The following is a 71,859-nucleotide window of genomic DNA, read 5'->3' as shown; positions in this document are numbered from 1 at the left end:
AAGCAGTGGGACTGAGTTATTTTCGCAGTGATGCTGTGGGAAGGGGAAGCATCTATTCTATTCATTCTGTTTCATTAAAAGACAGAGCACTTTATGGCTTCTCCGCTCTAGCTGCAATGACATGGTGCCAGGTGCTATAGCTTACACTCCTCTCTTCCCTTTGCCTGCAGAAGCAAAATAGTTCAGATCTGCAGAAGTCACAGGTAGGACATTAATCAAAAGCCCAGCAGGGATCCAAGAGAAATTCCTGAAGCAGGAAACTGTTAGAACAGCACACACGACCTAGGCATTCAGCAAACCTTCCTATGGGTGAGAATTTAAGATAGATGAGAAAAGCACTATGTAATCAAAACCCACTGTTAACAGCATTAGTCTATAAGAACACATGTTCACTTGTGTTCAGTTCCTGCCTGTTCCTCAAAGGCTAGGTGTTAAGTGAATGAAAAACATCGCTTATGTTATATGTTAATGCACATATGTGTGGACATGTGCATTTAACTGTGCTCTGCATATGCACATTCACAAAGCAGAGACCTTTTACAAACATGTTTTTCCTGTGACTACTAAATACACTAGTGTGAGACCAAGTATTTCATTTAAATGTTCATAAAATGTGTCCCTAAAATGTCACCACTTATTTTATTTTCCCAGCTTGCCCCACAGTTCGCTTTCAACTGAAACTAATTTAAATTACTTTGTAGTTCCCAGCAATAAAAGGAATTTAGTAATTTGCAGTTCATTTGCCCTTACTACTCCTGGAAACGGTATCTGAGGTTGTCCAATTCTTTGCATTAGGAAACACATGGAGCCCAAGTAGCAGTTGTGTCATGCCTGGCAGATTTTGCCAAGGAAACTATTGGTTTTTGTAGCTTTGAAATTCTGTTATAATTGACATGTGCTCCATTCCCACAGAATAGCTGCGATCCCCATCACTGCCTGGCTGTGGATGAGTTTAGCGAACATTGTATTTCCCGAGCAGCGGTGAAGCTAACTTAATTAGGGAAGTGCCTTTATCCACCCTGGACAAAGGCTGCCCTTGATGGAGTGCTGTTGAGAAAACAGCTCTGAGGCAAAGGGACTATGAACTGGATGTGCAGAGGTGTCTCCTCCTTGGCCTGGAGCTTCTGGAATCGAATGGCAAGAATGACATCCTGCGGGGAAAAAAGGGGTGGTGGGGGGGAAGATAAAAGCATGAAATTTCTAACAAGAGGGGAGAAAGCTTTGGCTTACAAACCCAACTTCAGTGCTGATGGAAAGGAGGAGATAAAAGTGTCGTACAAATGAGATCTGAACACTGATGGCTGAACACAAACAACTAGCATTGCACATGGAGCAGTGACAGAAAGAAGGCATTTATCTGGATACATTAACTGCTTCTGTGTATGCCGTAGGGTTCTTCTTGTCATCCCTCCTGATTATTCAGTGCAAATACATGGGAGGGAAATCTGTATGTGCAAGGCAACACTGATATTGGGATTTGTTTCTAAACCAAAGTTCTCTCACTCAGACTGTCAAGAGCTTTGTGTTCCCTCAGGATTCCTTAATTTTATCGGGAAATAAAAGCCTAATTCTGACAGCGTCAACAAAACAAACAAACATGTTTTCTCTCCCCTTTCTTTAAACGTATTTTGATATATTAGCTGTTTCACGTGCTAGTTCTCAGCAAAGCACTGAGTGCACACATCTCTCTCATCTGTGCCAAATTCAGCAGCGAGGGATGGAGCCAGCTGATAGCAAAGGTGCAGGGCACTTTGGACATCTCATCCACGCCATCGACCACGGTGACAAGCACCTCAAAACCTTCTCTGATTTCTTATTATGAAGAGAAACAAGCTTATCCATGAATTTTTTGGTCCATGCTTTCAATTAGATCCCTAATCTGAGAGCTTTCTGTCCTGCAGTAGTGGTAATCTGTGCATTAAGATTTTTGAGGGTAAGGCTTAGTCTTGTAATCTGAACACTTCCATATTGTGATGGTAACCACACTTTTGGAGAAAGCATGAGGGAAGGAGTAAAAAAATATGCAGAATGAAGTTGTCTGCTGGCTTGAGGATGTTTTTTCTGGAGGAAGAGAAGGCCTACAGTAGTGAATCCTATTCCAGTTTTTGCTTTTAAGATGGATCTCTGTTCTTCCTGAACATTTCTGTTGATTCCAATTTCAGTTCTGAGAGCTTGCATGGGACTGGGAGACTCTGTACTACCCACAGGCAGCAATTCCTGTGTGTCAAGGATGTCCCTCAATTTAATGGAAACCATAAACTTATACCTTCCCATGCTGTAATGGTAACTGGGGACCAAGATTTCAATTAAACAAGAAATGGCACAAAAACAACTGCTGTGGATTATTTTAATGTAATTTTTTCCGGAAACAGCCTAGCAGTAACATATGTCTCTCAGTGACACCCTGCTATTACACAGCTTGGCAGTGGGGTTCACTGACACACGAGAAGGTCGGGAGCTTTGCAAAGGGTACAACATGTCAGCATCTTGGTTTGGGGCAGAAAAGCCAAACATTAGGCCCAGCACTTTTCCTATATTGCTCTTGGCTCCCAGGGCTTAGCCCTTGGGATTGATCCCAGATAGAGAAACTACAGATATGCTTTTGCTATGGACAGATGAAGGTTTCAGATGCCAAAGCTAGTACATTTTATGAGGACTGCTATTTCCATAATAAGCAATGAATGTAGCAGCTCACAACATGCTCGTGATAAGGACTTTGTGGTATGCTTTCCAGTTGTGTAGGACAAAAGATTTGAAGGACTGACGATTCCCTGTTTGTTGGCAGCTACTGCACTCCCAGAATTTACATTAGATCTGAATCCTGGAAAGGGAAAAGATACGGAACAAAGGACATCCCATGCTGACGTACCTCAAGTCTCACAGCAGCTCAGGCCAGTCTGGTGGCCACACACCCCACGTGAAGCTTCAAGATCAGCAGTCTCAGGCAGTGGCTATGGATGAGGACCTGGTTCTAGTGGCAGTCCGCTCCTGTATCTCTTGTCTGATTCATCCTACAGCCATGAAGAAGGTTCCTCTGCCTGGTGTAAAATATAAAAAATAACAGGAGGCACTTCTGTATTATCTGACTCCTGTGCCTTCACATGAGTGCAGTCAGTTAAACAAGTACTGAGCAGGGTCATCTACTTAGATTACAACCCAGCTTATCCCAGTAATGTGCCTTGGCAGATGAGTATGTGATCTTCTTTACCTGAGTGGTTTCTAGTTGCATCTTACTAAGTATCCTTTACACGATCCTGTCACATCCTTCACTAGTAAACTTACTTTGCATTAGCATTCCTCTTTGCTGTCCAGAGCACATCCAACTCATTGATTCCCACTGCAAGTGAAACACTGGGCACCCAATGGAAAACTGGTACTGAAAATTCAGCAGGCGTCAGAGATTTCAAGGGAGCAGCTGGGAAGAAACAGTAGTGAGGACCTTCAGTGCTGACCCACTCAAACAGCATTCACCCCCTGTTGCTCTCTGTGCAGCCTCATGGAAATATCACTTAAAAAGTGATTTTTCCCCTTCTGCAGATAGTGGACAGTGCATGTGCTTCAGTATCCTCAAGTACTGTCAGAGCCTTCTCAACATTTGTGGTGACTTTTGTAGCTCTTCATGGAATTATAGAATCACAGAGCCACAGAACAGCTTGGGTTGGAAGAGACCCCAAAGCCCACCCATCCCCATCCCCTGCCATGGGCAGGGCTGCTCCCCACCAGCTCAGCTGTCCACGGCCCATCCAACCTGGCCTTGAGTGCCTCCAGGGATGAAGCACCACAGCTTCTTTGGGCAGCTGCTAAAATAGGTATATGTATGCACAAGCCTCTGGGGTCCACTATGGCCTGCTACTGTCTACAACATTTGGAGTAGCTACATGTGTGGCAACATATCCCAACAAGAGGATGTGGGGGTATAGGCCTGTGGCATACCACCCAGTGACATCTCTAACAGCCCTCAGGATTTTGGGGCAATCACCACCCCATAGCCTGCATCCCAGCTGGTGTAGCTGGTATAGATGGTGTCCACTGTGTTAGATTTCACAAGTCTAGCAAGCTGCTGTCCACAGACTGTCACCCAATCTCCATAAACAGATTCCTGTGTCCAACATTTACTTGCAACATGGATTTCTTCTAAATTGTCAACAAAGTGTGACCGCTATTCGCTGCCTGTGTAATGTCTGCATTTATCTCAGCTTGGGCAATGAGGATAAATGAGGGCTGCTTGTTTTTCCTGCCCCAATTAAATTCCAGATGTTAATGAGATAGTGCTTGAGCTCAATTAGTGCAAGGTTATGAGGATTAAAAGACTTAGAATGTGGTCTCAATTGTTGGTGCTGGCATTTTAAAGCTTGTTTTGCCTTAGGAAAAGGCTATACTTGCTCTCTATTTTGGCTGAGAAAGGGTGGGGAAATTGTGCTGCCTCCAGTCAAATTCACGTACATTTTCTCTTTCTTGCGGTTTCCCCTGCACCGTGCTGAAATGCAGCAGTTTGTTACCTATTAAAGTGTCACTCTCAGCGATATTGTGCAGCTATTAAATTCTGCCAGATCATCCTTTGTGCGCAAGAGGATGTTGACAGAGCCGCAGCCCCATCTTTCAGCTATTATATGGTATTCAATGTCCTCCAATTAGTATGCACAATAAATCTAGCCCGAGACCCCCCACTGCTTTATGTCATTTCTGTATTAACCTCACTGCTTCCCAATGTGTTCCTATTATTAAGCCATTTAAAGGCTTCCCTCCATTCAGTTACCAGCGCAATGTCTCATTTTCCTCCTTTCATATATTTGCATACATTTCCAAGGTTCACTTGACATGACTTAGTTTGTTGTTATTTTTTTAATTAAAGATTATTGCCAATATACTTCCTTTACTCCATCCTCCTCATGTGCGTTATCCTCCTGATCTCCATGAGATTATATAATGACTGGGTTGAGAACAGACTGATTATCATTTCATGTGTTCAAAAAGCCAGCCATTTAAGTCTGCCTGCGTAATTTCCAGTCTAAAATTGAGTTTTGAGACACTTTCGGTCAATGAAAAATGTAAAATTGTTAATGCATTGCATGATGTGGTCCACCTGCTGTTCTCAGTGCTGTGGGAGACTATATAGCCAGGAGCGTGCTCCCCTTGCTGCACAGCTACAAAGGCAGGCAGGCAGATTTAGCTGAGTGGGAGAGCTGGAGGGAGAGTGTGCAGATCCAGAGTTGGAGTATAGAATCTCAGGATAAAGAAGGCTGGGAATCACTTGTTTAACTGTATCTGCAATCAACATTTTAGAAAACCACCAATGGAGATGACAGCAGGTAATGGAGGGCAAGAAAGATAGAGCCAGTGGTGCACTGGACGAAAGGCAATGGTACAAACTGAGCACAGGAGGTTCCCTCTGAACACCATGGTGTACAGGGCCACTCGGTTGACAGGGCTGGAGGTGCTCCATTTGCCACCCCAGCTCTAACACCTTGGTGGGAGCTCTTACTTCCATATAATTGCTGGGGAAAAAAATGAAGGGCAGTACTGAAATGCTCTGTTTTTCATCTCTCCCTGTGCATGGGGCCACAAAAACTTGTAGCCACCTATGCAGTAACATCAGGTTTGTCTGGCTGGCCAACTTGCACATCCACAAAAATGGAAATCAATTAAACCTTGGTTTTCTGGTGGCTTTTCTGGCCTGGAAATTGGAGGAGCAACACAGCTCATAGATCTGCTTCTGTACCGCCAAGTGGAACAAAAGCGATCTCAGCTTCTGGGAGGCGAGGAGGTGCTCTGCATCAGCCAACTGTCAGTGGAAGTAATCTGCACTCAAGACAGACGCTATCACTGGTTTCTCTCTGTCTGCCTGCTTGCAGTGTGAACTGTGCTCTCTTCAGCTATTAGCCTACAATTCAGGCGAGCACAGGTGGGCAATGTCTGATGTGATGGAGAAGAAAAAAGGAGGAAATAGGCAATTGTAAGGGATTAATATAACTCTCCACTGGGAAGTCTTGCTTCTCCCAAGTGGTTTCAGCCACCCTGGCCTGCTGGGGAGCTGTGCTGCAGACTTGGTTCAGTGGATTGGATCCTGGTTGGGAAAAGCTGACTGCTGATCCCTGCCTGGCCCTGGCACGGCTGTACTCCAAATTGAGCATGAGAAGAGCAAGATTCTGTGCACCCCCTCTCTCCACTACCTACCCCCCACTCCCCCCTACCCCCCCATCAGCATAGTATATCATGTTCCTTTTTTCCTTCTAGAAGATTAAAATAAAATAGCATTTCCACCGGCTGTGGTAATCTGTTTGAGAAGCAGATGTTTCTTAAAGGAGATGGAAGCAGCTTAACCATCTACGATGGGCTGATTCTTAATTCATTGGTTGAGAGCTGAAATTATCTTCACGTAATTTTGAAGGGGACATGGTATTTGTCTCCCCGGGCAGGCAGCGTTCTGCAGTAAGCTTCTGAGTATGTCTGAGTCCTTGGGAGAATTTATATCCCCTGAGGGACTGTACCTCTGGTTTATCTACTTACAAAAATAAAAAGTAAAAAGTCATTTCACAGAATAATTGATTATGGAAATTGTTCAAAATATCTCATGCATTAGGTTTGGTGACCAATGGGATCGCACCACAAATATTGCAAGTCAACTTTTGTGACCTGCTTCCCTTCATTTTGCCACTGGCTTTGAAGAGTGTTTGACCAATGCTGAGTTGTAATTGTAAATAAAAGTGATGTGTTACAATCTCATTACAATAAAAACACATTTCAGGCTTACACTTTAAAAATGAATAAATAGATTGTATAGGTGCATGGAATTTCTAGCAGTGTCAGAAGACAATCTTTGTGATTTATATGCTATGAATTTATTGTGCCTCTGCTGAAGTTGCGTGTGTTGCCTCCATCAAGCTCTGCAAGCCTTGCTTTCAGCATTGCATTGTACAGCGTAAATCTTGGCTGTGAAAGGGGATGTGCATCAGCCAGGCACAGCTGGGTGGTAGCTTCTCTTCCTGTCGGAGTTTCTCCTACCCCTATCTGAGCTATCTTACTGAAGAGAATGAAGTTGCCCAGTGGCGCACTGGTGGGGTCTACCTGGGTGCCACTGGGGACCTGCACAACCTTTATTCATCCCTGGAAAGTAATTAGCAGAGCCCTCCTCCCCAGGGGCTACAGTTGCCAATTGACTGTGCTGAGGGCCCATCGCTGCTGTTCCACCGCATCTAAAAGCGTCTCAGGTGTGTGTTCTATGATTAACAGCTCCTAGAGATGGCTGGCAGTCTCATAATTTGAGATTGGGAAAAAATAAATCCACTTTTACTGCCACTTTTCCTCTTGTTTCATCGAGGATGGAGGACTGCTCTTTGTTGATGGGATACCTACTCTAGTTTTGGGCATGCTTGGTGGCACAGGGAGATGGGACAGATCCCCAGTCTACTGCAGCAGCCTCAGTCTACATCTCTGGACTCTGCAAGGGGTGGTGGGAAGACATTTTATTTCACATTTCTTTCACTGGATTTCTTGTTTCGTTTTGTTTTTCTCTCCCTGGACCCATCCAGTTCACACTGTTTCCAGCTGGACATGGAAATGTGTCAAAAGAAGCCCTCTCAATGGAGGGATTCAGCAAAGCATTGCATCTGAAAGCAACACTCTGCAAGCCTAGCAAGCCATCACCTCTACCCACTTTTCAGACTAAGACTTGTGGTCTCTTCCATCCTTATAGAATCACAGAATGATTTGGTTTGGAGAGGACCTGCCCAGGGCCCATCCAACCTGGCCTTGAGTGCCTCCAGGGATGGGGCACCACAGCTTCTCTGGGCAGCTGTGCCAGAGACTCACTGCCCTCTCACTCTGATCTCCAGGGCCATGGATCTATATGCCCAAAGCAGCGCTATGGCTGTGTGTTCCTGTCCAAAATGATGCACTCCCCAGAGCTGAGCAGGTTGTCTTTTCTGAAGTCAGCTGGGAAAAAGGAAGATGTTCCTCCACCCCTTTTTTGTCTGAGATGGCAGTACTAAATCCCACAAGGGATGAAAAACCTTCCTTTTGTCATGCACACACCATATTTCTTTGGCCTGAACTTCTCTCATTGAAACACATAGTGGTGTGTACATTAAAAGGCAAAAAGAAGCCCAATGCAAAATACTCTCCGGCACAGAACACAGTGCATCCCCGGGGAGCAGATGAGAGAAAGAGCAAACCAGATGTGACAGATGTTAGTCACATCACCGTGTGCACTACTGTCAAGCAGGGAGGAGATATGCTGAAGGGGCAGTCAGGAGCCCACACAATAGTATGGCACTAATCATTTCTGATTCCAGGCAAAGATGCAAACGCGAATTGTTGGTATATATGCAACTCATGACTGTTTTTCCTTTCATTACTAGTGTCGGGGGAAAATCATTTTACAGATTATTAAGATCCTATTTATTTGCAGAAAGCCTCTTTTTAAGAAGTAATTAGTCATTTTATTGGGCAATCTGTGGCCGTTTACAATTTGCTTGTTTACGTTGTGCAACACAGGGCCAGCATTTTGCAGTTCCCTAACTCACACATTATTCCTTGCGAGGGTGCGTTTTGGTTTCTGCTGCTGTGTCAGGCTAATGCCACTGTTGCTATGGCGATGGCAATGTTTGAGTCCGCTTTGTCACCTTTGTCCTGCTATTTTTTTATGTGCACATTCCAGCTGCAGAGGCCTGAGAAGCAGGCGGAGGATTCGCTGGGGGAGCTCAGCCCCATCCCTTGTTTATTTATTCATAATATCTTATAAAGCAGAGTGGCAATTTCATAGATGAATAAAGTCAAAAGCCAGCAGAGCTCATCCGATCTTCTGAAGCCAACCTCCCATATAAATGTCACATAGTTACCGCTGCATGGCAGTCCATAAATCCCAGCTGCTACACCCTGAAAGGCATCCCATCTCAGTCGGAAGCCACCAGAAACTACCCATCAACCCTTCGTCGTCCTGTGCAGATTGATCCAATGTTTCCAAAATTCTTTGTGGTTTAGAAAAAGCCTGCCAGATTTTTCTTTGAAATCAGAAATGTATTGGAAATTACCCCTGGCTAAAGGGCTTCTGGCACCATCCCTTCACCATCAGCTTTCGCAGACAGGAGCCCTCTGCCTCCAGCCTATGCATCCCTCCCTGGCGGCTGCCCCAGCCACCAAGCTGAGGTTTCTCAAGGCCTGCAGTGCATTTCCTGACACATGCCCTTGTCTCTAGGTGCTGCACTCAGGAGACTGTTTTTCCTTCTCTCTTGCCTGCAGTAAAACACATTGAGCTTGTTTGGGTGCAGCTTCCTGTGTGACTCAGCGAGCCTTTCAGCTTTATTTACCCTTCCACCTTTCTTTGGGTGAGTGGCACACTTTAACCGTGGTGGTTTTGTGTTTGCTTCTACATCGCTAATGAAAATGGTGGGCAGTGAGTGCACATGTGCGGATCTCCGGGAAACGCCAGCAGCAGGGGATGGAAAATACATACTTTGCTATTTGCTGCTTGAGCCTACCACTGGGAAATCAGGCCGGGCTCTTTGTATGATGTCTGTAGAAAAACAGGGAGAAATACTCATGGCTTGCAGCTGTAGTGAAGAGAGCACACCAGAGCACAGACCTCACTGAAGGCCTACAGCACATCTGCCACAGGCCTGCCAAAAACCTCCTGAACTGGTGCACTGGAAAGCAAGCAAACAAAATCAGTACAGCAGCAATCAGTATTAGTGGCACTGCCCCTGAACTAGGGCTACAGGTCGTGAAGCTCCAACTTGCTTTAAGCTGTGTTTTCACTAGGAATTGCAAGCATTTCCTGCTGAGCTGTGGGGACTCCTGACAAGGGGGCTTTCCCATGGCTGCTGTGAGCACAGCCTGATGCTCCTGGCTGTCTATGGGGTCTGGCCACTGTGTCTGTGGGGCTGTAACCTGCAGCCGGGTGTGGGGGGGGGCAGGCATTTAATAGACTTCCTGCTCCCCATCACATCATTACAGAGCTATGGGGGCTGGAAGGGACCTCTGAAGATCATTCAGCCCAAGCACCTGCTAAAGCATGTTCCTACAGCAGGTCACACAGGAAAGTGTCCAGATGGGTCTTGAGTATCTCCAGAGAAGGAGACTCCATCACCTCTCAGGGCAGCCTGTTCCAGGGCTCTGTGACCCTCTTGCAAACAGCAGAATGGAATACACATATTAGCAGGCTGTAAAGAAACAGGGCCTCCCACCTGCACCTGTGGGTCTGTGGTACCAAAACTGCATTTCAGAGACATTCCGGGGACATTAGGGAAAATGAACAAAATGGCAATTAGTCTGAAGGTGTCTACGGACCATCCTCTCCCTTGTGTGCATGTGGTGCAAAGAAAAACTGTTTTTGAAAGCAAAAAAAGCAGGTATTCCTGTCCCTTGCAATCTGCGGGCAGCACGGCTATGGAGCCCTTTGATGTTGGCTATGCACACAGAGGCGGCCCTACTGGCGCTAGGTTTTATGGCACCAATACAATATTAACTGCAGCAATTTAAGGTAGCCTGTAAGGAAATCTTGTGCAACTGTTTAAGTCTAGAGATATGGTTACAGCCACCGTCTGACACCTTGTCCTAATGGGATCAAGGTCATGGTCCTCAGTTCTCCCTACCTCTTCCTAAAATGTGGTTGGCAATTTTTAAGCAGTATTTGTCCGTCAAGGAGATATAAAATCACCTTTGAAGACAGAGAAGAAGACAAATCATCTTGGAGTTCTGTGCATTCCGTATTTTTAAAGCCTTCCAAAAATCCCAAGAATTGAAAGAAAGCTGTGGTTCCAGCAGCAGCGACTCCTGCTTTTTCAAGAAAATAAAAACTAGAGAATGATGAAAAATAAAAACTGCCTCTCTAAACCATTACTGATATCACTGCACAAATGCCAAATACATCAACTATGTTTTGCCTTCACTGTCATTTCTGGATAAATGCCAGGATCATGAATATCTGAGCCATTAACAGCCACAGCTTTGCTAGGCACACAGGCATGCCTCCATCTGAAAGCGAACAGCAAAATACAAAATCATCTCCTAAGACCCATCAAAAAAGCTTTCTTCCACCCTGGCTACAGCTGCTGCAGGACAGACTTCTTGGGGCACAGTTCTGGCGGGTGCTGCTGGGATCCCCTTTAGGCCACTAACCAATGTCCCGCTCTTCAGGCTGCCTTTGTGCTGATTTTTCATCTCCAGGAAGGAGAAAGTCACATGTTTGTTTTTTATTTCAGCTATTCCTCCTATACAAATCAAACTGAAAAGGTCAACAGTATTATTTCACCCTAGCCGCTTCCTTAATGGCAAAGTCATCCTCGTCACAGCTCTTGGCCCGAAGCAGTTGGCAATATGCAGAGCAGCAGCTACGAGGCTCTCCTGGAGGTTAGATGTGACACTGTCTCCCTCCCTCTGCTTTTGGTCAGTGGTATTTTATTTTATTCTTTTTCCAGGAGGGTGGGGACTACTTTGCTCTGTTCTCCATCTCCAAAGATTGGCTGCAACTTGACCTCCTCAATGTTCATCCTCAACGCTCTCAGAAAGGTTCTGAGTGGTAAATGAGGTTCCAAATGCAGGAAGAGATTACTGTATTTTTCTTTTCCTTTTTAAAACCTTGAATAGATGAAAATAGATGGTAATCAACAAACCTGTGGCTAGAGGAAAAATCCCTTTAACTCACATTTTACTTCAATTACATGCAGGACAAAGAAACACATTGCACTATGTGCATGAATAGATGCTTTATTATTCAAAACAAGCTTCAAAGAGCATTACGTCCCCTATAGAAAATATGCAATCAGTGTTTAATTCAATGGTAGGATGCAAATTTAAATTCCCATAAGGGGAAGACTGTTAATGCCATTTAAATTGGTTGTAAATTACAGATAATACGCTTGAGACCCGAATACTGATTAGCATAGTGTTGCCTTATGAATCCAGCCCTACTTTGAACTTATTGTGTATTTATCTATGGACAGTAAGACAATGAAGGTTTGCTTACACCTGTATTTTATTATTTGTCTCAATGAATATGCAGAAAAAAATATCTTGCTTTTAAAATACAGACATTATCTCCAGCTTGATGGGGACTGGTTGTGTAGAGATGATCTTTGGTTGCAACCATATCTGTTCCGCTCTTTGCCTGCTCCAGTGTTACGTGCTTCCACAGCTTTCAAATCACACAGAAATTAGCCTGAAGGAATCACCATGTTCCCTTTTTACTGACAGCTGAGGAAAACCCCTGGCTGCTTGGTTTAACTCACCAACTGGCATGTGCTTGGAACACACGTCTCTTGCAGAACCCAGGGTTGCCACTGCCTTTGCTGTGTTTGGTACCCTAGCTGTTTAGCTAAGGCAATCCCCTCACCATGGCCACAGCTGCAGAGTGAGGAGCTCAGCCTCCCAGCAAGACATTTTGTTCAGAGAAAACAGAGCTCTGTGGCTTCATCCTTTGTGCGTCAGAATAGTCAATGGAAATAACTAATGCACTTTAAGGCCAGGCTGTTTAAAATGAGCTGTGAGCATCCCATAGCAGAACGTCTGTTTGCTGTTACTTTCTATGGCGTTTTTCTTACCCATTATTCTATTGCATTTGTATAAAACAATAACTTGTAGAACCAAGAATTCTTGTTTTGTAAAAAAGAAACTAACCAGTTACTGCAGAACAGTTCAGTAAACCACTGATGGCATGAATGAGCCTTCCTGGTATGGATCCCATTAATGCTATGCTAGCAACATTTTCCTGGGCTGCATCATGAGAAATTTTGGAGCATGTTTCTGCACGTTCTTAAGGTCCAGAGAACATTTTGTACATCCCCAGTTGCCTGAGCATTACTTCAGCGTGTTACAAATGGTGAAACAATAGTTTGTGTAGCAAAAGTATCAGTCTCAGTGGTTAATTTCTTTCAAGGCAATACAGATTACTTCATGAGTGTCAAGGAAATGTGGCCAATGACTTCAAAGCCCATCTTATGGAACAACTTTTTACTGTGATTATACATATGGATGGGCACATGAGCGGCTGGAAGGTCAGGACATTTTAATTTTGTTTTTTAAGTTTTTCTGAGCCTTTCAGCTCCGCTGTGGGAAATGTTTATGGCTACTCACAAAAGACCATCCTGTACAGGTCGCACGCAGTCAGTGTGGATTTTGGTCCCCAGTCCTGGCTATTGTGTAGCCTTCTCTCTATTTTAGATACATACAGATTTGACCTCCAAGCACTGGATCTTGTTGCATTCTTCTGTTGTCTTGAGGAGCTCACCACCATCAGAAATTAAACAGGGAGTACACATTTCTTACCACATCATATATTAGCTTTCTCATATACATGCTAACTAGCTCACATTCTCACAGCCTGTGCTGGGAAAGAGCACGGATCATTACCGCATCTTTCTGAGTCCTCCTGACCTCTGCTGAGCTCTGGATGCCAGAGCTGGATGCTGTCTTATGGTATTGCCCCCACTCAAGGATAATTTCACTGTATGCAGGGATGATACTATTTCTCTATTTCCACTTGCTTAAATCCTCTTGAAACTTTTTCATTCCTCTGGCTGAATCATTACACTGGAAGCAACATATTCAGTAATGTGTCTCACATGATTTCCTGGCTCATTTTAGCATCACTGATTTCCAGAACATAGCCCCTCCATCTTACACTCCTGATCCATCTATTTCTAAATTCATAATTACGCCTATGCTATATAAAAATGCTTGTGGGTTATGTCAGCCCTCCTCACCAGAGTTGCAGGATTTTCTTTCCAGGGTATAAAAACTATATGAAATAGCACAAATAGACTCCCACAGGACTCCACCACAGCAACTTTATATGGGTTTGCCCTTCCCTACTTCCAGTATTTTTCGGTCAATAAGTTAACTAGTTTATCACTACTTGAATGGGAGCTGCTTTAGTTTTGTTCAGTGATCTTTTTTCCCCGAAAACACAAAGTTTTGGGTACTTTATGGCAATAATATTCTGAATCCTATCAACTTGTCACCCCATGAAAAATATGCTGTCATCAAGCATATTTAACAAAACCGGTTTTCCATAAGGAGTTGTTGATTGGCATTACTTTATGCTCTCATCTTTTATGTTTTTACTGATTGTGTCCCCTATCAGTCTTTCCCATGACTATGCCTGGGATCAGTGCCAAGATAACTGGTTTAGAGTCTTCTGCATCATTCCATTTGCTTTCTAAGATATTGGCCAACATTTTCTTCGAGGCCCCTCCTGGTCCTTTTCTCATTTGTTTTTTGTTCCCCTCTTTCGCTCCTATCTTTTCAGGATTTTCCCAGAACTTAAAAGACTTAGCTCTGAGAACTCATCTGCCAGTTCTTACATTTCTCTTGAGTACAAGGTACTTAGGCCTACAGATTTAAAATAGTTACAGTTTACACATGACCTCAGGCTAGGATTTCAGATCCATATGAAGACAAAAATCATGATCTTCCTGCTGGTGGAAGATCTAGGTTTCATCTGCAGTTTTGCAACATTTTTTTTTTGGTGTGTGAATGTGCACAAAACATACTTCATCCTTTTCCTAGCCACCAGCTCGACGTGGGCATAAACACATTACCAAATCAGTATGACATTTATCACTGCACTATCAGCACTGCCATCTCAAAGCAGATTGCACTACGACTGAAGTAATTTTGTTTTGAAATGGGCGTCATTAGCATTATGAATGGGTGTTGGTTTTAGAACACAGGTTTAGAAACGTACTGCTTTATTTCAATAACAAATCTCCAAGGCGTCTCTGAAGTATGAGTGAGTTAAACTAAAATGCTTTTGTTAGTGAGGAATAACTGTGTGAGTTTTCATTTCAGTCCCCTCACGATGGTCAATGTCACTGCACAGTCAGATGGCAGTCACATCCAGCATGTGCTTGACCTTTACACATAGGGAGCATGATCGTGCTCTGAGAGTCATTGATTTCCATTGCAGGAGATGGCCAGCACTTTACAGCCTTGCAGTCCCAGGAGCATCTTCCTCAAAATTTGGCAACTTGAATACCATAATTATTTAACTGTCTCATTTAATTATAGCTACATGGAAGAGAGGCTGATAGAAAGTATTGCAAGAGAACAGAGCCACGTAGGCAAGAGAAGGGTTAAATCACAGCTGAAAACCTCCCTGGATGCACCGCGTGGTAACCTCCTTCACTGTGCACAAGGCTGTCTAGTGTTTATGGCTTTGAACAGAAAGCCAAGTTTGCTCTTCGAGTTTCTGTATGAAATAGTGTGATAACATATCAGGCAGCTAATGTCAAGAGACTTTGGGCTATATTCATAAATGCTTCAGTGAATCGGTAAAGACACAATAAATTATTGCTTCAGAAGTTTCTTCATTCACCTGCTCCAGGCAAATGGGAAAAGGACAATCAATATTTCTTTTTGAAATGCCAGAAATCCAAAGCATATGAAATTTCTTGACAGTCCCTACATTTGCACTGGGATTTTATGAGGTTGCATCAGTTGACCTTCCCCCCTTCAGACTATGCAAACTGGGGAAAAAAAAAAAAAAAAAAGAAAAAAGAAAAAAGAAAGGAATTGTAATAAATACAGCCACAGATGGATTTAAGCACACTACCACAAACCAAAGCTTATTCAGTAATCCAGAAAATGGACCGTATTGCATAGGCAGTTCCTTCTGAAGTTCCAGTAAATAAATTGATAATATTTCCCTTTGAAATGGAAAAGAAGTGCAGTTTCATGGGACAAAGTTTTGCTCAGTAAAAATCTCTGACTCTGAGCCAGCATTTCAACAAGGCTTTGTACATGAGAGAACAGGAAGCTCTTGTTTATTTGTTTGCTTTCTGTTGAGAGCAGGGATTGAATGGAGGAGGCAAGGAGGTGGTGGTGGTACTACCCTAGCTACAAGGCCAGTCATCCCTCGTTTACAGCACAGAAGTCAGATGTAGCTCAGAGTGGGCAATATGGCCAACCCCCATATAAAACATGGATTTCAGTAGCTTTTAGCTCTTGAAGCCATTGACCTTCTTCCTTTCTGCCTTTGGTCTGCCTTTGTCCTGCCTTTGTCCTTCTACGCCTATTCCCACTCAGCTGCTTCCACACATCCCTCCACACATGGGAAAAACATTCAGGTTTCACAAAGCACCCACCTTTCACTTTTCTTTGAATTTCTCTAGAAAACATCCCTCAGCCATGATAACTATAAATATCTCCCATCTCAAGATATTACTTAGATACACACTGCAACTTCTGCTCTTCAGCAAACCACTTTCCCTTTTATTGATCCCCCATTTCCCAACCCAGCTCCTAGTACATTTTGCCCACCCCTCGTGCCCTCCTGACTCATGGATTTTGTGGAAGGTTCTCTCTGTTTCATGGCTCATCTCAGCAAGCAAAAAGTTAGAGGGTCAGATTTTTGCTAAGTTCAGTCTCTCTTACACTGCTCACAAACACTACTTTGTCCTTTGAGCATTATTTGCACAATGCTGGGTACTTCATGAAGCTTAAATGTGTGCAATAAAGCAAGCCCAATTCGAGCCTTGGGCATTCCAAATATTCTCATGTAGGCATGACTCTTGTGGCCTGCCCCTACTTTAAGGAAAATCTGTGAGTCAGAACACTTTCAGGTGTCTCTGACAGAAATACTGTGCATCAGTAAATAAATCTTGGTTTATGAAATGGGCTGGTCTATACAAAGAACGGGGAAGCCATTTTCCACTTCTTCTCACCCCTGTCTGTAAATACTCAACACACTCTACGTCTGTGGAGGTGAGACCTCTGTGATAAATTGCAGAGCAGTGTGCTAAGCTAATCTGTTTTGCACCCCCAGTAGTTTCCCCTGCCCTCTGATTTCTACTCCATCTTCTCTGGATTTGCTCTAACATTCCTCTGAACAGTCACTGTTTAAAACCAGACAGCTAAGCCAAAAGCCCACCATTACCAACGAAATCCCCAGCCACCTGGAAAAGGGCTTTTTCCTTCTTCCAGACACAGGACTTTCCACAGAACATGACCTGGTTGGAGGATAAGAAGAGCAAAACAAAGTTCTGGGCCAGAAAGAAGTGTTTTTTGTTTGTTGCATCGCTGTGTCCCTAGAGCTTCCATCCCGCAGCCGCACACAGGCACACAGAAGGGCAGCTAGTCACCATGAACACAGTATGGGTGGGCATGCAGAGTCAGACCGAGCATGGTTCAGGTCTGGTCTCCAAGGGATGGAAATGAGAGGGTCACGTCCTCAGACATGAGAGCTTTCCTGTCTCCTAGTGACACTCAGTTTCAATCTGGAAGAGCTCCCAGAAAGCACTGTAAGCATGAGAGACCTTTGTTTTTGAAAACACAGTTTTGGCTCATTTAGGAGGGGTTTTACGGTTTTCTGTGGGCATGGATAACTGGATTAATGACAAGTCCTTTTGTATTATCAGCGAAAGGACGCAAGAAGCCATCACAGTGTTTTTAATACTTTCCTAATTCATACTTGCTTATTTTTCTCTAATATGTTTGATCTACGCAGCATAACCATCATCTGGAGCATACACATCTTATTTACATTAAGGTAGCATAGTGCATGTAATTCACTAGGACAAAGTCAAATTGAGAGCTAATTCCCTTTACCTGATGCATTAAGGTCCATTGCTCCCATAATGAGAAAGGCCATGATGTGCCATTTAGTGCCGACCATGAAGAATTAGGTAATAGGAAGTTTGTAGCAATGCATATATATATCATAGTATCTAAGTATGCACCATTATTAGCTCAAAGAACCTGCAATGAGCTGTAATGTGAATCATGTACTCTCAAACTTGCTGCAGATGACATCATCCATTACTAGTGACCACACACACCAGCTGTTGTCAATTATTTCTATCCACATAACACACAAATCTAGTTCAAAAGAATTTCTGATTGTCACATCCAAAGTATGCTTTGTAATGTGACAGATAGGATTATTAGCTGCTTTGAGTCCTGCATGCAGTGGACTCAGATGTTGGTGACAATGTGATGATGGCTGTAACCTGGAGCCATAGAGGCTGGGCAGATGCAGAACTGTGGCTGGCCTCTGCTGAGCTGTCCTCTCTGGTACAAACCAAGTGATTGCCTTAATGCTGGGGACTTTCATGTCCTTGGAAAATGGGCGAGATCTACTTCAACTATCTTTAATGAAAGAAAATTACAATAAACCACTCTCCAAGAAAGAGTTGTAAATATCACTGTGTATATTGGCTTTTTAAATTGAGACATTAGCCAGAATATCTCAGTCTGCATAACTTAGCGTCTTTCATCATTTCAATTTCCAGTTATGGTAGAATAAAAAGCGATGTCTGGAAGACAAGTATCACATAAGGAAGAAAATCCCAGGCTTAAAATACATTTAATAATTGAATGGTCTAATAAAAAGGCTAGTCTTAATACTTTTCCAAAAGTGGACTTAAAAACCCAGTACCTCCTTTTATGAAATTCAGAGCTTTCTCTTCTTCAACATCAGGGAGACCAAAATTATCACAGTGTAATAATTCCAGTACATTTTCCATGACACAGTGGTGGACAGCAATAAGTTAAGTAGGCAGCTATTAAACATAAACTACAACACTGCCTAATTCCCAGTTGAATTGAAGCTCCAAGTTTCTGAGCCTCAACCATAACAACAATTTTGATTGGTCTTCATTACCTTGCACTGAAGCAGATGTTTGTACTTTTCCTCCTTGTGTAATGTAGCTATTGAGCAAAATGGAATGGCAGAGCAGATGCACTTGCTATGTGATGCATGTGATTCAGTGACCTTACAGAAGCAGAGAGGAAATCAGACATTACAGATGTTAGTAGTTTGCTTGTTGTTTGTGGAAGGTTCAGGCAAATAGGTGAAGAAGACTGGGAGGTTATGAATGAAACTTGTCATCCCTGACATTCAGTCTGTGTGTAATGAGTAACTATCAACACGGAAACCTGCTTTTCATGAGGCATGTAGGAAAACAGAGAGAACAGCAGTTTTGCTCTTTTCTTTTACCTAAATAAAACATACACCCTAGCTGAAAAGTGCATGGCAAATGTGTCATTTCTGAGACAGGAAGATTTGTCACAGGGGCTACTGACCTCAGACACTCCTGTGTGTCCTCAGGATGTCCTCAAGACATCCATGAGGCTCAGCAGGCTGAAGTAAAGCCAGCCAGCAGGACTCTGGGCATACTGTGCTGGTACAACCAGCAAGGGAGGCTGCTGAAGCCCTGAAAACTCTTCACCTTACAAAATACACTTCATGACAATCAAGTGAGTAAATCATCATCCTGTGAGCAATTTGTCCCTCATCTCTGCCATGCAAATCACAGCAAAGTGGCAGGAGCTTGGTGTTTATTTGGCTGCAGAGCGTGAAAGGGACTCAGACCTACAGGCCTCCTGGCATGGCAGGCCAAGCCCCTTTCCTTCTACCATTCACGGCTTAGATGCTAAGGCTGAAGGCAACAATTGCCTTTGCTCCCAGTCTCTGTAGTTTCAACAGAACCAGAGCAGTCCTGACCAGTCTTTTGCTAGCATCTGCCCTCTCTCTTTGCTTGGTCTTGGCCTGCTTGGCCACAGCAGGGTTTACTTTCTTCCACGTCTTCCAAAATAACGTTAACTGACAGCTGACAGAGCACCCCTCCCTGCGTACCCACATGTGTGGAGGCAGGTCTCCTATTTCAGGGTTCATGTGTAAGGATGCTAGTGGTTTGGTCAGCCACTCTTAGCACAGGTGTAAAAATCCTGATTGAATCTTCATTATGGCAAAGTAATTATTTCTGAGCCATGATAGCAGGCGGTCCCAATTAGCTCTAAATAGGATATTAAGTAGCAGGAGCAGAAAACCTTCTGCTGGGAGGATCTAAGCTAGATGAGGCTGAGGATACTCCAGGCAACAGCAAAGTAAATAGGAGGCTTTCAGGCAGGGATTAGATGATGTTATTGCTCCCCAGTCTCTAGGAACTGTCAGTCCTGCAAAGAAGGCAGGAGAAGGCTGGATTTTCTGTGCTGTGCCACAGCAAGGGCTGTGCCATAGTTACTGCCTCATCTTTATGGAGTAATTTGGAGTAATTCTCACAGAGGCAGCTCTACCTCTGTTACCAGCATCCCTGCCCTGGTGGCTGCACCCACATAGACCCCTGGAGCTGCACAGGGGAGCCTGAGCATTCCACCAGCCACCAAATCCACAGCTTTCCCTTCACAGGGCTGAAGGAGATCCTGCTCCATCACTGCCTTGCTTACTTGGTCAGTGTTTTGCATCTTGGAGCTTCTTCCTCACTGACAGGCAGGGCTCCTGGGAAGCTGCATCTGCAGGAGCTAAACGTAAAGATATGCAAGGGGATTTCAGATTCATTATTAATGTTTTACAGTGTTATCTCAAAAAAATATTTACAGCTTTCCCTAAACATTACAACTAACTTTCTGATTTTAATATACATTTGTCCCTTGGGTTTTTTCACCCATTAAGATAGATTAAGTGACTATTCTAATGTACAATAGCAGATTTTGCCCTGTGGTTTAGCGGCTGGCTGTGGTTGACTGATACCCAGCCCTCTGAATCCCTGCTGAGCATCTAAGCTCTATGAGCTGCAGTGAATGCATTTAATCTACATAAAAAGAACACAAATTGCATGTTAGCCTTTTTGAGCCTCGTAATCAGTTTTACAGTTTGCTTGGTACGTTTCTCTGCAGTCCTGGTGGCTCCAAGGAGGTTCCAAGGATTCTTCTTCTTTTTTCTCCTGCCTCACATGAAAGAAGAGTGTTTGCATTTTGATTGTGCCTATTCCACGACCCTCATAATTTAACCATTGTTCATATTTAGTGCCTACTGGAGTCCTGCGGGGCGGCTGATAACAATAATTTGTAATAAAGCATAAGCAAGCTCAATTTTAATTTTTTTCTTTTTTAATTCTTGTTGTCCCTAATAATGCAGAATTAAATTTGTTAATTAAAACAGATGAAATCAAATAGGATTCTGGGGCTGCAAAAACACTTGGATTATCCTGGCCTCGCATTTAGGATGATTATATTGTTTGGCACGTATACGGTGTTTCCAAGCAGTGTAGAGGTTAATCCTCACTCTCCCATCCCTCGGAAATGTGCTGTTATTCCTCAATTTGCAGCTGAGGATGCCTAAGCAAAGAGGTTAACGCCAGAATTATCCAATTCCCACACAAGCACAAGCAGCCTTCTGCAGGCTCACACAAGGAGTGGGGTTTTGGAGAGTCGGGAGATGCTGATGGGAGGCGGTGGGTGCCTGAGCCTCTTTGGGGCAGAAGATTTGGGGAGAAGGATTTGGGGCAATGGGCACACCCTGTCATGGTGCAAATTCAGTTGCACATCTGCCAGCTGTTGCCCTGCACAGCATGCTGATGAGAACCTTGTCCCAAAATTGTTGTAATCCTGGATGCATACGTGCTCTTTAGGACTGAAAAGAAACAAAGCCAAACTAAAGACTGGAGCAAAATCTACCCTTTAGACCAAACAGTTCCCTGACAGAATGCAGCTTCAGCTACATATTTTGTGGGGAAGTGTAAGCATCGGTGTTGGCAGATGAGGAACTACTTTAACCCTCTACCTCAACTCAGTTCCAGCTCTGGTCTCTTGGATGCTTTTGTAGTGCTGCTCATACACAAACGTACTTTACTGTGCAAGTGAAAACATAAAGAAAATTAAACACATCGAAATATGATGCCTTGGCAGCTTTAACATTTATTTTGGAGGAGAGTTTCATTTTCTAGGGCACTGCAGCATGCTGGGCTCCATGCTTTCACTTAGTGCCACTCCCCATGGTGCCACAGAGCCTTGACCTGCACAGCACCAGTTCCTGACCAGATCTGGTAGGGATAACTTCTGAGATTACACTAGTTGCATAAGCTGTAGTTTATATTGGCTGCAACCAGTTTTCTGGCATAGTTCACACATTGTGAATGTCCTCTTCTGCACCACACCAGTGGAGATGCAGATCAGCTGCTGCTGTGGTTAGCAGGAAGGAAAGAGCAGCAAGCAGGCTGCAGGCTGGGAGAGGCTGCATGTGGTGAGCAGCCAGCTCAGGCAATGAAACTTACTATCAGAGAATCATAGAGCTGTTTGAGCTGGGAGGGACTTCAAAGGCCATCTAGTCCCACTCCCCTGCAACAAACAGGGATGTGCACAGCTAGACCAGGGTCCAATCTAAATCTCTCCTCAATTCCCCTTTGTCCTATCACAACAGACCCTACTAAAGAGTCTGTCCCCTTCTTTCTTACAGCCCCCCTTCAGACACTGCAAGGCCGCTATTAGGTCTCCCCAGAGCCTTCTCTTCTCCAGGCTGAACAGCCCCAGATCTTTCAGTATGTCCTCACAGGGGTGGTGTTCCATCCCTCCTCCAGACACGCTCCAACAGCTCCATGACTCTCCTGTACTGAGGATTCAATGATGATATTAAACATCAGTCCCAGTATTGACCCCTGAGGGATACCACTCATCACTGCCTCAGTCTTGTCATAAGGGAACAAAAGCCTTGGAAAGTGGAGTTTTGCCACCTCAGCTGGAGATGCAGAATGGTGGCACACAATACTGCCTTCCCAAAGGGTTTAGGGTGATAGATCCCTTTGCACCACTTCCTATCCATCAGGGCTAAGATGTGGGACATCCTCACTGAAGGGGATGGCAAGTACCAGCCTACAATGTAAGTTCATGAGGAGCTCTGTGAGGGGCTGGATGCTGAGGACTGCTGGTAGCAAACAGAGCCAGTGGGACTGGGCACATCTCAGGCATCCCAGGAAGTGGCTTATAACCTCTTCTGGCCACAAAAGACAGCAAGTATCTACAAATTCTCTCCAAAACAACTTGCCTCCAATAGACAGTAAATTCTGCCAGTTCCAAGGGGTGAATGTTGCAGAAAGCCACGAGGATGCTGAGAACAGATTACCTCCTTTTTCCTTAGAGAAACTCTTCAGGACATCTGGCAGACAGCTATAAAATTTTCCTATTTTATGTTTTAATTACATTTTGAGATGGTTAGGCTAAGCATCCGTGCTTTAAAAAGAGCAAACTCTGTGCTCTGAGTACATGGAAAATGAGAAGATCTACCAAGAAGTGTAGCTGTGTTTTGGTTAGTTGTCACTTGTAACTCAGTATGTTATAAATAATGGAAGAGGGAACACTGAAACACGAGCTCCAACAATTTTCACCAAGAGTCCAACAAAGGAAAAGACTATCAGTGTTGACAAGAATTGTTTGGTGGAGAATGATATTGCATATTGCCGAGCCTGTGAACATCAGCTTTACATAAACTCCTTCCATATGAGATGTTAATCAGGAAGGAGAGCTGAAGAATCTGAAAACAATCATCATTTCTCTTTTCAACCCCCCGATGCTAAGTATGGGGATTTTCTGGTACTCCTGAGTGTGGAAATACAGGGAGAGTCCAGGGCAGGCATGGACTCATAAGAAATGGAGGAAACTTCTGAGAAAAGAGGGGTCATAAACAAGCCCTGAGCTGAGAAATGTACACTACTGGCACTGAACCAGCTGAAAGGGTTTGCTTGGGGGCAGAGAAATGGGTGCCTGAGCTGAGGCAAGTCTGACCAGAATGGTCCAGGGATAGGTTAGTTTAGTGATAGAGATTAATAAGAGGACTTAAAAGTGACACTGCATTAAACATTGAAGTTTTAAGAGCACAAATGCAGAAGAGGCAGATCTGCAGACATACACAAGTAGCTGAGATTAATGGGGATAGTTACAGTTCCTACAGATTAACCTTTGTGATAACTGAAAGTATTCACAAAGCTAATGTAGTAGAGAACCCAGAGAAGCCTCAGAGAAGCTGTGGTGCCCCATCCCTGGAGATGCTCAAGGCCAGGTTGGATGGGTCCTGGGCAGCCTGAGCTGGTGGGGGGCAGCCCTGCCCATGGCAGGAGTTGGGGCTGGGTGGGCTTTGAGGTCCCTCCAACCCAAGTCCTCCTGTGATTCCATGATCTTATAATAATAGCTGTATGCAAAACAGAGACACTTAACTCATATGAATATATTTCCTAGATAAACAAGTATATATGAAAATATATAAGTATTGTTTGCGTATTTTTGGACCCAATTTTGGAACGGAGAAGTAATTTTCCAAAAAGCAAGCAATCATACTTGACAGCTTCTAAGCGAGAGCTCAGTTTTTATTTTGAAATGACATTTTTGTTTTCATAAATGCAAAATTTATTTGGAAAAAAAAAAAAAGAAAAACAGAGGGAGGCAGGTTGCTGTATTTACCTTTGTACAGAGATCCAGCGGTGGAATACAGTTTGATTGAAAACTGTATGCTGTTCCCAAGGGAACTGCTGACTGAAAGGACTCGCCAGCAGTTACTGACTGTTCATGGAGCAGATGATCACTTGCTCTCAGTTTATACTTGATATAAAGGCACAGAAAATCTACTGGCTTGAAGGACCTGCTCTAGTCACTTAGCAAGCTCCTCTTTGAGGACCCAAATGAAATAACTGACCAGTGCATCATCCTCAGCTCTGAGCAGGAGGAGGTAAGTGGGCATTCTGCAGCACATCAGCCCAAAGATGACAGTAGCAGTGCTTGGTGCAAGGAAGCTGCAGCTCAGCCATCCCCATTGACACTGGCCATGATCTCTTTGGCTGCCAGGGGCTTCCCCTGCTTGCCCTCCCCAGCGGGGCCTGCTCTGCTTCCTGCTCACAGCCATGTAAGAGGGTCAGACCTCCAGCACACACAATTAGAGAGTGCGCCGTTAAGAACGAGAGTCCAGATTATCTATACATTTTTAATGTCCATTTTGTCTCCCCTCTAAATGCTCTCAGGGGATATTTGTGACATTTCTTAAGCTGCATTTTTTTTTCTTTCTTTTTCTTTTTCTTTTTTTTTTTTTTTTTCCCTGAAAAATGGATCTGAAAGATTAATGCAAAGCCAAGCAATCTTTTTCACTTAAACACTGGCAAATAAACCTTCATTCCCCACCTACTCTTGGGGAGTGAATATCTATTTACTGCAGGATTAATGTGACTGCAGTTTGCCTACTGCTTGCCAGAAATGCCTGTGTTACACGTATTCTTTCAAATAACATGGTGGGTTTGCACCTTAAAGATACCTGAAGCCAGAACCATCTCCAAAACTGGATTATTTAATCCCACCAGTAATGACATGCAGCCACTTCAGAGAGATGCATCTGTGCTCTGCTTGATGAGGCTCAGAGCAGAAAGGGAAGAGAAAAATCCCTCAGCAGTGTGCCCAAAGTCCCTCTCCCACTTCCAGTGCTGTCATTATCTCCCTCCTACCTGAGACCTTTCAGATCAGACATGCACATAGAGATATGCTACATCTGTCCTGGCTTCAGCTGGGATAGAGGGTTTTTAATTCATAGTGTCTGGTATGATGATGCATTTTCACTTTAGAAGAAAAACAATACTGGTAACACATCAATTCTCTTCTCCATCTCACTGGGAGGCAAGTAGCAAGCGACTGTGTGGTACTGAGCTGCCTGCCAGAACAGTGCCTCCACCTCTATGTACTATATAATGCTATGTACCCAATATTTTCTCCTCCCAGAAATCTAAACTAAGTTTTCCTTTCCTTGACCCTTGGCCAACACTCACTGTCCTACCATAAATAATTCCCCACCTTTGTTTAAACTGTTAAACTGTATGTATTTATTGCCTGTCATTGCATTCCCCGGCACAGCTAAATACCCTGCTGGTCTGCAGTCCCTCTTCCCAAGTCTTCCTCCCCTGCCCACCCTCCCTCAATCCCACCAGCCCCTCCTCTCTTGGGCATAGTGGACCTTCTCCTGGCAGAAATGAGGCACAAAGAAAAGGACTGAATGAATGAAGCCCCGGTGCATGTCCAAAGGGCAACAAAGCTTTGAGGGGTCTGGAGCACAAATCTTACAGGAAGTGGCTGAAGGAACTGGGATTGTTCAGTCTGGAGAAGAGGAGGCTCAGGCAAGACCTTATCACTCTCTACAACTCCTGAAAGGAGGCTGTGGTGAGATGGGGGTTGGCCTCTTCTCCCAGGTAACAGTGATAGGATGAGAGGGAACAGCCTCAAGTTACGCCAGAGGAAGCTCAATTGGGTGCAATTGAAATTGGGTGCAATTGAAATCAATTGGAAACATTTCTTTTCAGAAAGAGCAGTGATGCAGTGGCACAAGCTGCCCAGGGAGGTGGTGGAGTCACCATCCGCAGAGGTGTCCAAGAACTGTGTAGATGTGGTACTGAGGGATGTGCTCGGTGGGCACAGGGTGATGGATCAGTGGTTGGACTAGACAATCTTAGAGGTCTTTTCCAGCCTTCATGATTGTATGATTCTGTGAATTATCTCCTTGACAGCTTTTGCAAGTTCTCATTTCAGCAGCTTTCTTGATTTCTGTGGGTCTGCTTGCAGTGAATGGACCAATGAAATGGGTATCAAAAAGGATGTCTGAAGAAGTACTGTGCCATCCAGCCATTTTGCAGGGAAGACAACTTCTGGAAGGACAGAGGAGGACAGGCACTGAACAGTGCAGAGGGCACGCTTGTTGTCACCACTTCCAATTGACAAGTAGCAACTGATCCCAGGCAGCCGTGCTCCCAAACAATGCCCGGGCTGCAGGACAGTCAAATTTCATTATCCCTTCTGCAAAACATATGGAGGAAACAAAATATTGGAGGATACTCCAGTGACAGCTAATGACATTACCGAAATTACTATAAATATCAGCTTTAATCTAATCAAAAACAGTATATCAAAGGCATTAAAGCTGCAGATGCTTACTGTGCCAGGGGGGAGCCAAATGAAACCTTACAGATGTGTCATACTGTGAAGTTACATTTGCATAATAGAAAATGAATGCTGGCTGCATCTCGGGTTTCTGCTGCTTTTGAAACCGGGGGGATGTGGACATTACGTTTAGTGAAGATCTTTTTAGGTAGCCTAAGGTTCAGGGAGACAAAGACAAACAGAAATACAAACCAGCTGCAGGTCCGGCAAAAAAAAAACAATCCCAATTAATGGGCAGAACGGACATTTTATCCCTTGCTAATTATTACATGGGCTGCTCTATCATGTATTTAATTAGCATCATTTCTTTTGAAAGCACATTTTGCTGACCTGATGCTGTCTGTGGGGTGAGAACCACCAAAGTAACATCAATCAGTTAATTAATTGGTTAACACGTTTTCCTCTTTTTTAAATTCAGCTGATGATTTTCAGTTAGCTGCTTTTAGGGTCTGATTTTTCAGAGGATTTGTTTCTGGGCAACAAGAAGGATGAATGAACCTGTGATATTATTTTGCTGCTGGAAAGAGAGGATGCTTTGGTGTCCTTGCAGGGTCTCCAGCACCAGGATGAAAACTGCTGGGAAATAAGACAACAGGTGTGTTTTTGTACAATCCTGTTTACCACTGGAAAAATGAAGAAGGGCTGCTCGTTTCTCACTGCTGGGCTCATATCTCCAGTGTGCATATGAACAGGAGATGGCCTTAGACTTAGGCACAGCACCACTTCTTGATTGTGAATATTTCCAAAATGGAAGAGCAACAGCAACTAGAGGCTTCCATGAGTGTGTGCCAGGACACATGGTCCAGCCAGACTTTGCTGGAAACTGCTCCCTGTTTCTGAATGGCCACCCCTGGTCAGGAGGGGCCCAGTCATGGCCTTACCCTTCTGCCACCCATAGCCTTGCCACCCATAGCCCTGCCTCCCATAGCCCTGCCTCCAGCTGCAGGGTCTTGGTGCAAGTTTCTCTTTAATGCAATGAGAACTGCAATTGTTCCTGGTGAGACATCCTCAGCTGTGCTCAGCAAGGGCATAAAGGATCAGCCAGATGTCTCCCAGACACTCCATGTTGCTGGGATACATGGAAAGTGTGGAAAGAAGTTCAGGTCCAGCAACAGGGCAGTGACTGCGGCACAGAGGGACATGGTTAGTGGGCTCAGTGGTGATGGGCTGATGGTTGGACTAGATGATGTTACAAGTCTTTCCCAACCTTAACGATTCTGCGATTCTGTGATTCTTAGTTCAGCTCTTTGGAAGATTTTGGAGGTGTCCCATGCTGGGAATACATGTTGTCATAGTTAGGGAAGAGAAGTGTGCAATGCTGCCCCAGCACTGGGAAGGGCAGCAGAGCTCTGTCCCTGTGCAGCAGATGAGGCTGGATCTCACCAGGCTGCACAGGGGTTTTACCTGGCTCAAGGCCCACATGAGGTCCCTGATGGAGGAAATGGATTGTGCCCTGCAAGATTATCTGCCTGGATTTATTAATGCTACAATCTGCATGAAGATATTCATTTAAAAACTACTCTGCCAAAAGCACTGGGAAAAGAAAGAGGTTGACTGGAAAAAGGATTTCTATTTGGCCTTAATTGAAAATGGAAAATAATGTTTGTACCGCTGCACGCCAAGTATTTTAGAAGGATTTGAGATTACAACACAGAGTAGGTTAATGGTGGTTTCGTAATCTAATCTGCTGTAGAACTCTGATTTTAGCAGCCATCTCTCCCACCCTGGCTTAGCAGGTCGTTGCACTCACTCAAACCCCAGCAGGTCCAGGGAGCTGAAGGCTCAGCGCTCTCAGCTGCAGTGCTGCCAAGTGCAGAGGCTTAGCCACAGGGACAAATGGCAGCACACTGTCATACCCCAAAAACCTTCTGTCTTTTCTGCATCCTCCTCATGGCTGCTACCCGTGGTAGGGTGAAGGCAGCAGTAAGGCCCACACAAGGTTTCCTGCACACCCTGAGGGAACCCAGAGCATGCCGAGCTCCTTATGCACTGATCTGATGTGTGCTGTGCTGGGATTTTCCTGCTGCATGGAAGGACATGAGCTGACTGTGCCTTTCAAATGACACCTCTAGCTCTGCTCAACCAAAAACACTGACAGACGTAACGTGGATTTATACTTTGATACTTGCAGGGAAAGACCAGGGAGGGAAGAGGGGGGCATCCAGCTGTTGGAAGGGAAATATTTAGGGAAGATAGAGGCAGCAGCCAGCAACTGGTACGCCTAACCTACAAATGTCAGCGCTGCAGAGCAGGCAGTCTAAAAATAACCTCCAATTGTCTCCCAGCGATTGCAGCAGCAGCACAGTGCGAGCGCGAGGGCCTGAGAAAAATCACCAGCGGGGGAAGGATTGTGAGCACAGCTTTTTTAAAGGCCCATGCTCCTAGAGATTTCTGATTCAAACAGGAAGCAAATGCCAGGCTTGCAGAAGCGTAAGGGTGAGTTAGGCTTCATTAATAGCATTCACCCAATTAATGTTACCTCTGAAAGGCAGTATGAGCTAGATTGCAGCTACAGTACAAAACATATCTCTGCAGAATCACATGAGAACCTACTCCTCTTCAGGCCTTCCAGACCCAGTACTTTAAATAAGAGTACTGTACACCTCTCCTTATAATTTACATGCTTTCTCTTTTAACAGTCTCCCTGTTCTTTTACGCCCTATGAACTGTTTCTTTCTCTTTTCACTGATTATCGAAACATGTATGGCAGCATGACATTAATTTGTAACAATACTTCAGAATCAATTTTAAAGCATGATGCAGAGAACTGTAAATGCTTTCATTCTCCACTCCTGTCTGAATCCCCTGTTCTACAGCAGGCGTGCGCAGGCTCCAGATACAGCAAGAGCCAGGGTAATGCCATCATTGCTTCAACACCATGCACAAGAATTTGGGATGGCGAACCAGCCAAAAAGAGAGGACCTGGCACATATGGCATATTAAACAAATGAGTAGAAATACTTTGGAAAGACAAGACAACTAAGTTCCTCTCCAATGATATACAGGAGTGCTGCTTACCTACACATGTTGCAGAGGTATAACATGCAGCTGGAGATTAGAGGGGCTGCTTTTCCTATGAACAGTACAGACTTCTATGGTTTAAGGACTGGGAACAGAATCATAGAATCATTAAGGTTGGAAAAGACCTGTAAGATCACGTAGTCCAGCCACCAGCCCATCACACCATGCCCACTAATCTTGCTCCTCTATGCCACACCCACATGTTTCTTGCTCAACTCCAGCAATAGTGACTCCATCCCTTCCCTGGCAGCCTGTGCCACTGCCTCACTGCTTTTTCTGGGAGTAAAGTTTTCCTAATATCCAACCCAAGCCTCCTCTGGTGCAGCTTAAAGTCATTCCCTCTCATCCTCTCACTGTTACCTGGGAGAAAAGGCCAGCCCCCACCTCATCACAACCTCCCCTCAAGCAGTTGTAGAAAGGAATAAGGCCTCCCCTGATCACCCTCTTCTTCAGACTGAACAGCCCTGATTCCTTCAGCCACTCCCCATAGGACTTGTAAATAACGATGCCATGAGTTTCTTCCCTTCTAGAATAGGATATTTTCTGAAAGCTGAAATTTTAAACATCTACGTCTGGGCAGTAACATTTTTGGATCTAAACATTCCTCCTCTATTCTGTTATACTCTTTTTCTGTTCTGTGAATGGAAAAAACAAAACAAAACAACAGTGTGGTTCCTGGCAGATACTCCCAGTATCTCCACAGACCCCAGAGATATATGCATTGTCATACCAAAACAGAGCAAGAAATATCAAGAGTGCCTGAACCATGGGATCTACCAACTGATAGAAACAACACAAAGCACTTATTAAGCCGTTAATTGGTTATTCGAACCTCCCCTTGGATTCACCCGAATCAGCCCAAGGTGGGCTCGCAAATAGCAGTGCATCAGACATAAGCAGACCATCAGCTTTGGACTTCAACCAGTCAGCATGTCTGCACCGCAGAAGCTCTGTATGTGGCTCCAGAATGCCAGATGGCTTAAAGCACGTTGCCATGTGTGCTCCAGCACCTCTCCCACCCCACAAAGCCCCCAAACAACCAGCACATAGTGAACACATGCTGAGGCTTCTCAGACATGAGTTAGCAATGGCCACATTCAGCACTCTCAGTTCAAGAGAGCAGTTCTCCAGCTTGTGTGGTGAATCAATTCACTTTACTCGCTCATGCCCACTTCCTTAGCTCATGGAAATGATACCGCCCTGGCTAGGAGCGCTGATGGCAGGAGGCTTGAGTGACCGAGAGCCAGAGCTATTTGTGTTTACATCATTGGTCTCAATCCAACAGAGGCTGATAGTGAAAGAAAATATTAGCCATCTGCCCAACGCCTTTCCAGCCATAAAACCAAGAATGGATTAGATACAGGGGCTGACTGCATCTGCCTTGCCAGGACTGGCCTTGCCACCGTCACCCTCAGCACCCACCATGAGGGAGCTCCAGCAGGGTCCCTGACAGCTTCCATTTACATCAACTTGTTATAAATATTAAAGAAAAAATACTGAAGAGGGAAGATGGTTGCGTATAGCCCATTGCTCCTTCTCACCACGCATGATGCTGTTTATGAACTAGCAGATGCCACACGATAGCCAATCCTCATGGAAGTGCTTACAACGGCACAGTTGGAAGGTAGACTTAGCCTGTTACTATATTATTGTAATGTTCTTCCTTGTCAAAACAGAGTTCTGTATGTTAATATTTCCCACCAGCAACTGCGTTTTACCGCATACTAAAATCCCTCAGCTGTAAAGATAATGCTTTGTGCAGTTTACAGCCTTGGAGGTATAGGTAGCTCACACACTCAATCTGTCAGCACTGCCAGCAGAGGTACAGGAGGTGGAAGGCTGCTGCCTCCCTTTGCAGGGCATCGCTTCTCTCTGGGGACTTGGATACATCACAGGGCTGCCTTATCACTTATCACTTTCACTGTGGGCCTCAGTCTGAAAGAGCCCTAGCACAAATGGTGGGCTTGTGTTGTACCAGCTACCCCTTACCACGCATAGCAGTAATAAATGCATGGAGGAGAAATATGCCTCAGGACAATGTGGGTTCTGTGCAAAGGTCATTCTCTTCAGACCCTAATTGCTTAGCAAAAGTGACATTTAAATTGTATATCATTAAAATCATAACAAATTTATTTACCTCCTCCCTTATCATTTTTGCATACATTACACGTTTGATATATTGCATGCTATTGAGATCAGAGTGCATTTGCATCATAAAATGATGTCGTGTGGAATCATGATGACACGGGATGCCAGGCACCTACTATTACTCATTTGCTGGCTCCCTGAGCTTTGTAGAAGTACGGTGTCTGATTCAGGAAGGGCAGGTAATACTGCAAAGAGGGGGCATGTGATATGGTGAACATTTCTGCGCAGTGAAAAGAAAGTTGCAGCAAGAAGTAGATATAATAGCATGCATGTGTATCTGATCCAGTTTTGAATCGTTTATTCAGTGCTAACATTGACATACATGTATATAATTGCATGTATACATGTGTCTATATGCAAGAATCTCTGGATTCTTCTTTCTAGTTCAAAAGAGAGCACTGCAGGCAAATTCTGCCATGCATTAAAAATAATGTTATTTTTAGGAACTGGATACACTGCTCATCTAACACGTCTAATGGGCATTGTCTCTCTTGCCCATCATTAGACTTCAAACACAGCATTTTAGCTGCATCAGCCTTAAAACTACATTCACTATGACACTGGTTATCAGGGCACCTCTATGCTGCTATCTGCTATGTAATATGACTAGCTGAAGGCACACAAGCTAAAAGCAAGTTTAAATATGACAGAATTATCTCAGCTATCCCCCACATTCCCGGTTTAATTTATGTGTGTTCATTTCTTTTGCTTGTGTAATTTTTTTACTTATCTTCCTATTGTAATTCTGGGCACTTGAAGCTGTGTGCCATACAAGAGAAGAACAGCCCAATGGCCACACCAGAGGTTGAGGGAATCATAGATCCACAGAATCACAGAATATCCCAAGTTGGAAGGGACCCACAAGGATCGTGGAGTCCAACCCCTGGCTCCACACAGCACCACCCAAACCAAACCCTATGTCTGAGAGCGCTGTCCAGACGCTCCTTGAACTCCAGCACTGGGGGCCGTGCCCACAGCCCTGTGCATCCCGTTCCATGCCCACCGCCCTGTGGTGCAGCCCCTTTCCCTGACCCCCACCCTGAAGGAGCTTACCTTGCCCTTCTACGGACAGTGAAACAAATCTAACCACACATTTCTCCAAATGTCCTTTCTTCTACAGAGACTATGGAGAACCAAGGAACTATTTGCTCTCCTAAAGCATGTGGAAAATGTTTATTTGCTGCTTTACAAGGCCTGAACCAAAAACTGTTGGCCTCTTTCCAGTCCATTGAATTTTTATTTATTTATTTTCTAGTAAAGCTGGGAGAATGTTTCTGGTGAATAATGCATTTGTCAAAAAAAAAAAAATGCTGTTTTGAAGAAGCAACTTGTAGAATTGAGTCAAACATAAGCAGATTTAGCTGGGAAAGAAACAGAAGACATTCATAAAAACCTAACTGAGACACTACATGTTTTTCTTTGGAAAAACATATATTTGTTTCACATGGTAACATCTTTTTAAAGCATACAAAAAGGGGTTTATGTTGGTTAACCCCTGTAGTCAAATCTCTTTTTTTGTTGTTGTTTTTGTTTTCTTTTTCAGACTGGCCACTCTGCCGGTCCTTACATATGAGTTTCTTACCCTGATCTATCCCATCTTCTCTGTTCATAACACTTCTATTTGCTTCTTGCTGCCTTTCCTCATAATTTGCAGTGCTCCTCCCCAACACTTACTCAGCTGAACAGACAGTAAATTACTAATCTCCAAATTTATTGCAGGCAAAAGATGGCACCGTTGGCCGGCAGCAAGCTCCTACACTACGGCTTATGCAAATGTATAGCAAACACCGGCTGGCTGTTAAGCCCTTGTGTATCGATCTCAAAACACACTATAGAGAAGACTACAGGTAAAAATCTGTCAGCTGTAGGAGATATGCCATTGGGTCAAAGTAGTATTTCCTCCTCCCTTTATAGAGATAATTGTGAAGGACCACAAAGGACTATGTTATATCATCTGGAACAGACACTTCAAAGTGTAACCCCCCAAACCCTTCAGTGTTGCCGCCAGCTAAACCTCATGCACAGTGTCCCATGCCTCTGTGGTTAATTGGGATTTCCTCCAACAAAAGCAAACCGGGTCAGCAAAGGGCTGTGCTTTGCACTTTGTGCTGCAGTGAGTGAGCCTGGGAGCTGCCTGCCCGGGTGGCTTCAGCTGACCAAGCTGGCTTCTCTTGTGGTGCTTTGCTCACTGCCAGGCTGATTCTGGAAAGCTGCTGGGTCTGTTTGACCTATTTGCCTTCCGAACTGCCTCATCTCTTCCCTGCAAGTGTCACACAGGCAGCCTGAGATCTATCTATTGTGCTTCCAAGGACTGCCCATCTATTTTACTGGTCATTAAAACTTAATGTAAAGATTTCCTTTCAGAAAAAGAAAAAAAATAAAAAGAAAAAAATAGGAATAGAGCACTCCTTTCTTTTAATAATGCTGTCTGAGTTTACCAGCTATGCCTAGACGCTTGGTTTCACAGCTACAAATCAGGAACTCAAATGCCCATAGCAAACACGCACAGGAGTTTCCCTAGGACATTGCTCTTTCTTTCTTTTTCTTTTTTCTTTTTTTTTTTTTTCCTTTTCTTTTTCCTTTTTCTTTTCTGCACAGCGGGAGTGGGCGGAATAATAGTGGATATTGGAAATAAACTCTTGAGCAGTGGAAGGGCCATCATTAGTGCTGACAAAAGCAGCTTTTGAGGCTGAGCCAAGATCAAATAAATGAGAACTGGTAGGAGAAGCTGCTGAATTTATGAACAGTTTATGAATGTGAGGTTCAAGTCACCACTTTTTTTTTAATCAATTAACTTTTGTGATACGCTGTATAGATGGGCCCAAGCTGAGGGTTTCCCTTTGATTTAAGTAGAGATACTTTTGTCCTGAATTGTTAATTAATTCTCATTGGGTGGAGCAAGAGGCTTCCCCTTACTTACTTCCAAACTCTTTAATTCCAGTCATCGTTGTTGTTTCCCTCCCCTCTTTCAAAGCACTTCTATACCCTCCCTTCCCCACTGACAGCACCTGGCTTGCCATCCCAGCCCAGGAAGACAGGGACACACTTATCATCCCCAAACAGTAACTGCTCTTTTCCAAAGGGGAGCTGTCACAACATACCTGCCTCCAGAGCCAAAATGTGCACTGACCAGAAGGACCCTCCTTTCACCTTCATCCGTGGAAAAATTTAATTATCTTTCCATACTGGCAGCTGAACATTTCCTGAAGAGAAAAATAAATGTTAATTTCCAGAGGTAATTAACAGTCAGTGAATGAGACTAAAGGGCTTTCATCAAAATTACCAATCAGCTCAAATTTGAAGAGATTCTCTCCTCCTCATTGCTTCTTCATCTCATTCAGCCAGTCCTGCTGAATTAGTGCCTAATAGAGTCTCAGACATATTCATATGCTGTCAAATTCCCATCCTCCCAAGGAACTGTCCCTTTCAAATGGTAATATGGAGGGCGTATGATGTACTCTCGTTGCTATTTTGGATTTAACAGCTGGCTGCATTGCACCAGCGGTAGCTGTGGAAACTTAAATACGGGATGTGCGTGCCTGTGTGTGTGTACACGCGGATGTGTGAACGCCTACTCTTTTGCAAATTATACCCTGTATCTTAAATAGCATTCTCCTAATAGCTCTTTGCAAGCTAATTCACTTTTTAGACCACCACAGCGGCAGAAGAAAGCACAACAGCTTTACAGCAACCAAGAGCAGGTTCTCTCTTCAGGCTCAGCTCTGCTCTTAATGACTAGAGCCAGTCCTGGGGTGCTGGTGGCCCTCACTAAGCTGTCCTTAGGGAAGGATCTTTTCAGAGTACTCTCTCCTTAGCCATCCGCAGGATGGCTCCAGGGAGTTGGCTTTGGATGTTCTCAGCACAGTCAGTAGTGTGTCCAGGCATAGAGATGGCTGGTCTCAGGATGGTAGAGAGAAAGCAGCAGTCCTCCCATGTCAGTGCAATGTAAATGTTCCCTCCTTCAGCTTTGTTAAATATTTTGGGCCTGAGCCAATGAGCCGTGGTGTTTGGAAGGAGGTTCCCACCGCTTTCAGCTGGATCTGGACCTCCAATCTTTAAATCTTAGGGGATCCTGTGGGGACAACCAACAAGGAGAATTCCTACTAAAGCCTTCCTGTATGCCGTACGGGGGCACGTCTGCAGATCGCATTGGATGGGCACAGAGCGTGACCTCTGTTAACAATACACATTACATGAAAGCTAATAATTCTGGCCAAAGCATATTCAAAATAGGATGCTTGAAGCAAAACTAATGCATTATTCACTGCTTGTTGGGAATACAAGAACATAGAGATAGACATCTGAGCCTTGGGCCTTTTCTGAGATGTACTGTACACTGTCTTAATGTGCTTATGGCAGTACAGTTATACAGATCTTTCATTACTAGTATTATTTAAAACCTTGTCCTGTGATAAAAACTCAACAAAAACAAACAAACAAACAAACAAACAAAAACACCCAAAAAACGTATGCACATTCAACTTTGATTTCTGGCTGTATACAGTGATAAGAGATGTTGCTAATGCTGTATTCATTCCCTTGCTGGAAAATGTGCCCTTCCTATACCTGTAAATTAAATCAGACAAATATTTGGTGAAAGCTACAGGGTGAAAAAGTACAGAAATTGCCAATTTCCCAGTTGGTAGCTGAAGACAGTTCCAAACAGAACATCAACATGACCAACTCAGACACAAAATGGAGAGACCTTGCTAAAGCAATGCTTCTCAAACATACAGGCTGTAAAAGAACAAAATATATGGTTTTTTTGCATGCTCAAGATACATGAATAAAATTCTTTGGGAAGCACTTCAGTCATTGTCGGGCAGTAAACCACGCTGGGATTCACCTAATGGTACAGACACAGACTTTAATGTTAATACCTGACTGAACAAATCACCCTCCAAACCCTCTGTGGTCAACAGAAAAATGCAGACACTTTGGGGGAGTGATTTATCTCTTCCTAAAGTAGATGTGTAAGAAAGGTCAAATGGATTGCGTCCTAAAAGTGCCTATTTCTCTCCACTGACCATAAAGGTTGAAAAGAGTGACTAGCACGGACGTAAATTAATATGCTGGAGACGTGAAGCCTGTGGCTTGGTGGGGGATGTTAAAGTGTACCCCAATGGCCCTGCTGACCACAGTAAAAAGGTCTGCAGGACAAAGGCAGAGTACCCTTCCTTCTCTCCCCAATGACAGATTTCCAGGTTTTCATCAGATGGGAATTTCTGTTCAGAGGCATTGTGCTGTACATCAGCTGAGATGGTGCCACACACCCAGACCAGTCCAATGGTGTCAGGATCCCAGTGGCAGTTTTACAAGGTATGGCTTGTCAACGTAGTTCTGAGGCCAAGATCTGATCCCAGCTGGTCCCTAAGTGACCACACAGAACTTTACAAACATCTCGTGCAGGCTCAACATGGGACCCACCTGGGAAACTGACTGACCTGCAGAGAGAAACGTAATTATATGTGTTACTTCTGTCCCAGATTCTCACTTTTCATTATCTTCCCAGTGTTTTATCTCTTTAAACAGCCACATATAGTGACATGCTAGACTTACCTGTGATACCCTTGATCATCTCCGAACTTGCTTTCAGGATAATCAAACTGCACTATGATTTCTAATGAGCACTTATTAGAAATCATAGTGCAATTAGAAATTAGAAAGAAAAATAATTGTGAGAGAAGCATTACCTGAAGCCACGGTGCTTTATTTCAATATTCCCGGGTTTATTCAGTGTTTGATTCCCAAAACAATACCCAAGAAACTTGCACTTCGGTTTCAGATGACCTCAGAAAAAGGCAAGGAATCAAAAATCAGCAGGTATTATGGTCACGTTACGAGCAACAATGCTGAGCTTGGTGATTTGTTATAATGTCACTAAAACCCCTTGATATATTTAGCAAGTGGTAATGGTAAAGGTTATAATTCCTCTGAGGGACGATAGGGATGAAATAAACCACAAGGGTCAAGTGGATTATGACCTCATGAAAACTCAAATAATGGAGATGGAGCTTTATAAACTTCCTTATAATAGATAATGCCTTGAACAATTTTAAAGCTGCTTAGCGATCAATTTAGACCAGGCACAGGCTTCCTACCCGCTATATATTATTAGTAAAAAAAACCCCAAACAAACAGAAAATTCCTTCCGCCTCTAGAAATCCCTCATCTGCTCAGAATCCCCATTTTGCATACAATGAGCACCTTGCTGTGCAATGAAAGCTCACGGCAGCACACGTGCACCCATTTATCAGCTCTCCTTACCCAGCACTTACAATGTGGGTGCTTACACAGAATTTGTGGATCTGATTTAAAGCTTGTAACCTGGATTGGCATATTAATAACCACACCTGGCAGCATTTATTTTGCTGCCATACAGCATTGTCACAGCATCAAAGAAAAGGAAGATGAATGGCGGTGCATGCTTTGCATCCTTCGCAAAGGGAAATAGTGAGAGCCCATCAGCACGGGCAGTACCTACAGCCCAAATTCTTTCTCCATCATTCTCTCAGCCACCTGACCTCACAATGAAGCTCACACAAGTTCCAAGTGCACCAAGCGAGGAGCCCTGCCATGCACCTGAGGCTGTACAATGCCAACCTCCCCAGCATGGAAGTGACACAGCGCTAACTGCTGTGTGACAGCACTGGGGATGGCAGGGCTGCCACAGCATCGGCCTGAGATGTGAGCAGGGCAATCAGCCATCACTGACAGAGGGATCTGTGATTGATTTTAAATTAAGGTCACTGTCCCCGGGCCACAGCTAGATTTGATTACTTCTGTCACATTTTAGAAGGGTGAGAGAAACTTGTTTGCAACCATCCCCTCAGTGACTCAATATGTGATGATGGTTTTCCAGTAGGGTTTGATGCATCCAAATTCCACAGTGCACTATGTGCCCATCCTGCTTTCATATCAGTCAGAGCTTCAGCACCAACACCACCACCTTACCTACAGGTATAAGCCAACAGACCGATGGTTCTGCATCTACACCTACAAGCGACATCACACAGTCCATGGTCAGATTCATGATGGTGTTGGGCAGTGCCAGGTTACTCCTACCTTCCTTGGGGAGATGGATGAGGTTGATGACCTACTAAGTATTTTCTTTTTCTTTTAGTAATTCCTCGGATGTCACAAGTGGATGCGCTTTCTTATTTCCTAAGTCATCATCTGTTTGATCAACAACCAAGGGTTCTGCAATGCACACCAAACCACATGAGGAAATCTTGAGCAGTTTGCTAATATCAAGGGCAATCCAGACGGAATTACCATCAGAATCACAGAATCACAGAATTGTAGGGGTTGGAAGGGACCTCTAGAGATCATCGAGTCCAACCCCCCTGCCAAAGCAGGCTCCCTACACCACGTCACACAGGTAGGCGTCCAGGCGGGTCATGAATATCTCCAGAGAAGGAGAATATATTCAGCCTGTTCCAGTGCTCCGTCACCCTCACTGTAAAGAAGTTCTTGTGCACATTCGTGTGGAACTTCCTATGCTGTAGTTTCATCCCATTACCCCTAGTCCTGTCCCCACGCACTACTGAAAAGAGACCAGCCTCACCACTACGGCTCCCACACCTCAGGTATTTATAAACCTGGATCAAGTCCCCTCTCAGCCTTCTTTTCTCAAGGCTAAACAGACCCAGTTCGCTTAGTCTCTCCTCACAGGGGAGATGCTCCAGGACCATCATCTCCTGCACTCGGTTGAGGGCACATGATGTAATACCAGGCACGGATTTAGCTTAATGCAGTGCACCTTCTGATGAGCTACTGCAAAGGGAAAAAAAACAGATGACAGTAAAGAAAGCATTTTAAAGAGGAAAAATCCAGCTTAAAGCCTGCAACGTGACAGGGAAATAGGGATGAGGAATGGGGAGGCACAGAGGGGAAGATAAAGGGTGGAGAAGGGGAGAAATAAAGGGAAGAATTAAAAGAACCCCCCAAACAAGCAGGAAATGTCCTCGCTCGGCGGACAGCGCTCCCTCACACCGCACATCCCCACTGTCCCGCACACCTGCCTCCCTCTAACGGTGCCGCCCCGCGGGCATGCGCGGCCCCGCCGCCCCACTCCTCCCTCCGCGGCCGATCGTGGGCGGATCCTCCCCGCCCGGTCCCGCCCCGCCTGCCCGCCCGGCCCGCTGGGGAGCGGCGCGGGACGCGGTGCCGGCGGCCGGGCAGGGCCGGGCAGGGCAGGGCACGGCGCGCGTCCCCGGCGCGGGGCGGCGGCCGGGGCTGGCGCGGGGGGTGTCGGCTGCGCCCTGGCCGCGGCGGCAGAGGAGGCGACGGCGGCGGGGCGCGGAGCGGAGCCCGGCGCGGGGCTCCCGCAGCCTCCACCGGCGGCCGGAGGTAGGTGCCGCGGGGCGGGGCGCGGGGCGAGCTGCGGCGGCCGCGGGCGGGCGGCGGGTGACAGGTTGAGCGGGGCGGCGGCCGTGCTGCTCCCGCGGCCCTCCCGCTGCGCGTCGCGGCGGCCCCGGTGCCTCGGGCTGCGGTCCCGCTCCGGCCCGTGACCATTGTTTCTGTTGGCGCCGGGCGGGCGCTGCGGGCCGGGCGCCGCCGGGGCTCGGTGCGGTGCGGGGCCGACGGTGGCGGCTTTGTGCCCGCAGCTGGGGGCGGCGGTGACAGCGCGGGGCAGCGCCCGCAGTGCGGGGCGGGGGCCGGCCGGGTGCCCGCCGGGCATCGGGGCTGTCCGGCTTGGCCGCGGACCGACACCTGCGCTCGGGCTCCGAGCCCCATCTCCGAGCAGAGCGGTGCCGCCCCGCGACTCGGGGGCTGCTGCTGCTGCTGGGGGTTTTTGGCCGGTCTTTATAGAGGGTGTTCTTCCCATTGGAAGTCTGTATTCCAGCACCGCTCGCCGATGCGAGGCTTAAAATATACGCGTCGTCTGTCGGGGATCCGCTGTTAACGAGCGGAGGGTGAGCTGTTACCCTGAATTCTTCAGGGATTTTCCATTTAAACTCGGCGAGCAAATCTCAGTGCGTTGTTTTTGTTTTTTTTTTCCTAGCAACCTTGCACGTCATTTATCGCTCGCGAAGTAACGTGTAAGGTGAAGGTTCCCCCACAAATACGCCGCTGATTGGAGTGTTTTGGGCACGGCGTTAGTGTGGGATGGAAAATCAGCGCGTTCCTATCTCTTCCCAGTGTGTGTAGGGGAATTAGGAGAAGCTTCCCCTGGCTGCAAGCGGCTGCGGATGGCTGCGGTTATTGGGGACCCGGCTGCCCCGTACCGCTGTGCCCAGCACCGCCGCTCTGAAGACGGCACTCCGCGATGAGCCCCGGCGGGGCGCTGGGTCTCTTTTACTGTGCGATAGGAAGCCCGATCTGAAGAGGGGATAAGCGCCGGAATTAACTCGAGAGGCGTATCGAGTGCCCGCCCGTAAGCAGCGGCCGGAGCTGCCTGGGGCAGCTGGGGGGATGCGATGTGTGCTTGCAGCACGTGAACGGCTCTGTCAGTCAGTGTGATAAGGTGCAGGTAGCTCCAAGCGTGTGTGATAAGGTGCAGGTAGCTCCAAGCGTGCCACCGCTCGGTGCAGCTGGCATTTGCTGCCAGCTGGCTGTGCAGAGCCTGCAGCAGCGTGTGTTACAGGGAAGAGATGCACTCGAGTGTAACAAAGGCGCTTGGCTGATCTCCTGTTTGAAGAACTAATTCTTCAAATAAAATCTGCCTTCTTGCACCGCGGCACCCCACGTTCCCCTGCCTCCGCACCCCTCCTTTTAACCCGTGGTTGCCCACACCAGGCTGTATGCTGTGCAAACACACCACCCCTTCTATGCTTCCTTCATCCCTCTCTAATCCCATCCTGCCCCACTAATTGCCTCGCCAAAGCTTTGACACGAGGTGGTAAGGACCAGGCGTAGCGTTTGTTAGGTTTGGAGCATCCCTGGCACACATGATTGGGAAATAAAAACTGTGGCTCGGGGGTAGATCCCAACAGTGCGAGGGAGATGCAGCCAGAAAATGGCACCTGGGGCGGGCGTTGCTGCGCAGCCAGCTGTGCGCGGGGAGCAGCCAGCGGAGGTGGGAGGGCGCAGCTCCCTTGGCGTAGCAGCAGGGTTCTTATTTTAGCGTGGAAGACGGCCAAAGATAAGGAGCGGTTGTCATCCGGCTGCTGGGAGGACTCGTGGAACAACAACAACAACAGAAAGCTTGGTGGAGGTGGAAATGTTTTCATACGGGTACTGAAAAAACAAACAGCAGGAGAAAAAAGAAGGCAATCTTGTGAGTGATGGACTTGCCATCTGAAGCTGGTGGTACCAAGGTTCTTCCCATAAAAAACAGAATGATCCTAATTAAGCCCAGATCCCGTTAAGTGATGCGTGGCTTTATTCATTTCAGATGTTTCTAGGTCCTAGAGATGGGGCCAAATGTGAAGAGTTTGATGTGGCAGAGAGTTTAACCCCAATTATTTTGACATAAATCACATGATTGTTACAGTAGCCAAGTACATGTGATGGGTGCCCCCGAGCTGCCAAGTAAAAAATGTATATGTATTCTTAAATTTTCCATGAAAAAACCTTTAAAGACCATTAGAGACAATGCCTGTAGGTCTGCTTGTAGGACACATGGCTTAAATGGGGGCTGTGGAGAGAGCAGATGAGTGGTCTCCTTGCAAAGCTGGGGTGGGTAAATGATCTGGGGCAGCACTGGCTTTTCTACTTGGAGTGGAAGGAGCAGGTTGAGGATGCATGGTGCTGGCCATGAATGGCTTCGCTTGGAGGTCAGGCTGCCCTGGGTCACGTCTCCAGAAATGGCATTTGCAGGGATATTTTGGTAGCCTTTATATACTTTCTTTAGAAAGAAGGTGGTTTCCTTTCCTTTTTCATTCTGTTTTGTTCTGCTCAAAGCCTTTCTGAATTATCTCAGAGGACACCAGGTTTCAAAGAGGAGGTAACTAGCTTTGTAAGAAGTTGTAGACTTTGAACCACCACTGACCTTCCTCCGTTCTCGCCTGGAATTTCCTCTTTTTTCCAGTGTTGGCCATCTTTCCCAGGGCACTGAACAGCCCTGTAATTTGGCCACCCTGTGAAGGAGCCACTTTTTTGTCAAGCGATGTAGCGTTGCTAGCTAGTTCTGGCTTCCTCCCATCTTCCAGCAGATCTGCCCACATGTACAGCAGCCACATAGCAATGCTGCAATACGGCCAAGAAGCAGGTTGACCTCTCCACCCTAGTGAGTTTCATTGGGCTTGTTGGACATCTGAGGTTGCATTTCCACATCCAGTTAGTGCAGGCTGGTTCTGAACAGCAGTTTGTCCTCCAACACCTTTGTTTGCTCCAACCTTTCAATTATGTTTCTGCTTTTATTGTGACATGGAAACAAAGAGGCAGCAGAAATACGGTGGCTAGCAGGAGGGCCAGGAGAACAATGGCTCTCATGTGCTCTGGCAAGCGGTGCAATTTTGGTGGCAAAGCCAGGTTATTTGGAGGAGTGCAGGTCCTGCATTCCAGTGAAAAATAATTCATTAACGGACAGAGAATAATCACTTTGCTCCAATAAGGCACTCCAGCTGCATTGCACCAACTGTTCTTTTTCAGCCTCTGAATCCTTAATGACAGTAGTAGCTAATTTCTCTTTTCTGTGTTTTCCTAACTGCAGTGTCCTATTTTCTCCGAGTTTATTGAGAAAATAATAGAAGTCATTACATAGCTACTTGTCACCTTTCAGAGAAGAAAACTTCTCTCTGGTTGAATGGCCAAGTTAGTTATTTGGTGACCGACCGGAACAATAGCAACTTTTTGTAGCTCATCAGTTATTCATCTATGCTTGGTGAATAAACTAATTAGTTAGAGGAGTGTCACTTAACTTGTGGTCCGTGAGTATCAGAAAATGATGAATAAAATACTCACAGCAATTGCATGTGTGCATTCTGTTGCACTCCAGCAACAAGAAATACAGAGTCAAGAAGTGACAAAGTGAGTAATGTGTCTTCGTTGTATATATTTTTGTTTTATTGTCTATGGAAGCTTATGTGACTGTACTGCATGAAATTGTCCTTGGTTTAAAAAGAATAGTTAGGTGGTTCTTTTGGTTGAAGGAAAGATATCGAGGAGCGTTGAACTGAATGATGCATAAGGGCAACGAGAATAGAAATGTGGAAAACTAAATAAAGTGTAGAATATTTTTGTGTTTCTGATGCACGTCTTTCTGGTGGTTGGTGATGGATGGCTTGCTGTAGAGCTGGACTCACACGAGGCCATTGCAAAGCAAACAGGAAGGGCAACGTGTTGTTTTTCAGTTAGGATTTTCCTAGCCAAGCAGCCAGGCATTGCCACCAGAATAATAGCCCTCTCCTCCAGCTTTGGTGATGGATGGCCTGGAGGTGGGAAGGCAGCTTGGTTGGGTGGCAAGGTGGCACGGAGGCCTTGCAGCCTTGTGGTGGTGAAGGCGTTGCCTGTGTTGGGTCATGCTGGGATGCCTCAGAGGATGTTGTGCTCTAATGGGGTTCGCAGTGTCAACCTCGGTATCTCATATCTCATCCAGCCATTATATCAAGCAACCATTCAGCTTAATGAAGGCTGCTTGGATGAGCTCCAGTTGTGCTGGAGCTGAAGGGATTTTTGGTAGGTGGAAGAAAGCAGCGTTAAGGAGCTACATCCCTGCTCACTGAAAGGATGCACTACCCTCTCTGGTTTGGATTTGCTATCTAAGTCCTTAAGTGATTTATTTATTTATTATTAAGATGCTCAGGTAGCAGCCATGGGCCATCCCAGTAGTGTTTTTGTGATACCATCACTTGTTTTAGGGTACGTTCTGGCTGTCATGGTAACTTCGTGTCTTCTTGAGAGAATCGTGACACTGATGGGGCTAGCCCTAGTGCCGCTAGATACCACAGAAAAAGAAAGTGAAAGCAGAGCATTGCGGTAGGCCACAATCCTCACATTCATAGCATGTAGTTACAAAGCTGGCTATGGCCTGGAGGGACTTAGCACAGCCTCCAGCCCCTGTCCACAAGGCGGCTGACCCCAAAATGGTTAAGTTGGAAGATGAGGGGAATGCTGATCACGGAGGGGCTCTGGACATCTTGGCCATGCTGTGGTTGCTGGAGAGGCTTGTCAACACTCCTGCTTCCTATTTGCTTTCTGGTCTGGCTGAAGAGCTCTTTGCTTTGAAGCACAAAGGCACAAATACTTTAGTGCTTGGTGCTTCTGAAACTGCTTTTCTTGAGGAGAGGTGCCACTGAACTTCCAGGGAGCTGAGGTTCTCTTATGTTTAAAAAGGAAGGGGGTGTTTCTATTAGAGCTTCCTGTTTTGAACTCTTCAGTTACAGAAGGATTGCCTTCTTGTATTTTGTATTAGTAGATGTAACGCACTCATGTGGATTATTTTCATAGTTATCTTATTTTTATGTGATTTGATTTGTGCAAATAAATTTTCCTGTTCTGTTTGAGGCTGCTGCTTAGAGAAAGTCTAAGTAAGGTTTCCTGTCAAGAATGGTTTAGATGTGGTTGAATCTTGCCCGGGGGCAGAAGGATGGCTCAGACAACTTATCAAGGTCCTCTTCAGGACCTTTCCTATGGTTCTAGGCAGTTACCAGACAACACAAATTTGTAGCAAGTTGCTCTGGTTATGCTGATAGGATTTTGCTGTAGCATTCAACATGGGTACTTGTTTGAAAAGGAAATAATAGCTAATTGCAGTGTAGTTACTGCTGCTGAATTTGACAAACGTTTCTTAAAATTATGGAGGAAAACAACCGATGTTACGTTTTCAGACTAACATTATGATATGGCTGTGATTAATTTTTCCAGGAGCTGTGTGGTTTTTATATCTGCTTAAGTGTATTAACATTTTAAAAGGTCAAAGGTAAGCTTTAAAATGGATGCCAAATTAAGATGGATGGGAGGAAAATGACATTTAGTTCTTGTTACTGCATATTGTTTGAATTTGACCAAAGGCAAAAACAAAACAAAGAATCACCCTCCCCCCAGACAGACACAGATGCACATGTACGCTCTGTCCACCTGACATCCCGATGTCTGAGAAAGCCTTAGTGGTTCAGGAAGATCCTCACCCTTACAAAAATTAGTGGTCTTTGCTTCCAGATGGTCTAGGTACTCTGCTGAGCCTCTCATTAAACTAATGTGAATGAACTCTCTAAATAAATCTAGCTAAAATATTTATATTAGGAAAATATGGCTCATGTGAACCGTAACCACGCTACCATTTCCTGCCCTTGCTGTGTTTGAGATGACGGCTTCACCAGGGAAAAGGGACTGTGCTCTCATCTGCATCCACACAGCTACTGGCAGACAAAGTCCTTCCCAAATCAAAACACAGGTTACAGTGGGAATGGGTCCTCTGCTTCAGTGAGAACAGGGCACTGTGGGAGCTGCTGTATGGAAGGAACCAACGTGCAACAACTGTGATGCTGGAGAAAGCAGTATAGCTTGCCAGGAGGACCAAATCTGATTTGTATCCATCGTTCCCACTCTTGTTCTGAAATTAGATTTAGGACCTAGGATGAGATGCACCATATCTTGGGAATTATGGCCACTCCATTCTTTGAGGGACCCAGCTCCTGTTTTAAATTCCCTCCCTGCTCATAAGAAGTCACCTTAAGCATCTCCTTTTGGGGTGATGAAATTGTTTTTCCCAGGTTCTGACAAAAAAAAAAGAACAAAAAGAGGAGGAGAATGTGAACTGCTCAAGCGCTTGGTTCCACTGTGAAAACGTATTTCGCATTTCAAGCTGAATTGATTCCTTCAAGGCCTTGCTGCCTTCCGAGTGGAACAAACAACACGCTTATTTTTTTGTTTTGTTTTATCAAGAAGAAGGAAAAAATAAAAATACAGTCCTTCAGTTGCTCAACGTAAACATTTCTTTGTGTTTTATGTTGATTTCTCTTTCAGCCTGGCCACTGTAGCAAACAATTTCATTATTTGCATAGCTCTAATTGCAGTGATTAAACAAACACAGCCAACGCTGACCCTTCGCAGAGCCTCATCACAACCCCGCAGCCAACTTCGTCTGTGTTTTTTCTGCAGGGAGGGAGGGTGGAGTGGATTTGTGCGAGGCTGAAAAGAAATTACAGACATTTATTTTTCTTTTTTTTTCCCCCCTTCGAACTGTTAATGCTGCTGATGTAGAGCAAGAATAATTCCACCCATCCTCTTGCTGGCAGATTCAGCGGTATCACCGTGGTGTGAACCTGATACAGCTGAAGAACAATCGGGTTTCGAATAGCTTGCTCATGTGTTACTCCCAGGCTGCAGCTTCCAGTGCCTTCATTAGAATAATGCGTAGGATTGATGCTCTGCTAGCAATACTGATACTAACTCTAAGGGCTCGGAAGCAAACATTTGCAGTTTCATTTTCCATCGTGCAGATGGCAGGTACCCTAGCACAGGACAAAGCAAAAATTTTATCTGGCTGCAGTTCCATCAAATTAGAGCAAACAATTTTTTTGGACATTTTTTAATGACATTTATTTATAGCAGGTAGAGCACAGGCGGCTGCTATTTCTCAGCATGCTGGAAGAATGTTCTCCAGATGGTGCTTACTGTTTATGCTTTTATTGAGTTCACTCGAACACAGCAGCACTCTACACAAAACATGGAAAATTGGAAAATAAAAACAATTATGTTTTTACAAAGTGCCATGTTATTTGCTGAAATGTCTTATATGACTGATGAGAGATGCTTTGGGGAGGCGCTGGGGATCAGTGCTTTTCACAATCACCCACTGGGATGGGTGCATGCATCTCCCCAGCTTGAGGGGAGCTGCCACTCTCCTCCACACGTTGGGTTATATATGGCTGCTGGTGGTACCTTCATATGTGTGTCTCCCCTTCCTCCAGGGCTATGGGTGAATTTAGGAAGGGGGTGGTGATGGCATTGCTGTGGTTGAGTTTTCTCAGCCTGGGGGTGGGAGAGAGGTGAGACAAAGCCATCCTCAAGTCCTCTTTGTGCCACCATTCCCATTGGCTTCCAATCTTCGCAAATAGTAAAGTATTGAGGTCTTCTGTTGGTCCAAGCTGAAAGCAATGGCAAAGCTCAGGACTTGTACCCAAAAGGAGCAGTGTGTTCCATGGCATCTTTCAACCACAGCAAAGCTGTAAATCCCCACACCATCCAACGGTGGGCACGGTCTTGCCATTGTATTTGCTCAGCCCTTGAAGCCTGGAAGCTTTAAATAAAAGACTGTGGAATTTTAAAGATATTTCCTCATTGGTAATACTTGGAACAAATTTCAAAAATGGTTTGTTTGGGTTGTTTTTTTTTTTTTTCCCTTCATTTCAACAAACAAACAGACCAATCATCAAAGTAGATTTCAACAAGGGGGAAAAAAGCCTTTCAGTAAATATTTCTGGCTTCTGTTAACAAACAGAACAAAAAGCCAACAACAGTCCACAGCGCTTCAGGACAATTATTCGACCAGCAAAAAACCCTCTCCAGCTTAAACTTTCAATTTGGATGCAATTATTATTTCTTTGTAAATGCAAGCCTTTGGTTTCCTTAGAAATCCAGTTTCGAGCCAGCAATACTTTCAGTGAAATTGAATTTCAAGGAGTGAACACGTGAGCTGCTGTTCAACCTGTTTTGGGGATTTCTTAGCTAAATGGTGGTGCAGTGCTGCACGGAGCTTCGATTTCTCTCCTCTTGCGACCCAAGAGACAGCCCTTTTCCAACCTGAATTCTTGCTACATCAGCTACATGCTGTTTATCTTCAGCTGCTCCCTTGGCAGTTATTATTTCTTAATGTGTTAATTGTAGTTCCTGGACCCCAGCGTGTGAGCGTGTGTAATGCTCGCTGTAATGACGCCGATGAATTCTGTAGTTCCTGGAATTGCAGAGTAAATGTTATATTTGTCCTAGGCATAGGGCATCCAGTAAGGGAAACTAATTATAAGAATTCAAATAGCATAAAAAGAACAAAATGGGTGACTGGGGGGAGTATGCAGTGAGCCTTGGGTTTGGTGGAGTTTTTTTTCTGCTTATTCAATTATGGTTCCAACCAGTGGTCTTGCTTTGTGTGATATGTATATATTTTAATTAAAACTTGAATTATGTCGGTTGCTTTCCACCTTATAACAATATTTCACCATGAATTAATTCCTAATAGCGAGTAGTCAGGGGTAAGGAATGGCTTTGCTGAACGATGGGGACTGTTAATTATTAAAAAGAAACCTATGGATTTAAAACAAATTAGAACTCATTAAGATGAGGTCTGTTTCCACATAGAGCAGCTGACATGGAGAAGCACATTTAATGGCACTTTCTAGCCAGTGCATCCCTTGCAGAGCTGCACCTGTGCTGCAGGGGTCCAGTCGCTGTTGGGGCTCCTGTCAGAGATCCCAGTTTGGTTTGGTTTTTGCTGCCCAAACCTGGCTGTGACTCAAGCTGTTTGTTCTTGCGGGCTTTCTGTGGAACTGTGTAGAAAATCTTGTGGGTTGAACTGATGGTGGACACCATGTACATATAGAACCATGTATGGTTGCAGCCTACTTTCCTGAAATTTTTGGAGGTGGTGGCTCTGTCCACAGGAAGCTCTTAGTAAGGAGAGCAAAAGGTGACGTATGACGAGCATTTGAGAATTTAGTTTTATGTTCCCATATGGGCTTTGCACCCCAGGATTTTCTGTCAAGCTGAGATATCCCTCAGATTGTCAGTAGTGTCACTGAGAGCAACACACTTGCATTGGGAGCAGCAGTACCACCATTCTGCTGGCTAGAAATCAGCAATAACATTTTGACATCTGTGCAACAGTTTAAAATGAATTATTCAGCACATAGATCGTGCTTTTGGAGCAGCCAGCGCATCTCTGCCCATTTACTGCTGTCAGTCCGTGATGGAGATGCCACTGGTGCCAGTGGGAGCGGAGCACATGGGCTGGGGGTAGGTTTTGGCCTGTAGCCTGGAACAGCATTTGACAGCACCCCTTCAGAAAATGAAGGGAATAATCTGTGTCACCATTGACAATAGATCTAAGACCACGATGGTGTGCTGTTCTCTTGGATTATTTTAAATACATGCTGAAATAAAGGCCTTAAACAATTAGTGGTTTGGACTATTCAAGTTAAGCTCCAGAGAGTGAAGGATGAGATCAGCACGTTGCTGCAGGTGGGGGAGGCTGGGAGGAAGGACAGTGGCAGAACAGCAGCAAAGACCAGGTCTGTTTGAGACTGGCTTGTGGGAGCAGAAGTGGGCATTTAGCTTCCTAATTCAGCACAGTCCTCTGAATTAATGCTGCGTATGTGTTGTGAGGCTGGCATCTGTTATTTCACAAGATGCCTGTTCCCCATAGCTGCATTTTAAGTATAAATGCAGAAAACAGGATGATAAAGTTCAGTGCTATAGGTCATTGGCAATTCCTCGCCTTACTTTAAGTGTCGTGCTGTAGCTGTCCACTGATGATTTATTTAGTGGGCCAAAATTTGGGAGCACGTGAATAGCATTGCAGTGTGCAGCAAAATCAGCAGCCTGGCATTGTCTGTGTCCATGTTTAGGTGATGGAGTACGCATGGCTGCTCAGAGATCTCCTCCTTGGAGATCTCCAAGAGCCACCTGGCCATGGGCCTGGCACCCTGCTCTGGGTGTGCTGCTGGGGCAGGGGCTGGGCCTGATGGATACAGAGGTGCCTGCCAGCATCAGCCATTCTATGATTCTTCAGGTGGCCAACTGAAAACCCAGCCTTCCCTGGTTTCTGTCCATACATGTGTAACAAATAACACCCTACCATGTAAGTAGCCCAGTACTGCACTTGGAAAGGAAAGACATATTATCCGGGTAACTATAAAACAAATGGCTAGTGTGCATTAAATTTCTAATGCAGGAAAGCAGATCTATAGAGAAAAGACACTTAAGCACATAATGAAAGTTAAGGAGATCCTTATGTCTTTCTGAAGTCAGTAGTGTTTAAGAATGTACTAAAACCTTTCCTGAATCAGGGACGTATACACTGGTAGTAACACAATAGCTGTAAGGCTGATGCTTAAGGGCTCTGAGCCCCTGAGTGTGCATGTATTTGTAGCCTTACTATCAGCATCCTCAAGAGCTCTGCCAAGAGGAGATAAATAACAATGAATACCTCACATCTCATGATGCCCAGGTGCAGCTCTTTTGCAGGAGTTGTGCTATATTTGCCTGCTGCTTGGCACCAGCACTCCTGTGGCTGCCATTTCCAGCAGTGTGAGCTGGTGCCTGGTTCTGTGCTGTCGTGCAGCCAGCACCAGCTGCATGCAGCCATGTGCGTGCCATGCTTCTGTAATGTCTGTGCAGGCTTTCTGTATGTCTGCCATCACTGAGCTCCTGTACTTCCTTGCTGTCTTTGATCTGCTCACCATCAGTGTGCTCCTCAGAGGCAGAGGAGTGTTCTTGCCCTTTGGCAGGGAGATAGAAGAGGCACAGGGAGATATTCAAAGTTTTTGTCACATCCATGTGGAGGTACATTGGGGGACGTTCTTCCAGGCCCTGTATCTGTGGGCACTGGGCTCTGCATGGGTTGCTTGACCTCATGTAGGCTTGTGGCAGGGGACTCAAACGTTCAAGGACCAGGGAGGGAACCTGCCTTGCTGGTGTGTGTGTGAGCTGGTGAGGAACCAGGGACACGCAGAAGACCAAAAAGAAAGGGAAAGAGTGTAAACATCCAAAATAATGTATGTATATATGATGGTGAAGAACACTACGTGCTTTTGTTGCCACTCGATTGGAAGGATGTGTGCAGCCTGTGAGTATCCATTAATTAGTGCTGCAGTTGCTCTGTGCTGGTATCAATAAAACCTTAATGGTACGTGGTACAGGGCTGTGATTTCTTCCTTTTTCCACATGCCCTTGTGAAGATGCGTGTGTGTCAGTGCAGTGCCTTGTGAACAGGGTATGCCACTGTGCCTGATTATGTAGCAAGAGGACTGTAAAATCCTTCAGCACTTACCTCCAGTGTTATTTTTCCTTATAAAGGATCTTTGATACGCAGTGCTTCCTTGCACACACAAAGTCATCGACGTTTTTGTTCCTTTTGCTGAAACATGCTAATTCTTAAAATGGCTCCTGCGCAGGCATTGCCGGCTGCACTTAGTGCCTGCAGTGCGATGGGTTAGCAGCAACAACAGCAAAGGCTGTTCCTTCATTTCCTTTATATGCACATCGTGCAGCTTTTCAAACAGTGCATCAAACAACACCGACTGGAAATTTTCAGGCCCATTTCCTGTCTGGTGCATGCTCATAAAGCAGGATTGTCTGTACGGTGCGTAGCTGCAGTACTGCAGAAAGTCAATAAAGAGCTGACCATCTCACCTCTATCAAAAGCAGTTGAGAAGCCCTGCCTCATCTGCCTTATTAAAACCACACTTGACTCCTGCAGAGAGACATAGCTGGAAACCTCGAAGAGAAGGAATAAGGAGGAGGCAGAGCTTGCAGTGAGTATTCTCTTTCTGGGTCTTGCAGTGAGGTTAAGGAGTATTTATTTTAAAATGAACCGAAAAAAGCAGATTTGTTAAGGTCTTTGCGTAAGTGTGGGCATTTTGCTTGAACCTCCGACTCTCCCACATCCAGTATGACACAGAGATAAGATGATTCGTTATTGCAGCAATGAGTGGATTTAAATAGCTCCCTGATGGATTTGTATTTTAAATGAAAGGATGTGGATGCATAGAGATGTGCGTGTGTGTATGGACTTTATCTCTGCAAGAAAAGGCATGTTATAGAAACAGATACAAGAGGTAGGATTTGTGCTTCAGAATGTATTTCGGTACATGCTCAAAAGGCTGCTGATTTTTTTATTTCTTATATAAGAGTAATCGATTGAATGTTTGTCAGGCTTTCAGTGGGAGCCACCAGGAGTCCGTACCCCCACCTTCCCAGGGCCTGATAGCTTTTTCTCACCTTAAAATGGAAAAAGAAAGAACTTCAACAGAAAGATCATTGCTTTAGCTTAATATAGTAAGATTTCAGAGATTGAATTTTCTGATTGTAATGAAATGAACCCTGAGTTGTGCCATGAATTTGATTGCAGTTAATTAGATTGTTGAGATGCTCAACAAGCCTGGCCCATTAGCTTTAGCTTCACATACTTCGGATTTGTATGAAGAAGTATTCTTTTTATATAAATATAAATGTATGTATAGTACGAAAACCTGTCTGGCAGCTCAGTTGTTTGGAACAATTACTGTCTGTGAGTAGTTACTAACAATAGCATTGTTGGAAGTGCTGGTGGGCTGCTGACCATTAATCCCACTGTGTTTATAGCTTTGGTGGCACAGGCTTGGTTTGCCTTTTCACAAGGAATACAGCTGAACATTTCAGGAAAGAGACATACGCAAGCTCTGTCCTGCAGCTTTTTCCAGTTCTCATTGATCTTAATGAGACTAGTCACATGAATAGAAGCGACTCGTGTCGAAAAGGATTTTTTGGCTGAAACTCACAATTGCTATTTATTTGATGTGCCTCCACAGGCTTCAGGGTGGAGAGCTCCTGTTGTTGCTTTTGGCAAGGGGGAATAGCTGCAAAGTGGGGTGTCCCACAGGATGGTCTCATTGTTTTGCCTTTGCTCTTTATGCAGTCTGCTCTTGTTCAGCAGTTAATAAGGTGGAGTATTTGGTGATGGGAGAAAACTACTCACATGAAGCTACAGCTAACCAGGAGTAGCCCTGAAGAGCTGATCGCGTTGGGGGAAAAACAGAAGGAGGATTCTGTCGCAGGGGAGATTGGCTTTCCAGGGCAGTGGGTATGGCCACAAGTTCAAGGAGAGTCTGGACAGTGCTCCCAGTCAAAGGGTTTGATTTTGGGTGGGCCTGTGTGGAGCCAGGGGTTGCACTCCGTGATCTTTATAGGTCTCTTTCAGTTTGGGATATTCGATGAATTTGTATGCTTTGACGTGCAGCACAGCGGTGCGTGGGAGGGAGAGCACCCATCAGAGGTAGGAGGAGTAGATCTGGTGGGCCTGGTGTTCCCCTGAAGCTGCCAAGGGTTGTCTCCTTGCTTGACTGTTCCTGCTGTGCCCAGTGGGCACCCAGTAAGAGAACCAGGCAGGCTCTGCCCATCACCTGGGAAGCTGCATGCATCCTCATTTTGAAGGGTGCTGCATCTTCCCCATTGCCACTGCCTTGGAATAAGTCAGGGGCACCATGCCTGATGTTTCTCAGGCAATGCTAGCTAGAAAGGAAACAATTTAACACATCAGCAGTTTTTTATGATTAATAATATTATCCTGCCTTAATTGAAAAATGGGCTGGGGCCCTTAAGAAAAAATTAAGCTGCAGGAATTAGAATCTAACCTCTTTATGATGAATGTGTGTTTTTACGCGCCACATATTACTGTCAGTGCTTTCAGAAATAATAGTGCACCATATTGTAATAAAGAATTGTCCCGTGTTGTTTGTAGTTGCGTGGCACCATTCTGTCTGCCTGACTTGACTTTAAGAGCTCCATGTGAGGGTGCTGAAATCCTTTTAGAGGGAATTTATGTACAAACAGGAGAGCGATGTGTAGGCTCCAGGCTTCGCTATCAGTTGTTATTGCTGAGAGATATTCACAGGGAGCTAAAGCCAGACATAGCATTAGCTATCTTCAGCCTCGGTGCCTTTGCGGAAAGTTGGTAATAAAATGAGGGCTCCTGTCGTCGTGATTCTTAAACATCAGTGAATCATCTTATGCAGTGAGGCAGTTGCTGCTGGGGTGAGCGTGTGCTGGGGTCTTTGTGAGCCACGCTCTCTACCTAAAGAGGCAGAGGGAGCAAACCTGCTGCTGTCTAACCCAGCATGGAGCCACAGCTGCCTTCCCCATGGAGAACCACAGCTTCAGCAGCAGCCTGGGAGAGCAGCTCTAGAAGCAGGTAAATGTGGGAGATGTGAGCGTAGCACCTTGAAATACAGACACCATATTCCCCCCACCTAGAGCTTTCAGATACTCCCGTCAGCTTAAATACTGCTAACCCAAACATTTGAACATGATGAGTCAAATCTCCCTGGAAACCAAGCAGAGAAGAACCCGCATGTGTGGAGTCGCTGGTGCTGGTGTTTGTCTCCGACAGACAGCATGAGAAGCTCTCCTCCTCCACCTCCTCCTTTGTAGAGGACACAGCAGAACGGTAAGGAGGAAAGGCTGGGCTGGCAGCGAGGCAGAGGATCGTCGGCTGTGGGATGCTCACCCAAGGGCTCCGCCAGGATGAAAGGTCTGTGTGGCTACCTCCCTCCTTTGTGTTTGGGCCAGCATTGCTATTAAAACAGCCCCCGGGGAAGTGTGTGTTAAGGTGCTTCCTTCCATCCCTCTGTCCTTTTCCCCCCTCCCACCCTCGTCCTTTTCGTCCCTGGAGGAAACGCTTGTCTCTGCCAAGATCCTGCCTCGCAAAAGTAAACAATGTGAAATTACAATAAAATGTTGTGATTTGCCGGGCTGACGCTCAGGAGCTGCACGATTACAGAAAGGGTCTTCTATAGATAGCCCCGTGAGAAATAAACAATCTTCCATCTTGAGTGAGCTTCAGATCCGAGCACGAGGGCAGGGGGGATGAAGAGCGAGGGATTTCTTCCCCAAACCGCAAGGTCCTTAGGAAGTTTATATTGCAGCAGCTGTCGGCAGCTCTGACGTGTTGGTGGTTGGCCATCACAGTACCACCGATATCTGGGGCTCTGCGCGTGTTGCGTGCTGTTGTTGCTTGATGTTTTAAGACCGGGTCGTGCGCTGAAAAGCCCAGAGAACAAATAGTATGAGCTGCAACTTGTTTCCTCCGGGGGTTCTTCCAAATAATTCAAACTACAACCACCCTAAATGGAGGTGTAATCCCTGGGAGATGAGCTGCCTTGGACGCTAGCCAGTTTAGCAGGCTGGGTAATCTGCACTGTCATCAAGATTTGCGGATTAGCTTTAGTGAAGCTAGTTGGCTTTGACATTTCATTAGAGAAGTTTTTAGTAGTTTTTCATCCTCGGTGCTTTATGCTGTAAAATATCGATGATGCAGTTTTGTTACCCTTATACCTTTATAAAATTCATGCAAGTTGATACCAGAACTGCACACAGAAGGGATAAAAGCAGACACTACTTATCCTATGATCTGAAAACATTTTGAAAAGTGAACTGGAATATCAATAAAACGGCTTATCGTCAAGGTCTCACAAGAGCTGTAGAGGACATTTATTTAAAAATCAAAATGCTAAATTGAGAGGAATGGGCCGCGCTCGTGAGAAGGGAACGTGTACAAGTGACAGCGCTGTAAATTGTCTCGAGGGTTCAAGGGACTGGGGAAGGACACTGTGTCCTGAAGTCACTTGTTCCCAGCAGAGATGTCTCAGCTGATAAGAGCCGGTTGTTGTTCGTGATGACAGTGATCGAGGAGGACAAGGTAAAGGCTCACCCATAAGCTCCTGCTGCTTTTTTCAGAACAAGGTTGTCGCCTGCTTTATTTATCACAGCATGAAGCGCTCCAAGTTTTTTGCCTGCTGCAGAGCATGGTTGTGCATCCTTGGAGCTTCTTTTGCAATAGCTGTAATGCTCTCCCAAGCTTTTCTGCACAACCATGCCCACGGAGACCAGTGGTACTTGGGGAAGGCCAAGAGGGGCTCATTGAGATGGCCAGCAGGGACACCCGGCTCCAAGTTGCTGTAGGGGCCTGGTAGATGAAGGGAGCAGAGGTCCCTGCCCCCCTTTGGCCATCTTGCCTCCTTGTTTCTGCCTTGCTCTCCTTTATGCCAATAACATTCTGTCCTTCACTGTTGACAATTACTGAAGCAGTTCTGGCAGCAGCATTTGTTATCTGACCTACAAACGCTGCAGAAACGCTGTTCTTCAACTTTGCAGCTTAATCATTGCCAAGGGAATCCTTCCTAACCTTGTAGATTAGTGAGATCTGGGCCCCAAGTTGAGCAGACAGTGTGCTGATTGGCTCCTTTCCCACCAACACCCATGAAAAACTTTAATCCAAGGATACTCTTCAGTCACATGGAAAGACTGAGCAGGTCAGTCATACAGGATCCCACTACCACCATCTTCAGCAGTCATGGTGCTGGGGATGGAGCAGCTGTAGCGTCCATGGCAGGCCATGCTGCCGGCTCTGTGATTCCTGAGGGCTGGTACAGGCTGTTATTCCTTGCTTTCCTGCCTGCTTCTTGTCCTGCTGTCAATAGCAGTGCATGGGCGCTGACTCCTGAAGTCTGCATCAATGTGCTGATTTGTACTTCTGTTGCAGAGCGTGTGAAGCGAAGCTGTGAGTGAAAAGTGGAGCTAGTTGAACAGTTATTTACTTTGCTTTACTTAAATAAATGATACAAATGGAATTAAGGTAATTGTTGGCCTGAATTTTTCCAGGGCTTCAGCATCTCTCCATCATCTATGTCACAGCAACCCGAAGCGGAATAACAAATAGTAGAATAAAGCCTCTGATGGATATTTCTGAGAGAATTTATTTTAGCGAGACAGGGGGGTACAATTAGCAGGAGTACATCCAACAGGAAGAGCTAAGCATCCTGTCAGTGCAGAGGTCTTGAGCTGGGATAGAGCAGCCTCTCCTGTAAGCTGTGTTCCTGTGGTCCAAAAGGTGTGGAGAAAGGGGATGCGTGTATCTGTGCGCATATGTTGTGCTCCTATTGAAGGTGAATATCAGTTTTGATTATCCGAATATTGGTATAGCAGTTTAGAAATAGTTTGCCCAGAGGAGTTGTTTGCACTGTTATATTTACCTGCCCAATGAAATCAGACAACCTTTCAGTCCATGAATCACAGCATAGTGTTTGCCATTCAGATTTCTATGGTTGCGCCGAGAATGTGACAGTATCCAAAGAATTTTATTGAATCAAAGTAATAAAACTGAAAAACGGCATTGACTTTTCTTTGGCTTTTTCAGCTTCTTGCTAATTCTGCCCTCCGAATGTACTTCGATGCTTTTTAGATTGAATTCAATTTAGTTACTTAGTCTCTCAGACTGTAGGCTTTCTGTTAAATCCCAGTAACTGTTTGTTGTAAAGCTTGGGACGCTCTGCCTGGTGCTTACTGGCCTCACTATAACATACATTTTCTAATGATTTTTGCTGTTTTGCTGATTTTGAGAATTTGAAGCGCAGAGCGGGTTTATGCAGGCCACATGAATTTCTGGCTTCAAGGCAATGATAAGCATTTTAATAGCTTTGTAAATGACACCATGCATTTAAAGTTGGTTTTCAGTCATCTCGAGATAGTTTATTGTGCAAGAGTGGCTCCAGAGCAACATTCTTTCTTTCCAGAATAGAAGGTGCCAAGGGGATTGGTATGTGGAAGTGACTGCAGACAGAAAGGTTTTCTTCGGGAGGCTTAAATATTGTCCCTGATGTGTTTTCACTTAGCGTAGCCTCCTGGTGTTCCAGAGGGCAGCAGTTCTGCATATCACACTGTGGAAGCACCCTGACACTCCTTATGGACACTTGCTTCCGCTGACCGGCCACTGCCTTGGGGCTGCTCAGGCCTTCACACCAGCCCTTAGGGAGCCCGTGGAGGGCTGCGGAAGAGAGCATGGCTCTGCCCAGGGAAGCCTGTTTGCATGACCTGGCTTTTTGTGGTGCAGCCGAGACTCCATGATTCTCCTCCAGCTTTCAAAGTCAGGGAAATGCATCGCTTCCTCAGCTGTGGTTAGAGATATTTTTCATCCATCTTTGGCAGCTGTTTTAGAATGACAGTAGACGTCCCTTACCGAGTCTTGTTTTCACAAGCTAAAGGGTTGCACCAATCAGCAGCTTTTCATTGTTTCTTCCTCTTTTCCCTAACAGGCATGGTTTTATACCCTCCCTCTGTTTCAGTTGCTCTCTGTGTAATTCATCTTCTGCCTTGCATTAGGAGCACTAGGCTTTTTTCCTCAACTTCCCTTTTCACCTTCCCTACCACCATCATGCACTTTTTCCTGGCTTTTTCCTGCCTGGATGTCTCTGCACATTGTGCCCTGCACTATCTCACTTTTTACATCAGGCACTGCCCATCCCCAGAGCTGGGATTGCCAGTCTCCTTTCCAGTGCCAGATCTCCATGTTCTACCACTTCCATTTCATCCACTCTGGGGAATAAGTCACGAGTGTCCCTCTTGTGAGGATTTGCAAGTATGAGATGCGTGGTGGTGTTCTGCCAAAAGGTGTTCGGTGACTGCTATCAAGTAGTCCTTTGATCTGAAGACAATCCAGAGGTCCTCGCAGTTCTGCAGTACAGATGTCAGGAGCTCTGCTTCTTCTTCCCCTTCCCTCTCCTTCTGCACCTTCCCTCACCTTCCTGGGTTGTGCTCCTAACCTCCATAGGCCTGGGTAAAGGTGATTTCAGGTCATCTGAAGAATGATGCGCCAACCTGATGGCATAAATGGGCTGAACAACAGTTGTGTGCAGACAGTTGTGCTGTGGTCAACGTGCTGGTCATCTCTGGCTTTAAAATAGCTTTCATTTTTCTTTATTTTAGCCCCCAGATTTACTCTGCAATGGGAACTGTGCCTATTGCATGTTTAAAGCAGATTTCTTCACTGTGCGTATGGAGGAAGGTGAAGGAAGTGATAAATCTCTAAAGCCAGTATGATAAAACAAATCCCCGCTAGCGAAGGGCCAGATACAGCATCTTCTCCTCCCTGTGACAGAGAGTGCATGAGGAAGGACAGGAAGCAACTGTATCACCAAATCCAGTGCAGGGCTTGGGTGCTCTCTGTCAGCAATGGGGAGGTTTGGGGAACCGGAGGAGAAAAACACCACTGTGGTTGAAAAGAAAATAAAGAAGAGACTGGAGCACTGAGAATTTATGGCATCTTTTCCCTGCAGTAATCTGAAGAAGATCCATTGTCCTCCCAGTTTTTGACATGGGAAATGCTTTGTAGTCAGTTATTTCCTGCACTCCTTCTTAGCATCAAATCAATAACAGGATCCACACTGTTCCCTTTCTTCCCTGTACTGCTGTTAGGAGCTGGGGAGCGGCAGGCTGCACGTCCCAGTGGTGCAGCTTTTGTTACTTCATGTGTCTATGGCACCAGTGCCCTGTGAAATGTAGGACAGGTGCTGAGCTTTCCTTGGAGCCATGAGGCCACCTCTGGGCAGGCACCGAAGGGCTCCACCAGAGGCAGGAGGATGCAGAGTGGACACGTTCTGCTTGCTGCCACCCCCTGCTGCCGCAGCCCTCCTGTGAGTCTTTGAGGTGCACTCATCTTCTGAGTCACATCGGTGTCACGCTGCAGGCAGTGTGGTGCTGGGGATGTTGTCTCACATCATGTGGATACTCTCAGGCTTTCTTTTCACAGTGACCTTTTAGCCTCCTACCTCATTTCCTGTGTGAATGGTTGCTTGTCTTTTCCAAAACAACATCTTAGTTTCTTCTGGTGATGAGAAGCATGAAAGAAAAGCAAGGTCTGCTTGAAATGTACAAACACTACGTGCTTCTCCTGCCTTCAGAGCATCCCCTGCTTGCTCTTGTATCCTTGTGGAAGGGCCGGAGAGCAGCGCTACCAAAACAGATTTCCTTCTCCATCACTTTCCATCATTACCACCGCTTGGCATAGAATTGTAGCTCCTGTAGGCAGATGGGCACACATGCAGCTGTGCTCCTGGTAGATCAGCTGAGCACTGCTAGCACCAGCGCTCACATTCTTCACTTGTTAATGAATTTAAATGATGTCACAGGAGGAAATTTCCCCCTAATGGTGTAATGTTCTCAGCTTTCTTTTTTATACCTGAAATTGCCAGTTACAGGCAAAAAAAACACCCAACCCACAACAACATGAAACTCCAAGACTGACTTTAATTGCATTGCGAGGAGGTCTGTGCTCCTCTTGAGTCAAAAGATTTTTATTTGATTATGTTCAGATTTTTACTTGCCAAACACCATAAGTCTTTTGGTTTTAATTAAAGATTTTTTTCTTCTTCTTCTGCATTAGACTGATGCTAAACTGGATTCACTAAATCTTCTTATGCTGTAAGTAGCAGTGACCCAGATAAACACAGTTAAAAATTCAACTGCTGAAACTACTACATGTTGCCGCTGTAAGACACAGCGAGAGGAAGGCTAAAACAGTTCTATAAATTTACAAGGGTAACACGGAGCTTCGTATCATTAAAAGCAGATTCATAGACTAATTTGATTCTTTTAAATTAGATGCACAAATCTGCATGAAAAGAGTGTCACTTGGTTTGGCATCCAATGCTTGAAAGTTAGAAGGAGGCCTGTGAAAAAATTACTTTTCCCTTCTGCATCCGTTCTTTTGCAGTGTAACAACAGAGGCTTTGGGGAAAACGGAGGATAATTATTTATGGATGCGGCTGCAAAGAGTCTGCAGCTCTTTGCCTCTCAGTGCCTGAGCTCATGGTGACAGTAGTGTTCCAGTGTAAGGGCTGGGGTCTAGCCAAGCCCGCCACCTGCCCATAGGTATGGCCTGGATCAAGATGGGGAAACTGAGACTTCTCCGTGGACATCAAGACTTGTCCATGGACTGGATCAAGATGTGGACATCAAGACTTCTCCATGATCTGGATCAAGACATGGACATTGCCAGAGTACCTTGCTGGCCTAGATTTGAGTAAACCTGTTCCATGGCCCAAAAAACTGTGGTTTAGCAGTGTCTGATGGGATGCTACCTGTGGTTTCAGATACGTGTTTTGCATGTTTTCCTGCCAGAGCAGGTGATAGGAGGAGCATCAGAATGGCTGCTGGTGGCATGGCATACCAGCTAGCCACGCAGACCCCACCGGTCCTCACGTGCTGGCAGGGAGGCCTGCTGGGCATCTCTCACACTCTATAACTTACCCGAACATGGATGTTACCACTTATTGGGTTTTTGTGAATTTTCAGACAGCAGCGTCAGCTGTGTTTATGCAAGGAAGAAAGATATACTACTGGGGACAATCTGATAATAAACAGCCTTTAATTAGTGCAAAAGATGCAATGGGACCTAATCCCTCAGTGCCTGTTTAGACAGCCGGACCCAAACAGCTGGGTCTGGTGCCCCATTATCATTCCTCTGGGGGAACCAGGGGATGCTCCATTTCATCACTGCCATCCTGGTGCCTACAGCTGATTGCTGGCGTGAGGCTTGTCCCAGACCCATGGAGATAGCACAGGCCATGTCTTGCTGAGCCAGAGCATGGACATTTTTACGTGGGAAGAGCCCATGAGGGTGTATGCCTACAAGACCAAGAAGACAGGCAGCAAAAAAATAACCCAACATTTGCTCCAGTGTGCCGCATTTATTTATTTATTTTTAAGATCTATTTGTTTTGTTCATCTTTATTTTCTGTTTCATTTTCTATGTAGTTAAATGAATGACACTGCAGAGCCAGCTTTCGTCCTTTACTGTATATATGTACAGCGATTAATTTCTAGCTGAAAATGTGACAATGTGAGATTGAAGCTCTTCTCACTGGTGTTTTTGTGCAGGGAGATTCTCCCATCTCCCCGGGAGAGCCGAGCCATCAGTGTGCGGCCACTGATCTCTGAGGCTGGATAGCACAGCCGGACGCCAGACCTCCCCTCCAGGTTTGCTGGAGTGGCCTGGTGACGTGCCCCAGGGGACTTACAGTCAATGATGATGGATTATGCTGGTCCATTAATGCAGCGGTCTCATCTGGGAAAGATGTAATTGCCGTTCCGTGTCCCACCGCTTCCGTAAGATTTTCAGCACACGTAGTAGAGCACGTCGCGATGGAGATGGCTGGTGACGAATGTTGCAGTAAATATGTCAGGGGCTCTGCATCCCGTGGCAGCAGGCTTCTATTCTGGTACCAGGCAGCCATCGTTAAGATGGGGGAAGTGATAATCACAAAATTTGGTGTACTGCGGTCATTGTGATGTATGGGCTCTTCTAAGGTTTGATGGAAAAGCATGGGAAGCGCTGATCTTGTTTCCTGCTGCAAGACATGTCTGCAAAATAGGTTTGTGTTGACTGGTTCCTAGGGACCAGGAAAGGCTCAGTGCAGCTTATGGGATGGAAACCGGTGTGTAAACGGATGTGAAATGGAGATTAAAAAAAAAAAAAAAAGCTGCGTTTTTCCTCACATCACAGGAATTCTGTGTTTTTCTGGCTCTTATAAACAAAATGCCTGCAGCTGCTTACACATTTTGCAAGGATAAAAATAAGGGGCTATTTTTGCTTGGAAGCTTTTCCATCCACACAGCTTTGGATAAGGTGGCATGTTTGAAACCTGGCGTGGGTGTGCTGTCTGCATGAGGATTAGTGGCATCAAGTAGCTGACGAAATGTTGGGTTTGGTGTACTGATGTGATGACGTGTTGGAGAGGGAGAGGCAGTCCAGTAAATCTGGAGCTACGAGTATAAAAATTGATCTTGAACAGGCGAGCTGAAGGAGGATATAGTTACTCAAGTTGGTGAAGAAGGGATGTAGTGTTAAATCACCATTTTTTGCCCTCCAAACAGCTAAGGAGTCTGTCACAATCATTCCTTCTTACAGTTTCCATTTAGGTACTTAAAGGCCGCTATCAAGTCTCCCCAAAGCCACCTCTCCTCCAGGCTGAACAGCCCCAGCTCTCTCAGTCTCTCCTCAGTGAGGAGGTGTTGACTCAGTGAGTGATGATGTTCAGTTATGATCACAGCCTGCCTCATGCTCATTCTTCCTTGCTGCCGTGAGAGGGTTTGGGTGGCAGCACCAGGTGAATGGTGATCGTTGCAACATTACTGAGCTTGTCCCTGTCCCGGCCTCGCTTGCATCAAGTGTTTTTTGACTGGAGCTGGCGAGCCTTAAGGAGGGGACGTGAAAGGATTTGCTGGCTAGGAGGCAGCTGAGGGTGTTGAAGCCATCATGGTGCAACGAGGCAAAGTAAGGTGTTTCACCTGCAGAAGTGCTGTAGTGGTTCACAAAATGGATTTTAACTTGAGCTGGCCAGCTGAGCAGGGTGATTGGTGTGATGGGTCCCTGTCCCTTGTGAGCAGGAGCTGCATGGTCATGTCTGTAAAGGGCAGCCTCCATCAAACCAGTTCTCATCTGAGTATTGGGAAACATCAAGGGAACACAGGGAGAGTGTGTGAGTGTGGGGTCGGGGGAGTGTGTCGGGAGGAAGGTTGCTGAGCTGGGAACAAACCTCTGCCGAGGAGCTGGCGAGGCTTTGAAGTCTTGTCACTGACATCAAACTCTGAGACCCTTTGTAGGAAACACTGTGCTTTAAGGACTGTTTAATAAAGCCCTCGACTGGGAAAGGAGCAAATATTTTATCAGGCTGACGCTGAGTGCTTTTTGTTGTGGGTTTGGGGGGAAGCGGGACTGGCAATTATGTTTAATTGATATCCTTTTCCTCTTGTTATCATTGGGGTATCGATTGCTGGGAAAACAAAATGCGTGTTTTAAAAAATTAACTGTAAAGTCACAGCTCTCGTTTGTTTTGTTTAGCTCTGTGCTCTCAAAGCAGCTCATTTTTCATTGCTTTGCTGGCAAATAGAATGTTTTGATTGAAAACAATACTAAATAATCAGCTAAATGGGATATTTAATGACAGGAAAAATTGTTTAAAATATTTTTTCCCATAGGAAAATCATGCCATTTGCTTTTCAAGGCTAAGAAGCCTTTCAATGCCAGTGTAGGTTTGCATCCTTCCTACTGTCTCGCTCCAGAATTAAACACCCTGGGCACGGCGTGTGTATCAAAACGTGTGGGTCGAGGTGTGGTGAATTCCGGGAGCTCTGGCACAAGAGATATCCCTCAAGTACGTCCAGTTTTTCCCTCCATCACTTTCATGTTGGGTTTCTTAGGCCCCCACCCTGCTGCCATTTGCCATCCCTGTGGGATACCCAGGGCAGTGCAGCAGCCCCTAGTGCCCCTGTCCCAAAGAACTGACGCACCCGGATGTTCTGGGAACAGTGCCTCATGTTCCCCATCTGAACAGGAATTTGGAGCGTGAAAGCTGCAGTGAGGTTGCAGGGATGTCACCAAACTCTGCGGCACGTGACTCAGCAGTAATTACGGCTGGCAAATTTATATTTATCCTTCACATGTCAGGTTCAATATGTCAGATTTCCGTACGCTGTCTGGGGCTCTGAGTGTGTGTGTCCAGCTTAGTGCAAGCTGAGCAAGCTGCTGGTGTGTGGGCACTGCCGTGCTGCTCTGAGGGGGAAAATAGAGCCCTGTCTGGGTAGGGTTTGTTCCCAACAGCAAGGCTCTTCTGCTGCAACAGCTGTGAGACAACTAGGATTGGGATGTGCTGTGGATAGAAGAGACCTGAACACTGGGGAAGAGCAGCATCTCCAGTGGTTTCAGAACAGTCATGTCTCATAGTGCGTGCATATACATTAGTTAACCTTATATACAGTTTGGGTATGTCTATTCTCTGTTCCTGAAACAACCTTAGTAACAACATGGAGTCTTTGTGTATGTGCGGCTGTAACAGCACAGCACAAGTCACAGGATGCAAGGTGATTTACGGCTCGCTGCTGTGTGTCAGTGTGTGCCCTGGTTGCCCTCTGCCTTATCTACTGCAGAAGGAAGCAGAAAGATGGGGTGGGCTTTGGCTGCAGGCAATTGCATGCGTGGCATGGGTGGTCCCACAGCGAGCACCCACAGCCCTGGGAAAAGCTGACATCGGCAGGGGATCAGCAAGCAGGACGGAGTTATCACCGCCCTCATAATGGCATTTCTGCATAGCTAACATATCATTTCCTGTAGAGCTGCACACATCATTGCTTAGTGCCATGAACTTAACTCTTATCAGCACCCCGGTGGGAAAACCCAAGTTATTTACAATAGCTTTCTTCTCGGTGTTGTAAGCTTATTTTCAATTAAAACAAACAGCAAATTAAATATTAAATAGATAAGTAGGGAAAGTGAAATTAATTGATTTTCTGGCACTGGGGTGAGGCAGAGAGAGGAACCTTAAGGCGGTTTTGCTGAGTTGCACTGCCTTCCTTCTTGCTTATCAGATACATAGCACTGGCTTTAAAAGCCAGGCAGCTCTCCATATGAGTAGAGGAGCAGCAGTCCTCAAAGTAACAGCAGTACTCACTTCAGGTTATTCTTTATTAAAGGAGAAATGTAGTACAGCTTTCACTGTTAATAACAGTGTTGGAAAATGCAGTTCAGTGTAGGTCCTCTGCATAGAATTATAGATACATAGAACAGTTTAGGTTGAAAGGGATGTCAGAGCCCATGCAGCCCCAACCCCTGGCATGGGCACAGCTGTCCCCCACCAGCTCAGGCTGCCCAGGGCCCCATCCAACCTGGCCTTGAGAGTTGTGCCCTGCCACCTAGGTGCTGCTGGCACCACTGGGTTCCTATACCTCAGGGACACAGGGGATGTAGCCTGGAACTGCATATGACCATGCCTTAAAAGCCCCAGAGCAAGAAGCAGGCATTTCTTCCAGGTGCCTGATGGTGATAGATGAGCTCTTCTTTCCCTCGTCTAGATACCTACTCTGCCCTGTCACTTTCTAAAGCAGCAATGGGGGATTTTATGATGCTTCAGACTTTCATCCTGCACAGTTATCTGTCTCTCTCTGTGGCTCCATGCAGCATGCTAATCCCTCAAGGCTTGTACGCGGCATAATTTTCATCTTAATTTTTCTATTTCTCAAAGCTAAACGGCTTTACCAGGGGAATAGAAGGTCATTTCCCATCCCCACCAGATCACTCATTTGCTGTGGAAATGCAGAGATCGTCTCACGCTTTGCAAACAAACGGCAGAGCAGAAGTACCAGTGCCGCCTGCAGTGCTCCTCAGTGCTACAGAACAGAGGGCAGTAGGGGTGCAGGGCTGGGCTGCAGGCCTGAGGGAGTTTTGAAGGGTTCTTTTATAAGGAGAGAGATGACGTGAGAAGTATAAAACCCCTTTTTAATTCCCCAACAAGATGGGCCTGCTTGCTTTGGTGCTGCTGCTCGTCGCTGTCTGAATCAGCAGCATTATTTCTCTCCTGCTTTCTTGTGCTCGGGAATCTCTGCCTGCAGCAGGCACTGAGTGAGGAAACAAACAGAACCCCTCAACCCCGCAGTCGTGTTTTCCTCTCAGTGTTTCACGAGATGAGAAGAATCATGAATTATTCTCTCCCAGCCAGCAGTGGCGGGGGAGAAGGAATGACTCATCTGTTTACTTTTAAAAATCCTCTTTAAAAATCAGATGTACCCGATGATACATTATCGGGATTTCGCTCGCCCGGCCCCAGCTATTAACTCCCAACATTGCTGTAGTCCTGCTCTGGCCGTGACACCGTGCTGCCAAACCTGGGGATTTACAGGCCTCAGGAGGGATGCTCTGGTTTCCCGTTTCCCCGCCTTGGCCGTGGTTTGCCCTTTGTTTGGGGGTTGGTTTTTGCGTCTGTCTGTGTAGAGCTGGCAGGTGACGGTGCTGTTCCCACAGCCATTCATGTGGGCAGGGCAGCGCTGTGAGCAGCGGGGCCATCCGTACAATTGTGGGGTCATTAAAGTTGGAAAAGACCACTAAGGTCATCAACTCTGTGTACCCAACACAGGCTTAGGGTCTGCGTGTGGCTGCTGTGGGTCAAGGATGCAGGGTGATGGTGATGGTGATGGTGATGGTGATGGCGTGCGGTCTGCTCTTGGGTAACAGCGTGCAGCTGTGGCGCAGGTGAGAAATGTAAATCTGGGGTGCTCCGGTGCTTCCCCATGGTAACAGAGTTAAAAACGGACAAGTTTCCATGGTGATTATTACCGCAGGATGCGCTGCTCACTTCAGGAGTGGCACGGGCAGCATGGCAAAATCTGCGGGCGGAAATTATTTACCCTTCTGAATAAATGAATGCACAGTGCCATTAATATACTGCTTCGCGGGGGAGCATGGGGGGAGCAGAGTGTTGATTTTTGAAGGAAACAGGTTGTAGATTTCACTGTCATCAACAGAAACAGTCTATGTCCTTTTTTTTCTGTTGACATTTGCTTGGTTTAGATAAAGGCATCGGCTGGTAAAGTAAATCTGAATCAGAATCACAGAATGGTTTGGTGAGGACTTTAAAGCCCACCCTGCCCCAACCCCTGCTGTGGGCAGGGCTGCCCCCCACCAGCTCAGCTGCCCAGAGCCCATCCAACCTGGCCTTGAGCGCCTCCAGGGACGGGGCACCACAGCTTCTCTGGGCAGCTGTGCTAGCACCTCACCAACATCTGAATAAAGGATTTCTGTCCCTAGAGGTGTTGAAGAAACGTAGATGTGGCACTGAGGGAGATGATCTTTAGTGGGGTGGTGGTGATGGGCTGACAGTTGGACTGGGTGATCGTAGTGGTCTTTTCTGACCTTTATGATTCCAGGATTCTATCTGCCCTTATAAAAAGCCACTCTCACTCCTGTTTATAAGCTCCCCTCAAGTATTGGAAGATCACAATGAGGTCTCCCTGCAGCCTTCTCCAGGCTGAACAAGCCCAACTTCTTCAGCCTTTCTTTACAGAGGAGGTATTCTGGCTCTCTGGTCATCCTCATGGCTTCCTCTAGTCCTTCTAAAGGGCCGTGTCAGAGGTACTGCACCAATGGCCTGACCCACTAAAGTAAAACCCCATGGGAGGAAAACAAGACAGTTCTTACAGGGGAACCGAGGACCCTTTGCCACGGTGGAACATTTCTGAGCTGTGTATTTTTAGAAACGCTTGGTTTTGTGCTCCTGCTGAGTTAAAGCAGTGCGCAGTCTCTGGGCTCTGCCACACACTGTCATTAGGCAGAGCTTTGTTTAAGGCGGCAGAAGGGGCTGCCCGAGCCCTTGGGTTGGCTTGCGTATGGGTGGGGCTTTTTGACTACAGGCAGCCCTCAAGTCCTTTAAATTATCTGTGTTTATGGCTAAATATAAGTTCCTCAAAACTCTTCGTACAGCACTCACGGATGTCTGTATATATAGCATCGCTGTGTACATTACCGCTGTGAGTTGTGGAGCCACTGCCCTGAAACGTGGAAACGTTTAAGGGCTTGTTTTGGCGACAGGGTCTTCCAAGACAGTCGCAAATGTTTTGTTAAGGAGGAGATTTATGCAGTGCCTAAACCATGTTTCTGCATCGCAGGCCAAGCGATGTCAATGCCGGAGCCCATGGCAGCCCCGTCCTGCTGATGGTGATGTGAGCACGGCGCTGCGGAGCCACAAAGCCCTGCGAGATGGAGGAGCTCTACAAGGAGACCCCCAACCTGCCCATGGATGTCACCAGCCCACCGGCAGCGATGGCCAACAACAAGCTGGAGAACGGTGTGGCCCAGCTGATCACGGCAGAGGCCTGGAACATCAACTCAGCTGACCTGATGAAGAAGGCCCTGTCCCCGCTGGTGACTGTCCCTGCTCCCTCCATCCTGACACCGCCGGCCGAGTCACAGAGTGGGGTGGCACTGAAGGTGGCGGCCACCGTGCTGCAGCCCATCTGCCTTGGGGACAGCCCCGTTGTCCTCCCCATCCACCTGCAGGTGGCTGGCAGTACTGCCCCACAGATGCCGGCTGGTGGTGCCACCCCATACGTCATGACCACGCAAGGCCCCGTCCCACTGCCAGTCCTGCTGGAGCAGCATGTCTTCCAGCACCTCAACTCACCCCTGGTGCTGCCCCCCGGCACTGCCTGCCCAGCCAGCCCCCTGCATGGCAGCCTCTTCCCGGGCGCCTCTGCCCCTGTCAGTCAGCCCCAGCTCCTGGACCCCAAGCCCTCGGGCCCAGGCCAGGAGCCCGTGCTGCCGCCTGTCTTTCAGACGCCTGGTTTCGCTGCAGTCCTGCAGGACCTTTTCCCCTCAGGGCAGGGCACCCTGGGCTCAGCCCCCTGCCAGCCCCCTCCTGACTATGCTGCCCTCCCACCCCAGGCCTTCAGCTCACCCCTCTCCCCTCTGGTACCCCCTGCCACACTGCTGGTGCCCTACCCTGTCATTGTGCCACTGCCCGTCCCCGTGCCCATTCCCATCCCCGTTCCCATCCCCGTGCCCCACGGCGCTGAGGCCAAGGTAGCCACCGACCCACCCAAGCCCCCAGTCTTCACCCCGCAGCCCTGCAAGGGCACCCAGACTCCCCTGGAGAAGGAGGAGACAAAGCCCTTCGACCTCGTCCACCAGCGGGACTTCTCCCAGCTAAGCCGCCACACTGTCATCAAGATGGGCAGCGAGAATGAGGCGTTGGACCTCTCCATGAAGGGCCCGCCTGTGCCTCGGGCCTGCGAGGCTGCCCCGCCACCGCCATCCCCTGAGGATGGGGCACTGGACCTGTCTCTCTCCTCCTGCCGCAAGCCAGGGGGCCCCCATGGGGAGATGGCCGGCAGCGGGCCCAGTACCGAGGGCAGCCCACAGGACAAGCCGGCCACCCCTTTCACCTCCGCCAAAGCGCCAGAGGCTGCGGGCAAGGCGGAGGGCAGGGTGGCGGGGCCAGGGCCAGGTGAGCTCCTGCGGCCGCCACAGAAGTGGTTGGTGGAACCGGCCGGGAGGGCGGCCTGTGAACCCAAGGCCGGTGGCAACAACATCGAGATTGTCAGCACCTCGCAGACAGCCAAAGTGATCGTCTCCGTCAAGGATGCTGTGCCCGCCATCTTCTGCGGCAAGATCAAGGGCCTGTCAGGGGTGTCCACCAAAAACTTCTCCTTCAAAAGGGACATGCCCCAGGACTCAGTGTTGCAGTGTTATGATGTGAAGAGCCAGCCCGAGCCCCGGGACAACGCCGAGGCGCTTAGGAAACCCGTAAAGAACAGGAGCGTAAAGCTAAAGAAAATGAACTCGCCCGAAATACACATTCTTCCAATCAAGAAGCAACGGCTCGCTGCCTTTTTTCCAAGAAAGTAAATTATGGGTTTTTAGAATTTTAAGATTATTATGGAAAAAAAAAATAAAATAAAAAAGATGCACTTGGTTTAAAACTCATTTAAAACTTTAAACTATCTTTGTAAGTTATTTTTGGGGGAAGGGGGGAGAGGAGCAGATGTAGAGTCCCTATAAGCTGGGTTTCTTTTTTTGTTGTTTTGTTTTGTTTTGTTTTGTTATTAAATTTTGACTTTTCGTGGGAAACTGAATAAAAGCAACCTATTTTTCAAGCAGATTGCACATTTTGCAGCTTTAATGGAGTAACGGATGAGTCAGAGGGGTAAGAGCTATTTTCACTGCCATAAAGTGCTTTGATGATGTAATTCTTCATAATGGTTAGAACGGAAATTTCAAAATAAATGTTTGTACGTGCTAATCGGTGGCGGGATCTCTGTCGTTTCTGAAGGGCTTTGGCTGCGTGGAGGAGGCCCGGCCAAAGTCTGCAACCGCCCTCATGTGTTCAGAGTGAATGCTACTGACAACCTACCCGGGAGCAGATTGGGGTGTGCTGTGGGGGGCACTGCGCTCCACTGGGCTTTGGAGTGGTAAAAAATGAGGGTAGGTGAGTGGTGAGGCCAGAGGCACTCACAGCCCGGATCTGAAGCATTGAAAGCAATAGCAGCAGTTACTTAAATGACAAGGTCTTAAAATCTGTGAGAATTCAGTTGCCAAGGAGTGATGAGGTAAAATTGGCCTAGTTTTTTCCCAGCCTGACTGTAGATAGGTGAAGGCATTGTTTATTGTTAGTTTTATAGCTGTCTTTGATGGCTGAAATCAGTGCACATGAAAGAGCAGAACCATGTAACTTCATTACTTGGTGCTTTACAAGCCGCGCCCGTCCATGAGGAAACGTGAATGTACCATTGCAATAAAAGTTATGGTAAGTGACAGTTTTGCACTTGTGTATGACAGCTGGAGGTGCACGATTGCACCTTGGCTTTAAAAGGCCATCTAGCCCAACCCCCTGCAAAGAATTGGGATGCCTACAGCTTGATCAGGGTGCTCAGAGTCCCATGCAGCCTGACCTTGAGTGTCTGCAGGGATGGGGCACCCACTGAGATGTAGCTCTGAACCCATCATCCAGGTAACACAGTGCTCTGACTGCACCATGCTTCCTCCCTCTGCAGCCAAACAGCACCCAGATCTCCTCTGCTCTGAGAAGATGGTGACAGTAGTTCTTGCAGGAAGCTGGCCAGAGGGGCAACTTCCAGGTTCAAAATGCCATCTCCAGGTACGGGCCTCATCCTGAGCTCCATTGACACTCCCACTGCAGAGAGCAGGGCACTGCTCAGTGCCCCGATCAACAGGGGTCAGGAAGGGTGTTCTGCTGCTCTTCTGGGCTGAAGGACTACTTTATATAAAGAATGAAGGGGTGCTGCACACCTGCAGCATCAAATCCTGCCAATCTTTTTAAATGA

The 71,859-nt window shown here is 46.1% G+C and overlaps 1 protein-coding gene across 3 annotated transcripts; it reads left to right on the top strand.

The window, feature by feature from the left end:
• Positions 1–39,935: 39,935 nt before the first annotated feature.
• RAI2 (retinoic acid induced 2) lies at positions 39,936–70,817 on the top strand. Of its 3 annotated transcripts, none has more exons than XM_015886042.3 (2): positions 39,936–40,191; positions 68,686–70,817. In XM_015886042.3, the coding sequence occupies exon 2, from the start codon at positions 68,777–68,779 to the stop codon at positions 70,421–70,423; it is 1,647 nt and encodes a 548-aa protein (XP_015741528.2). In that variant the 5' UTR covers positions 39,936–40,191; positions 68,686–68,776; the 3' UTR covers positions 70,424–70,817. The 3 variants fall into 3 exon arrangements, with proteins under 3 accessions (XP_015741528.2, XP_032296987.2, XP_015741537.2); XM_032441096.2 differs by lacking the exon at positions 39,936–40,191 and adding an exon at positions 51,790–52,196; XM_015886051.3 differs by lacking the exon at positions 39,936–40,191 and adding an exon at positions 54,759–54,949.
• Positions 70,818–71,859: the final 1,042 nt, after the last annotated feature.

This window comes from Coturnix japonica, chromosome 1 (assembly GCF_054131305.1).
Source record: "Coturnix japonica strain WE chromosome 1, WE-NBRP24, whole genome shotgun sequence".
NCBI classification, from domain to species: Eukaryota; Metazoa; Chordata; class Aves; order Galliformes; family Phasianidae; genus Coturnix; species Coturnix japonica.
Note: the sequence above shows the minus strand (reverse complement) of the source record. Positions and strands in the feature narration are given on the sequence as shown.

Bases quoted from the DNA above. Each gene is read 5' to 3' on its own strand.
- RAI2 (XM_015886042.3), top strand. From the start codon at position 68,777: ATGGAGGAGCTCTACAAGGAGACCCCCAACCTGCCCATGGATGTCACC.